This window comes from Leptinotarsa decemlineata, unplaced genomic scaffold (assembly GCF_025532065.1).
Source record: "Leptinotarsa decemlineata unplaced genomic scaffold, Ldec_3_MD MMD2_P_RNA_scaffold_14, whole genome shotgun sequence".
NCBI lineage: Eukaryota > Metazoa > Arthropoda > Insecta > Coleoptera > Chrysomelidae > Leptinotarsa > Leptinotarsa decemlineata.
Genome location: NW_027412528.1, coordinates 6594536 through 6666624, shown reverse-complemented (window position 1 = coordinate 6666624; position 72089 = coordinate 6594536). Strand labels below are relative to the sequence as shown.

Below are 72089 nucleotides of genomic sequence, written 5' to 3'. Positions count from 1 at the left end.
AATTTAGACGACAAATGTTGAACCGATGATTTGAGATCTACAATATCGACCCAATCTTGACTTGCGTACTGCATCCACATCTTTAAATGGTGGAACTGAAATCGAATAAAAAAAACAATAAGCAATCTCCAATTTTTCAGTGATATAATACTCACATTCCCATTTTACTTGTAGTTACAAAGTGAGTGTATTCAATTAAGTTAGTAATGTTTATATTTGCATATAATTATCATCTAATATATGAATATTAACAAAACAATAAGAAATTCATTATAATTACTATTATTATTCAATCATATTGAATTTGACTAGAGTTAGCGTTTTCACACCAAAAAATTTTGTAAGCTATTACCTAAAGAAATTCACTATAAATTATTACTATTATTATTCAATCATATTTAATTTAACTAGAGATCGCGTTTTCATGCCAGCAAAACTTTGTTGGCTCTGTCCTAAATACACCATCGTATATTTACCACCTGATGAGTTGATACAAGATATATCGTCATCACTGAATTGCAACGAAATACGTTTTGGTAGCCATGTTTTAAATAATTTATCATTGCTCACATCTTGCAAAGTTAATAAAATTGATTTACCAAATCGTGTAGAATAAGTTGACATATTTTTAATTATGTACACTTCATCAATTGGCAATGATGATAAGGCCTTTTGCTCTAGTATTTCAACCTCCTGTACAATCAAATTATTAATTTTATTCAAGTCTACTTTTGAAACGGACATGATGATAATATATATGAAAATATAAACAATTTCCAACAGACAAATACACTCACCGTCTTCCTTCTATTACGAACTGAATAACACTCTACCAATTGCTAACTGCTGCAGATATATTCGTCTACTGATTTCATAGTGTGCCAGGCATTTCTTTTATATTAAACAGTGCGAGTCACCCCCACCATGAAACCGTGAAAGATTCACATTGCTAGTTGCTATCCACTAGAGATGCCTGACGTCACAGCCAAGCCCATCTCCCAATTTGATGCGATAACAGTTGCCGGCACGAGCAAGCAGTGGTCGTTGCGCTCTCGGAGAGGGCAGACGTTTGCACAGTCCTCGCCCGCCTGCGTGTCACCATCAATAGCGAGGGTAGGGTGATGCGTTACGTCACATCATTCACTGCTTCGAGAGCGATACGAACAAGCAATTGTCGTTGCGCTCTCGGAGAGGACAGACGTTAGCACAGTCCTCGCCCGCCTGCGTGTCATCATTGATGGCGAGTCTGGGGCGTTACGTCACATCCTTCACTACATCGAGGGAGGTGAGAGCAGACCGATAAATACGCATTACTCTGCCACACGTCGTGGAGTGAACATGTCGCTCTCTAGCCGTTGAACGGTTATTGCTGTGACGTCACTCCACTACTAACTTGGTGCCCTCACACCGATGGAGCATTCATTACTTGGAGGATCTTCGATCCATAAGTCCGAAACTTGACTAGTTAGGTATAGGTATGATATACATAGAAAGAAAGCAAATTTCAGCAGCTTTCCGAATTTTCAATAATATACAGGGTGTTCCATTTAAAATAATCAAATTTCAGCAACTTTTTCAAGCAAACGAAAAAACTGTATTTTTTTACCACCCTGTATTGAAGTAACGGAGATTGAAATTGAAAATTGAAATTGAAATTAATTTTTATTTCGAAAACGGTAACAGATAGGTATAGGGAAATATCAAGAAAAGTTGTCGGGCAATTGTTGGAGATTCCAAAAATAATATTATATACAGAGTGTTCCATTTGAAAAATCAAAGTTGCTACTGCTTTCTAATAGAAGCGGCAACACCGCATGGTCGAAAATATTTTAGTTGGCTAGAGAATGTCCGAATATGCCCTCCATTAAATTTTCAAAGTGATCCGTTGTCTGGTTCACCAGAAACGTCTAATGTGCCATCCACCGTGAATCAGCCTGTATACAGCATTAGAAAAGGGTATACTTCCAGAAGGACATTGTCTTGTCGCTGACGATGCATTTCCTCTAAAGGTATATTTAACTAAACCTTACAACAGCTTACCTCTGACCAAAGAAGAAAAGATTTTTAACTATCGCCTAAGTAGAGCAAGACGTATTGTTGCAAATGCATTCGGTATTTTGGTTAGCAGATTTAGGATTTTTGAGAATAAAATATCATGCAATTTGTCAACTGTAGATAAAATTGTTAAGGCTTGTTGTGCTCTTCAGAACTGGTTAAGGAAAACTGCCTCGAACACCTATTGTCCCCCTAGATCTGTTGATGAAGAAATTATAGATTCAGGTGAGATTATTCCAGGAAACTGGAAGTCTGAAGTTCAACAATAAGATCAATTACAAAACCTACTACAGGTTATAAATCATCTAGACTTGCCAGAGAATTTAGAGACCACATGAAAAGGTACTTTAATAATGAAGGTGCTGTACCATGGCAAGAAAGTAAAATTTATTAATTGTTAAGTTGAAATAAATATTGCAGAGTATTTTTTCTTTAATTCCATTCACTGCACACGTATACCCCTCCTATACTACATATTTATAACATCATTATCATCTTATACTTAAGAATAATTTCCACTTCTACATTACTTTTAAAAATTTCTTCCCTTATTTTTAAACTTACCGCACGCCCCTGCTATTTATATTAAACAAACATGGAGTTAATAAATGAAATTATAATATATCCTTACCATATTACTTTGTGTCGATTGTTTTTCCTTAGTTTTTCTAACAAAAGCATCCATAATTTTAAACCATTTCTTGGACGATGTGTAAAAATCATCTCCACCCATTCCAGATTTTATGGACTTCTCAATTTTCTGTAACTCTTGATTATACGTGTTTCGCAAGTTCTTAATTTTTATCTTAGCTTCAGCTACCGAAAAGCCATCAATATTCATTTCTGCAACGATTTGCTCTAGCGCTGCTAATCGTAATTGGTTATTTCGATATATAGGTTTACAAACATTCCACAGGCACTCATGATCTCTATAAAGTTCAACAAATTTAATTGTTTCTGCTTCTGACCACTTCATTTTAAAATTTTAGTTTACCGTTCCACGTGCTCAGTGTACACACAAGCAAACGTAAACATAACCTAAAACCAACTGTCCTACCACTTCCACTGGCATCCGTGTGTTTACATTCGGCGAGTAGTAGCGCGACCAGTAAATTTTTTAGAGTGGGGGAAGGCTAGCAGACTAGTAAATAGCCTGGGAAGCTATTCACTATCCTCGCCAATCCACTGGTACAAGTACTAGTACCCGTACTAGTCTGCGGAGTTTACATTAGATTAGTAGCTGGTTTGCAAGTTACTGGAACCAGTAACTAATCCATTTACTAATCTAATGTAAACGCCGCTTTACTCCGTATTCAGTTTGCCGACGAGCGTTGAGTTGGTGCTTACCATTGTGAGAGAAATAATATTAACCTGTTTTCGATCTTATTTTTATGGTGAGTAATATAAGGTCTCAATTCATTTTTATTCACTTGTAGATCTTGAAATTGGTTGCAATTCATTACAATGATGTTAGCTGCCTATTCCTTTTTTGAACATCAATAATTTAATACAAGGTGCAACATTAGGTAGAAAATCAGTATTTTCTGCCAAACAAGAAGCTGAAATAGCCACACAAATAAAATATTCAGCTTCTATTTTTTATGGCGTAACAGCAAGAGAACTGAGAAAATTGGCATTTGAGTTTGCTGAAAGAAACAGTATTAACACTTTCAATGCGGAAAGCGCACATGTGCGGCTTAGTTAGGTATAGATATATGCGTACGGCGCGCTTGAGCGTCATGAGTCCTGTAAATTATAATGAATTCGTAGAAAATTCCACACTTACGACTAGGTTATGAAATTTTCCCACATATTTGGACATAGGGTCATTTCGCCAGTTCGCGTCCATCACCCTATTCGCGTCCATTTTTCGGACGTCCCTATAAAAATTCTCGATAATAGGTATATATCAACACACTAAATCACCGAAAAGTCGTTACCAATACCTCATCGTATAAGAGGCACACACAGATAGACAAAAGTTCTGTGTACCCAACCAATCATGTGTAGAAAAAATAATTAATCTCCGTTCTTCAACAAAGAAGCGCGGACACGCGGAATATCGGCAAAAAAAATAGTGTGCAGAGGCGCGTTCAACGGTAAGTATTTTATTGTTTTATGCGTATTTTAGAATACACAGCTGTTTCTAGACATAAATCATGAAAAAAGGAGTAATATTAATTATGTATTTGCTTGTTTTTGTTTAAAGTAAAGTTAAAATAAGGTGGACGCGAATTACTACACCGAATTTATAAAACTTGCACTTTGCGACCACAATGGCCGCGAACTCGTCTCATTATGATTTAGTTAATGTTTATTTTTATGTGACTAAATTATGAAAGGGAATTTGTTTTTATTTTTTATTTATGTACTAAAATCATGCAATCGTAATGAGCAATTTGCGTCCACATTATCATGATTGTAGAAAAAGATACAAATATCGTTCATCACATGTGGACGCAAACTATACCTACAGGGAAATAGTATTGTACCAAATTGCGTCCATTTTTTCATTAAATACAAATAATAGCATAAATATATTTTTTTAACTTATTTGCAAAAATAATTTAATATGCATTATTTTTCATTAAAACTAAGAGTTCAACATTCAATTTTTTACAAACTAAATGCAGTGAAATGCTTAATTTTTTATTTTTTCCTGTTTAAGATGAGTTCTTGGGAAGGTAGTAAGAAAAAAGAAAAGAAAACATACACAGAAGAAGATTTAAAGAAAGCATTAAGTGACATTCGTGAGAAGAAAAAATCGATAAGACAAATATGCAAAGAATATGCTATTCCCAAGACCACATTATTGGACAAAATCAGTGGGCGCAGACCAGATGGAGTTAAGAAACCGGGACCAGAACCAGCGCTAAGAGTGGATGGTGAAAAAAAGATAGTTGAATGGCTTCTTAATATTTCCAAATGTGAATTTCCAGTGAAAAAACAGGAATTGTTGGATACTGTTCAGAAAATAATTCGTGATGGGGGGTTTAAAAATAAATTCAAAGATGATCGCCCAGGTCAAAAGTGGTGTGAAAAATTCTTGGCCAGAAATAAAGAAGTCTCACTTAAAAATGCGAAAGGTATTAATAAAGCTAGAGCCCAAGTCACAGAAGAGTCGATCAGATTGTGGTTTAGAGAACTTGAGGAATATTTGGACAGTATACACCAAAAAGATATTTTGAATGATCCGAAAAGAATTTTTAATGGAGACGAAAGTGGATTTGCTCTTTGTCCAAAGACAGGAAAAGTTTTAGGCCCAAGAGGTTTCAAGAACTTATATCAAATAAAGCCAATTAATGAAAAAGAAAACATAACATAATGCGAATGGAGATATGTGCCCACCTTGTGTCGTATTTCCATACATTAGACCACCAAAGGCTGTAGTGAGTAGTATGCCCAAAGAATGGTGCTTAGGCAGATCGGAGACAGGTTGGATGAGAGGAGAAGTATTCTTTGAATACGTGACCAACGAGTTTCACAACTGGGTGGTGAAAAATAACATCATAAAACCAATTCTTCTGCTGGTAGATGGGCATAAATCGCATATGTCATTAATGCTAAGTGTTTACGGTTCACCTTATCATATTCTTTTTTTAGTTTAGTATTATTTTTGTTTTTTTTTACCTTTCCTAAATGCAAAGGTTGAGTGAGGAAATTTTCACTTTTATTTTTTGGGTATTATTATTTTTTTCCCTGTAACCACACGGGATTCTTTCACCGCGCAAATGCAGTTGGGGAAAACTCAGACATGCGCGGGGAGAAGCAGGAGGAATACGGCCATTTTTCGCTTCGCAAATTGGTACTCCGCTTTAAAAGTATTTTTCCCGCATTTTGTGATTAGCTATATGATTGCTATATGTGTAAAATCGAAACTCTAGAGTGTTGTGCAGCAGAAGAACACACATTCGAAGCCTTGTGGACATCCTATCCGTCGACAGAACAACAGGTGAGTGGACCCAACTGTTCGTCGTCATTTTGTATTGATTGGGAGTGATCTCCCTGGTCCTTTAATTCTTATAATTGAATGAACCAGCGCCATTAAAGATTTCACACTAAGTACGCTATGCGAAGAATTGCAAATTATTTTGTATGCCCTGCCGCCCAACACCACCCATATTTTACAACCAGCTGACGTCAGCGTATTTGCACCAGTAAAAACATATTGGAAATCTACAGTCCGCGCATTCCTATCAAAACCAGAAAATTTTAATTCTGCCGTTACAAAAACAAACTTTTGCACATTATTAAATGAAGCATTACAACATGACCGACAACATCAAAAATGGGTTTAAGCGATGTGGTCTTTATCCATTCGATGCAAATAGTCCTGATTACACTAAATGTGTAAGAAATACTTTGGAAAATGTACAGGCCGTTGATCAACAGTCTCAAGATATTACCCACACGTATATTAAAAGTTTTAAAAAAAAATTAAAACACCTGAAACCGACACTGATGATGACGAAAGTCGAAAGCGCTTTGCAAGAATTTCAAAATATTATACACTTTAATACAAAACCTCTTCGATTCATTAATTGAAAAATACTCTCCCTGCAGAAGTTGGCTTTGCAGAGATTTCTATCAAAACTGAATCTGAGAGGTCTCTTATGGAACTATCAATAGAACAAAATAGTACTACTTTAGAATTGGATGCAACTAAAGAAATCACCATCTCTTCATTACACGTAGAAGACGAAAACATAAATGATGAAGCTAACTCCGATTCGACTGTGCGAAATACATTCTGCACCAAAACCACCCACCAATGCCCAGCCTTGCACATCAAAAATCACCAGCAATAGAAATCTAGCTTCTTCTGAAATTGACTATGATGAAATGACACTATATCCGGATAATTCTGAAACTCTTGATACCAACAAAAACAATTCGTTCCCTGATTTGTCTCTTTCGACGTTACACCTTTCTGGCCTTGATGTTGACTCTATCGTGTCCTTAGATGACGTTCTAATTCTACCATTAGAAGATATTTTATTATCAACTCCCACTCCCACTACGTCAAATGTTGAAAAAGAAACTCCTATTAAGGAACAAACGCCAGAACCGCCTCTGACCTCTTTGATTCATACAATATCAATTGTACCGCCATCCTTGGTTTTACCTACAGAAAACTCTCCTCTAGTACAACCATCTTCAGCAGCTTTTTCAATTCAAGCCAAAAAAAAAACCTGTGATCCATTTAAAAACCACCTGATGCTGCCTGAAATTTCTAAAGAAGCAAGAAAATCTAATAATCGAAAGACTCCAGCAGCCATATCTTCTGCTGCATGGAGAAAGTATTACGAAGATAAAGAGCAGATCAAGAACGAAAAACAGGAAGCAATACGAAAAAGAAAGTTAGAACGAATAGAGAAAAAAGAACAGGAGAGAGCTCGAAAGGTTAAAAAAACTGCTCCGAAACGAAAAAAGAAGATAAAAGCCACACAGGAAACGATAAGAGTCGATAGATGAGGAATCTGAGAAAGAAAATGTACCAGCCGTGGAGCTAATGAAATGTGCTAAATGTGACGATGTATTAATTTCTGATGTAAAAGATGACGATGAGAAAAACATTGGCTGTAACAAGTGTATTAGATGGTTTCATCTGAAATGCACGCAATTTCTAGGATTAAGTTATTCAGAAGCCAAAGATAATTCTTTTGAATGTGACTTGTGTAATTAATTAAAATTCGAAGGCAATAGTAATCATACATTGTCTCATAATCATAATATTATGATTCAACATTTCTTTTAGTAGTAGGATTAGATAAAACTATTGTGTTGTTTTGTTGCTATAATATAGCCAACAATGTATCAATCAATCAAGTCTGATCTTCATGATATTGTAAAATCGTGATTTTTGGGTAAAATTAACAGAACTGATTGTTGTTGACCAGCAACCATTAAAAGGTTGAAAATTATTAATTAGGTACCTGTTTCAGAATAATGTTTCGTTTTTTTAAATAGTTTTGTTTTAAGTTCTATCAATGTTGAGAAGAATAAATAGGTATTCTTATTTTTTTTATAGTGATTTATTAATGATAATAATGTTGATTTTCAAATAATAATATTCTTGAATAAAGAATCTGTTAAAATACAATTTTTCTTTACATTATCTTAAAAATATCACCCCTAAATTCCTTTTCTTAGCTGGTGGACGCAAAATGGTCTATGGGTGGACGCAATTTAGATTTTTTGGACGCAAAGTGGGAAAAACGCGTATTTTTGGAGTTTGTCTATTTGTAAAAAAAAACACAAGTAGTTTCGAACAAAACTGAAAGCGAACCCTATAGTAGACTATATAATGAACACATTACATAACTTTTTCATTGAAACTAGTGCTGGAACATTTTTATCTTCTCCTTCAAACTTGCCAACTGCACTAAATGGACGCGAACTAGCGAAATGACCCTATATGGAGAAGATTCCTACAATATTCGTTTCTCAGATAAATAAACCTCTCGCTCCTAGGTGGCATCAGTTTGCTGGTAGTTTACAGAAGGCATAATGATATCACTGTATCTAATACGTTTTATTTATTTGTGCACTGTGCTTATTTTGTATTGGATGACCTAAATGTACCAGGACCCTCAGGATATGAATTTTGTATGAGGCATGAAATGAAATGTGCATACATGAGGTCTTTAGAAGAAAGACAATAGGTACGATGTTGTAGAAAGTACGACACAGAAAGTTATCTTAAGAAAAGACAAATATGATGTTTCAAGATGTAGAAAGTTACTACGTTATGTTAATTATGAAGAAATGTGAAAGAAAATAAAGAGAATAATAATAATATATGCAAAATCTGAGAGATGCAAATCACATGTGGTTTCTGATATATATATATACAGAGTGACCCATTTGAAAGCGGGCCACCTCTCTAAAACTGTTATTTATTATCCGATTCAGAAGTTTTTTTTTTCAATAGATAGAGCGTCAATAGTTCTATTAGAGTGCTGTGAAGTCGAAATATAAATAAAATTTTCAAGGCCTACTTCGAATTTTTTTCAAGGTCAAAAATCCAAAAAACATACTAGCGATTTTTTATATGAAATTTGACGACGCCACTGGATTTGTGATGCTTTCAAATGGTTGTGACTGAAATTTCAAGATGAAATATGTTTTTTTAACAGAAATATAGCATAAGTAAAATTTTTATCACTTTATCTAAATATTTCGAATTGTCGTCATATTAAATCACAATATTATTAATAATATCGTTTAAAATGCTCTTTCACGTCGTTAGCAGTCGAGCTTGTAAACAGCAGTTATTCAAAATGGTGTCAAATTATGTTTCTTTCAAACAGAACTCCATAAAGTATAGAAGATAGTTATGTCCATCAAAACACTGCAGTTTTTTTGTCATCAGAGAAATGAAATATACATCTTTACATCAAATAGTAATCAATATTCAATAATCAATAATAACCAATACTGATGAAATAAATGAACTACAACAAAAAAATGGATTGAGATGAGAGTGCCCAGACATTAATTTCCGTACTTTGTAACTAATTTCCGATTTAATTCGATACGTTTATTCTACCATTTTCTAATGCTAACTAATCATAAGATTCGATCAAAATTCGATCATTGGTTTGGGGTAACATTTATGCAAGCCTGGTCTTATTCTTTCACGCAGTTCCTCTTTGGTGGTTGTCAGTTATTCCGAATATCTACATATCTTGGTTTCATTCAAACATGTTTGGGATGCCACATTTCGAAAATATTATTTTTATTAGAAGGCTTTGAAAGTTAAGTTGCCGTGGAGATGACAAGTCATTAAAATAAAAGACGAAAAGACACAAATTTGTCAGTATTAATAGTGAAGTTTATAACTCTTCAAGTACCTACACTAATAAAGAAGTATGGCAGATAATTTGACTTTGCAGGAGAAAATTGAAATAGTAAAACTTCGTGGTAACAACGACAGATCCGAAAGGGAAGTATGTAGAATTTTCAATAACATGCATCCGGAGCGTCGAAATATTAGCAGAGCTACAGTTGGAAGAGTAAACAAAATTTTCAATCAGTATGGAGCTGTTAGTAAACATATCCTGAAGAATATTAATACTGTACAAAGGCAGAGACGAAATAATTCTGAACGAATTCGAAATTATTTTAATAATAATCCGAAAACAAGTGTGAGAATTGCAAGTTTGGACATCAACTTACCGCGTGAAACAATAAGGAGAAATCTTAGGAAATATAATAATATGAAGCCCTTTAAACCAAAGTTTCTTCACACCTTAGAAGAAGGCGATAATGAAAAGAGGATGGAGTATAGTTTATGGGCTCAAGGAGAATATCTAAATAACAGGAATTTTCTGAAAAAAATTTTGTTCAGTGACGAGGCAACATTCACAACCAATGGAACAGTTAATTCTCAAAATTCAAGGTACTGGACGGAAGAAAATCCACATTGGATAATAAATTGCAGAAGACAGTACTCCCAAAAAATAAATGTTTGGTGCGGAATATTACATACCAGAATAATTGGCCCCTTTTTTTTTGAAAACAATTTGAATGGTCAAATTTTTTTGAATTTTTTGAAAAACGAGTTTTCCAACGCTATGGATGAACTTCCACTAGCAGAAGAGGCCCATATTCTATTTCAATTAGATGGCTGTTCCATCCACAATAGCAGGATTGTTAGAGATTGGCTGGAAGAAAATTTTCCTAATCGGTGGATAGGGCGAAATAGTTCACTGATTGAGTTTCCCCCCAGATCCCCGGACTTGACTCCACTTGATTTTTTTTTATGGGGCACCGTTAAGGAAAAAGTATACAAAACTCGCCCAACGAGCAAAGAGGAACTGCGTGAAAGAATAAGACAGGCTTGCAGAGATATCACCCCAAATCAATTATTGAATGTTTTGGTTAACATTAGAAAACGATATGATAAATGTATCGAATTGAATGGAGATTTGGTGGAACAGTCCAAAATTTAATGTGTGGGCATTGTCATGTTAATACATTCTTTTGTAGTGGTTCATTTATGGTTTTAATATTGATAATTATATTATGATATAAAGATGTGTATTTCTATTCTTTGACAACAAACTGCAGTGTGCTAATAAAGATAACTATATCGCACATAAAGTTGTTATGTTCTGAAGAAGTATTTCAAACCATATTATTTACAAAATTGTTATTTAATATACAACTATTTGAATTATTTTGACAGTGATTGGTATATTTTACTTATGCCATATTTCTGTTAAAAAACATTATTTTATCTTGAAATTTCAGTCACAACCATTTGAAAGCATCACAAATCCAGTGGCGTCGTCAAATTTCATATAAAAAAATCGCTAGTATGTTTTTCGGATTTTTGACCTTGAAAAAAATTCGAAGTAGGCCTTGAAAATTTTATTTATATTTCGACTTCACAGCACTCTAATAGAACTATTGACGCTCTATCTATTGAAAAAAAAAACTTCTGAATCGGATAATAAATAACAGTTTTAGAGAGGTGGCCCGCTTTCAAATGGGTCACTCTGTATATATATATATATATATATATATATATATATATATATATATATTTATCGATATAATTCAATATTCGTCGTTGGTACTAGCCAGGAAAGTAGTTGTTTTCGATAAATATTTCCAATAGGTGTTTATTTTCATTGAAAAGAAAATAAATTGCTATTGCTATTTTCAATTTCCTATTATTCAGTGAAATGTATATCACATGAGGTGACAATTGAATAGACAGGTGACAAATACTGTAAGGAGTCAGTAAAAAATTGTACAAAAAGAAATTAATGTTAAAATGGGTGTGTCATAAAGAACCAATGGATTTTGAAAGTATACTCAAGCATGAATCAAAAGATATGCTTCAAAGTTGAAAAAGAAAGTTTGTAAGATATCTGCTAGTTATCATCAAATCAACTTTAATGTGTATTATATGTACTCTAACCAATTAGATTAAACTGTCAAATGATTGTTAACTATATAATGCAGTGATTTTTGTTGATTTTTTTTATTATCGAATTTAATAGTAACATAACCTAGCATAAGAATAAAAATATATCATGAAAGAACTTACTGCCGAATTTCTCTCTTGTTTCATGCAATCGAGGCAACACCACACCCCAAGGCACTTCGAGGCAGTCACTACTCCACTACTCCATCACCCCTGTTACGGTTTTCCACTTCAGGACATTCAGCAGATCGTACCACAGACAGCACGATGGATGACCTAGGGCAACATGAAGTTGAATCATCATGGCTCAAATGAATGGACTATAGGAATATCGCAGGCACTAGTGCCATATTCAACCAGAAACAAATACTTACGTTGTTGCGTTACCAGTTGTTCCGAGTAGCTGATAAACAGTTCCTGTGTGGGCAGACATCATCCACAGACATAATATGTGAATAGAATTGTAATACTCAAAACAATTCAGAATCACCATCATACCGTTGAGTACCAGGATAATCCAAATCCCAAGCAGCCTACAGAAAATATTTCGCAAGTAATTTATGAAAACAACGCTAGTTTCATAAATGCTGACACAACAGAACCACAAACGATGATGTTTGAAGTTTCCCAAAAGCTCTCGAAGGGGTAATTTCTATATTCCTGGGCAGCTAATAACTCGATCACACTATTACACGATGAACACACAGATATAAATATATTTCGAAGTGTAAAATCAAAATCACTTCACGCATAAATATTCACATATTCATCAAATTATATGTATGTCATATGTCATGTCAAATCGTAACTCTTCTTCTATTTACACAATTGAGAGAATAGGCATGGAACAGAATGACAAATACTTTTCACAGAAACCATAAAAACATGTTCTGGTAATACGAAAAAAACTCAAAGCACAACGTTATACGTAATTATAGTCCAGTCCAATTCAGTCCACTGTTACGTTGCCAATGTTTCCATCCAGTTGAGTTGTGGTAGCCGAGCAGCCGTCAACCAAAACAGTATCAGAACCAAGACACGGAACAATGTGCGGACAGATTGGTGGAGTGACACAAAGACAGATAAAGTTCAGTGCCGGACTATGACAATATTAGTGTGGAAACTCATAGTTGCAGAATCAATTGGACAATATAGTTTTTTCTAACTTTTATAGGACATATAGTTTGTAATTGATGTTTATGATCATATTTTAAACCCATTGTTTTTTATTATTCAAAATATTTTTATTGAGTTGTGATTTTTTTTTTGTTTTTCATTACCACCCAGAAAGCTGGGGGCCAGCTTTAACGTGGAGGGGAGATGTGTCAAATATAGAAAATAATCATGAAATGATTCAGATTCATTTGAGTAAATATTCCAACCTCACTTCAATATTTTAACACAAGAACACTCAGTATTCAGAATTCCATCTTTTGATATTTCAAGTTCATAGACATCGAAATTGATCCGATCACAGGATATGGAATATAAAACAATCTCCAAATATGCAAACTTGGCACAGATTGCATGCTGTGCATTTTACCTCAGTACAGTGACCGGATCAAAGTCGCAATGTCAGTGTATAATTCTTTATAAATATTGAGGGAGGTCAAGATCATTAACAATTAACAGTTAACAGTCAACAGACAGTATTCATTTACGTATCGATTGGGTCATCAGAAATGCAGCACATCTCCTTCTCTTCGATCCTGCTGGGTGGCAGTATAATGTAAGTTTTTGATTATTTTAATGTATTTTTCTTATTAACATTTGAGTTTGAGTTTATTTAAAGTATTTTTTCCGTTTCTCTTACAATAAACATTTAATTAAGTTTCAAATGAGTTCTTTCATTATTTTGGATGAATGAATGAATGGGTGAAACAGCAAATAAAAATCCTCTCGTAAATAGCCAAGCGAGAACTGAGTTGCGACACGACACATAAACGTAGAAAAATTAGCGTTAAAAATCATAAAAACCTTACCGTTGAGGAAATGATGGAATTTCTTTATAATTCAGATGTAGATCTTTCCGAAACTGAAGAAATGGTAGAAAATCATGAAACGGATGACCGTAAGTAGAAAATTCAGGAGTTTATTTATTTATGCATGATAAGTATATTTATTATATTAGCTGATGTTGAAGAAATTGCTGAGAGACATCCAACCAGAACCTCTGTATTAGATGATGTGACTCCAGAAATACTCCCATTATCAGCGGATGCAGCAGTTATACCACCAGATGATGACGACAATCAGTGGCAGGACCTAATTGGAGAAATGAACGATTTTGAATTTACAGGAGAAAACAGATTGTTTAAAATGTTAATTACGGATTAGTTTTTGGAAGACATAATTTCACAATCCAATTTGATGTTCTGGCAACGGGTAGTGGAAAAAAACGTGCAAGAATCATAGAGTGAAAGGATCTAACACTTCCTGAATTTCGTTTATTTTTGGGGTTAACTTTGCATATGGGTACGATATACATAAGTAGAATAAATGACTATTGGAAACGACACAGACTTTTCTCTAGCGGTTTTTCTAATTACATGAGTCGTGACCGCTATTTACTCATTCTGCGTTGTTTACATTTTTGCCAAAACCCAGAGGCTGATGATCCACCGCCGGAAGATCGACTTTATAAGGTCAGACCTATATTAGATTATTTCAGGAACAGGATGAACAAAATATATTATCCAGGCAAACACCTGTCATTAGATGAATCGATGATCCTCTGGAAAGGCCGCTTAATTTTTAGACAGTATGTTAAAAATAAACGTCATAAATACGGTCTGAAACTATACGTAATAGCAGAACCAAATGGAATCGTATTGAATTTTGCTATATATGCTGGCCAACTTGATGTACTTTTACAACAGTTATAGTTTAGCTGTTGCCTTACTAAACAAACGGACATTTTGTACAGGTACTCTTCGTGCTGATAGAGCAGACTCACCTAAGGAAGTTATGGGGGCCAAATTGAAAACAGGTCAACATAAGGCCCAATTTTTGAACGGTGTAGTGATTGGGAAATGGCGGAATAAACAAGACGTTATATATATATATATATATTTCGAGTGAATATAAATGTGAAATGGTTGAGGTTGAAAATAGAAGAAAACAGTTGAAACAGAAACCTTTGCCGATAGTAAAATATAATAAATTTATGATGGGGGTGGATCGTCAAGATCAATTTACACAATACTATCCAGTGTTGCGAAAAACTTCTGGGTCTTCACGTCATTCACCTCCTACTGGTAAATGCTTACTTACTATTTAGAAAATATGCTAATAGACCAAATTTATCATTCTTTGATTTTCGACTAGCAGTAATTGAAAAATTATTGCCGGAAAAATTAGTTGAACCTACTGTAATAATTGCCATTATAAGGGAAAAGGAAAAGGTTAATTTAATCCCTTGAAAATAAGAATTCATTTTTGAACAGCATCTCTCTGCCGGGTCAGTTCAATATTTAGATAAGCATTTTCGCGATTAAATTTTAACGGTCACGTTGAACCCAGTGGCAGAAAATGCTCTCATGATGACTCAGCGTCTGGAGGAATATAAGTACTAAAACACACGGAGCGGTTTCTGCCGAAGCGGTGCATCCTTTATGGCAGTTCTATTGAATAAAACAGACGATGCGTCAACGCGCGGTTCGTGATGGCGGTGGCAGCGCGTATCCTGCTGGCCATCATACACCGCGCGCAGGTTTACGACTGTAGTCGGCACATCAGTACATGTTTGCTTATGGGACTAAACACACGTAAGCGGTTTTGTGGCGGTTTTTGTTATTAACAAGTGACTCGGCGTTGTCAGACCAGTATGGAAACTTTGGACGTTGAGAAATTAATCAATGAGATTCATATTAGACCAGCGATTTGGGATATGCGTTCAGAGGATTATTCCAACAAAATAAAAAAAAAAAGTTCTTGGGAAGAGGTAACCAACGATTTTGTTGATGAGGGTGCTGCAGTGGAGGAGAAAAGACAAATGGGTAATTACATGAAAACTAAATTTATTTATTAATAAAAAATCATCAGTATTCAATTATACAGGGTGTTTCAGTTTGTTCGTTCATAACTTCAGTAAACGATAGAACATATCAAAATAATAAAAGTATTTTCTATAACATTTTTCTCTAAACGCTTCGTTTTCAAGATACAGGGTGTTAAACTTTTCAAAAAATATCAATATTTATTTATTATCTCCCAAATAAGTACAGATTTTTTATTTAAATTTTGTACACTTTAGTCATAATAAAAGACCAATTTTTTGATGTTCCAAAAATTTTTCTTGGAAAAGCAGTAGCGTAGTTATGGGGATTATATTATGACTAAGTGTACAAAGTTTGAATAAATTTTTTTTATTTGTTTGGGAGATAACGAATAAATAGTAGTACTTTTTTTTAAGTTTAACGCCCTGTATCTTGAAAACGAAGCGTTTTATAGAAAAATGTTATAGAAAAGACTCATATTATTTTAATATGTTCTATCGCTTACAGAAGTTATGAACGAAAAAACTGAAACACCTTGTATTAACTTAATGATAATTTTCATATATGTGCGTTTTGCCATTCCAGCGGATTAATATTAACAAAATAGTTAGTAAATTTTTCTCTGCAGTTAAGAGCTCTTGGATTTCCTCTGCTCAATGAATCAGTGGCTAAATTTGCCAAGCCATTTGCTGATCTAATGTCATCATCACGGTGTCCATCTCTTAATCTGACCAAATTATGGAGTACGCAGCACGCTTTGATTATATCTTGGGCGAAATCAACAGATACGTTAAGCGGTCTGTGGAAAATTCGCCACTTATTAGCCAGAATACCAAATGTACATTCAATGTATCTTCGAGCTCTTGACAATCTGTAGTTAAACATTTTTTTTCAAAAGATAAATTTGATCCACCATAGGGCCTAAGTAAATTTTCTGAGAGTGGAAAGGCTTCATCTCCTATTATTACAAATGGATAATCAATTACATCTCCTTCGATGGAATCTGCTGGAGGAATTTCCAGTGTATCATTTATCATTCTTTCATATAGTATGTAATTTTTAAAAATTCCAGAATCACTAGATTTTCCATAGGAGCCAACGTCTACGTATGTAAATAAATAATTGCTATCACACATTGCAAAAAGTACCATTGAAAAATAATTTTTATAGTTGTAGAACATAGAGCCGCTATTAGCAGGTTTTATCATCCTTATATGTTTTCCATCGATGGCTCCTATGCAATGTGGAAAATCTGCATTTTTCTTAAATCCTTCGGCTATTTCGAGCCATTTTTCAGTAGTTAACGACGGAAAAGTTATATGTCTAGCATGTGTCCATATAGCTTCACAAACTTCTTGGGTGATTAAACTTGCTGTGGATTTTCCAATTCTAAAAGCATAGTGCAAATCGACAAATGAATTGCCAGTAGCTAGGTACCTGAAATAAAAGGGAACTTATTAAATAAAGCTTTTTTTCAGGCATTTTGCTTTAAAAAAATGGAAAAACATAAGGGATAGGTACGTCAGAGAACTTAAAGAAAATAAATAAAAATCAGGACAAGGACGAAAAGTCAAAAGTTCCTATATGTACGCCAACCAATTGGGCTTTTTGTCAGATGTAATCCAACGTCGCCCCACAGATACATCTATGGATGATGGGGCTCCTCTATCACCAAACAGTCAGAGTGAATCTGCGTCAGAAATTCCTGCTACAATACATGATAACTCTCCTACTGTTCATGTCGCCAAAAAAAAAAGAAAAGGAAACACACTGGAAACAAAACTTGAACTTGTGGAGGCCCTTGATAATCATAGTATTCGTCAAAAACAAAAAGCACAAACAGTAAATTCTGAAGAAGACGACGATACATTATTTTTGTTATCATTAGTGCCTTTTATGAAATCCATTCCCCCACACTTTAAATTTGCTGCGAGAATGGACATTATGCAAAGCATAAATAAATATAATTCCATACAGTCACCAGCCCCCTCTGTATACTCACAACAATTACCGTATAACCAAATTCCCACCCAGGCTCCAAGCCATCAATCTGGAATACTACATCAATGGCAATATTTAAATCCACATGCTGGACCTTCCGGACTTCCAGACTTTAACCAAAGTCCTTCACAACAAGAGCCCCAAGCTGGGCCTTCTGGGATTCAGCGGCAGAGTACTGAATCCCCTTTGATGTCGCCTGGAAGCTCGTATTCCCAAGATACGGATATAACCCAATTATTTTAAATGCTATTTTGCTAATAAACATGATAATATAATACTTTTTTAAGAATAAGAATATTTTTTTAGATTTTATTTATTTATCTTACCTTAAAGTTATAAGAAGCTTTTCTTCTACTGGTATGCTTTCCCTCATGGTAGTATTTCTTTTTGAACATGAATCTTTAATTATTGACAACAATTCTTGGAATGTTCCTCTTGACATTCTGGTAAAATTAAAGAATTTATCTGGATCTCCGTTAAGTTCGTCATACAGTGTGTAAAAAAATCCTCTATTTTTCCTCTCATTTATTATGGGATGTATCCAATATTTGCGTTTCTTTTTTTTCTTAATTTTGTTATATAATAAGCCTGCAGTTATTAGAAAAAGCAAATCATCATCACTGTCAGAAGAATTCATACTTTATGCCAACGATGCGAACCACTCAGACACAACTAGACAACTGCGAAAGATGTCTCGATAAAAACGTGTCGGTCGTAAGATGCGGTGACGCTTCGTGTGTTTTGAGCCGCTTCTCTGCTGAGTCGGCGCCGACTCGCCAGAAACCGCTCCGTGTGTTTTGTCTCTAATATATGATTGTAAGACTTTGTTGGTTTTGCCGCCACCATGTACCCAAATAACCGTATACATTACATGTGCCCATAATCACGTTTCTTGGGAACGGTTGGGAAACCGCAGACCTAAGGTTTGCGGTTAATTTTGTTGGTTCGGCCATAACTAAATAGGCCGAACCACAGCTTATGAAAAATAGAGGTTGACCAATAACGTTCGATGAAAAATGATACAAGTTTTAAATGGGAACGGTAATGGGAAATAATCTAGCAAGACCGTAGGGAATGACCAATCACGGGAAGTTAAGAGGAAGGACTTATTTTTGTTGAAGACGGTACTGGGGGTACGGAGGTTTTTGCGGGAGACCGAAAAAAAGGAACTTGGACAGAAGTTAGGGGAACACGGTGGTCAGCGGGAGACGAGTAGCTAGCGGGACGTGCATCGGAAGACGCGGAGGAAAAAGAGTAATTAGCGGGACTCTGGGCGATACAGGGTACTTAGCGAGACTCCGGGCGATTAATTGTAGTCAGGGGGATACGGGAGTAAGCGGAATAACCGGTAGTTAGTGGTACACGCTCCGAAAAAAAAACGGGAATAAATAAAAGAAATAGTTAGAAATAGTGATTTCTAGATAAACTGGGGGCGACGGAGTGAATCTTGCAGCATAGTGGCGTTAGGCCGGTTAGGTAAATAAAACTTGGTGTTTTGTTTGTGGCATTAGCCAGGATTACAGAATCAGGACTAGACAGGACGGACGGACAGACCACGGGCGCAGCTAGGGTAATCGAATACACCAGGATAAACGGAGTATCGTGAGTCAATTTTAAATTGTACTAACACCCATATTGTCTTATTGAGAGAGGTTGTCACTTTGAATTTTATTTTTGTGTGTTATAGGTTATTTTGAGGCATAGACGTTGAAAAGAAATACCACTTCCTTTTTGTTTTAGAGTAAAACTCTCATTAATAAATAATTGATAGATAGTCAATATTAGAACGGCGGCCAGGCAAGCCTATAAAAATTTTTTTTGTTATTTTGGTCAAGATAGAAATTCAAGTATAAGGTTGAAGCCTACTTTAACAGGCAATACTATTTATTGTGTTTCGAGCTGATAACGAGTTATCTAATTTTTGTTTATTATTTATTATAGGAGGGGTTTGTGATACGAATAATTTTGTTTCTTTGGGTTTCTTGTATTGTTTTATATTCAAGGGGTTTATAGGTTTTTTTTTATTTATTTGTGTATATATTTACTCTATATACTATGGTAAAGTGTGGAGGCTCATAATTGCCTAATTTACTGCAATCTATAACTATTATTAATTTTTGGTGACAATTTTTTTTTTTTTTGATAATATATCTATAACCGCACATATCATCTTTTATTGGCTCGTAAAATTGAGTAAGTCCCTGTCCTATTGAATAATTAATCGGTCTTCAGTTGACAAAGTTAAACTTCAACCTCAACAGGAGGAATGTTAAAGGGGAAACCCTCAGTGTAGCTAAGGTTCAAAAGACCAACCTTCGTGCGTTTGGCACGAATCCAGCAGCCCTACGGAATAGCGATATATTGGTGACAGCGAAAGCCTTTTATTGTTTTATTTTTATTGGTGACAGTTGGTGGAATTTAAATAAGTAATTTGGTAAAGTTTCGGCACCGTAATAAGGTGATTCGCTACGTTAAAGGTGGCAACGGTGGAACTTCAAGGATGCTAAAAAATTTGGAGAATTTTTAAGTACTCCTTGTATACATCAATTAGTTATTTTTGATACTAAATGCAGTAATAGTCTGGAATAACACCCCAGGTATTACACTACCCCAGAAGTTTCACAACATTTACCATCTAAAATAGGCATAACGAATGATAAAGGAAAAACTCTTCGAAAAAAGTGTCGTATGTGTCGTCGAAAAAACATTCGAAAAGACACAATTTATCATTGTTTGATGTGTCCACAAAAACCAAGGTTATGTCTTGAGCCATGTTTTCAAGAATTTCATAGTTGAGCGTACCGTGAATTGTTTTTGTGTTTTTTCTTGTGCTTCATTTTGTTAGATATCTCGTATTTCCGTTTTTCGTCCAAAAATAAAACTTTATTTCTGCATTAATGATTTTTTACTTTTGAATTCACGTGCGCTTTACAAAAAAAATTTGAGCAAACACTAAACAAGGTTTGATTACGATCAAGACATCATTATGTAACATATAAGGAGCTTTTTTGATGACAAAATATCAATTTGGTCCAACACAAATATACAATGCCGATGAGACGGGCATTAGTACAGTTCAGGATCCTGGAAAAATTTTAGCTACCAAAGGCCAGAAAAGAGTGGGCTTTGCAACCAGTGGAGTGGAGAGAGGGGTAGAAACATCACAGTTATGTGTGCTATGAATGCCGCTGGGGGATACATTCCACCCATGTTTATTTTTCCACGAAAGCGACTGACACCTCATTTAGAAAAAGATGGACCACCGGAGGCATTATATAAATGTTCAAATAATGGTTGGATTTATGAATGGTTGCAACACTTCCACAAATACTCAAAACCCAGTGAAACCTCACCAGTTCTTCTAATTACAGATAACCATTCCAGCCACATATCAATAAAAGTTTATGAATATTGCAAAGCAAATAATATTTCTATGCTTTCAATTCCGCCTCATTCATCTCACAAGATCCAACCTTTGGATATGGTTTTTTATGGGCCTCTTAACACGTTCAGTGCGCATGACGCACCCGTGCGGTGACCATTGTTTTTCAGCCGCGCGCATGACGCACTGGGGCGTCATGTACGTTATTTTATCAAACCGGCGATATTTTGATAGCGCTTGTAGTGGATGTGTCGAAACAGTGGGAGCACGTTTAATAGGGGTTATAGTAAAATCGGCGTCGTCTGTGATTTCATTAGATTTAAGGGATAAATTTAGAAGTGCAATATGGGTGATTCAGAGATGAGTGAACCAAGTACTTCGAAAGGAAAAAGGCGAAGAATCGAAGTTAAAAACCCCAAAAACCTCACAGAAGAAGAACTTTTACGTATATTAGAGGATTCAGATATTGAGGACTGCGATTTTAATAGTGAGGGCTCCTATGTCCCTAGTGATTATGAGCTGTCCTCTGATGAAGGCGAGTCTTTTCCTTTTTTTGTAAGTACGTTCGGCTATTTTTTACTTGTTTTTATTGTAGATGAAGGTAATCAAACCACCTTAACAGTTGATGAAATCGGTATTTCGGAAGGCAGTACCAATATTGTGGACAATTCGGATGTATGGAATGATTTTTGTATGGGAATGAAACAAATTGATTTCCAAAAGACTCCAGGTTTTTTAGTTGCAATTCCTGAGAATGCTAGTCCTTATGATTATTTTTGATTATTATTTGACGACAATTTGTTGGAACATGTTGTTAATGAAACCAATAGTTATGCTGAAAACATTTTCCTTTCTGTTGGTATTTCGGAACATTCAAGAATAACTCGTTGGAGAAATGTTACCAAGGACGAGTTACCTACTTCAGTTTATAGGACTTATTATCCACACAGGAACAATCAAGTGCAACGTTTTAAAGGACTATTGGAAAACCCATTGGCTTTTTGGGATAAAATGTTTTTCAAAATATATGAGTCGGAATCGCTTTTTCCTAATTCTGAGAAGTTTGCATTTTGCTAGAAATCCAAGTGAAGAAGAAACAACGCCAGAAGATCGTTTGTATAAGATTCGTCCCTTATTGAACTATTTCCAGGAAAAAATGAAAACTATTCACTACCCCAACAAAAACTTATCCTTGGATGAATCAATGTTGCTTTGGCGTGGGAGACTTGTCTTCAGGCAGCATTTGAAAAACAAGAGGCACAAGTACGGTATAAAATTGTATATGCTCACAGAATCGGATGGCCTCGTAATGAATTTGATAGTGTATACTGGTCAAGCAGATGAATATGGTGGATTGGGACATGCGGAAAAAGTGGTTTTAAATTTAATGAACCATTATTTAAATGCTGGCCACGCCTTATACATGGATAACTTCTATACTAGTTTTGGTTTTGCCAAAAAGTTGCTTGAAGTAAATACTTACTGCACGGGGACATTAAGAGCAGGAAGAAAAGAAACTCCAAAAGATGTCACGACAGCAAAACTCAAGAAAGGAGAAACGAAAGGTGCATACAAACAAAATGTTTTGATCGGAAAGTGGCGAGACAAGAGGGATGTTCTTTATATATCTACGGAATTTAAAAATGATATAGTCGCGGCGCAAAATAGAAACGGTATTATCAAAGAAAAACCGTTGCCCATTGCAGAATATAATAAATTTATGAGCAGCATCGACCGTATGGATCAAATGATGTCTTATTACCCAAGTGTTCGATACATATATTCCAACTACTACTTTTTAATTCTTACATTTTGTATAACAAACATTCGAAAAAGCGGTTATCCTATTACGATTTTCGTTTATCCGTTCTAGAAAGAATTTTTCCTGAAGAACAAACCATAGTCGAACAAAAAATCACAAAACAAGGCACAAGACACTTTCCTGAAAAAATTGAAATAAGAAATAAAGAAGGAAGAGTTTCACGAAAAAGATGCAAAGTGTGTTGGACAAAGAAAATAAGAAAATATTTTCCATATCACTGCACTCAGTGTCCTGATAGTCCAGGTCTATGCGTTGGAAAATGCTTCGAAGAATATCATGAAAAAACAATTTAGTTTCAAATATCAGATTTTTAGCTATGACGTTCTTAGTTTTGTTTTGTTCCTAGTTGAATACTTCAGTTTTACTGCGTTTATTTTGTTGTTGTTTGTTTTTCATATTATTTTTATATTTGTTTTTGTGTTTATTTTACCTTTGATGACATTGTGTTCGATTCACTATGTTTATTTTCATTGAGTATCTATGTTATGGATATCATAAAATTATATTGCAATAATAAACTAAATGATTTATGACTCACTGGTGCGTCATGAGCACACTTAACCAAAGTTAGGTTCATTGTGCGCATGACGCACCGGTGCGTCACAAAAAAATTATCAAATTAGCTCCTATTTTATTCCTAAGTAACAACTAATAAAAGCAGCTCAAGGTCTATTCTCCCTATTTAATGAAAAAAAAGTTGTCAGGCCGTACGTAAGGTTCCTAACAAACACACAGCATTGAACGTGTTAAAGCTGAATATCGAAATGAATGTAATTTGTTCATGAAAACACATTTTATGCGAAAGATCACGCCATATGATGTTGCTGGTCTGTTTAATAAAGCATATTCTACAGTAGCGACCATAAGTAAAGGAGAATCTGGCTTTAACCCTTAATAGCTATTTGTATCTCATAGTATACATCGTATTCATATATATATAAGTATCTTCAACTGACCAAATTTATTCGTTTCTTCATTTCTCTGAAGTCACTCACATCGTTCTTACTGAAAACTAGTGTCAGTACTGCCATCTATGATCATCGAAGTGAAATATAAAAGTTTGTTTGCAAGATGGCTGACAGAAGTGAACCCGTTCCCAAGCGTTCTGTAAGTAAATCCAAATAAATAAGTATTTTATGAATTTGTTGCTTGTACAAAAATGTATGCATGTAACTAGAACAATGAACTGACACTCTCAAATAAAAAAGTGCTTGTTTTGAGAAATATTGACTCTCGAAAGAGTTGATTTTGTTTTATGTATCTTATAGTCCACAAAATCAATATTACAGAATACTAGACATTATAAGTTATGTATCTTATAGTCCACATTATTAAAGATGTGTCATATCATGTGTTGTCTGTTATGTATCCTATGATCCACAATATCTTCATTACTAGGTCCGAGTTTCCACGAACAAACCACATTCTATTGAGTAAAGAATATTGTTTCAGAAGAAAAACCATAGCGCACTGTCTTCAAGAACAAAGACAATTATGGCATTGATACCTCCCTCAACATCGGATCTAGATTCCAGTAGTGGGGAAAGCGATGCTGAACATATAAACCGACCAGACCTGAGTGATGAGGAAGATGAAACTTCCGAAGCTCCTAGCCTACCATCTGATGTTGAGAAGATTTTCGAAGAAATGTCAGAAACAGATAGTGGTTCAGAAGTTGAGCCATGCACGTCAGAAGTACCCAATAAAGAAAATATTTCAAATAACATTGCAACCCCAAAATCCATCTTTACTCCAATGAAAACCAGAGCACAACGTAGTTCACAGTATGGGCAAAATACACATATTGAGGAAAATCTACAGCCTGAAAGAACTATTCAAGAGACAAAGGATGGTGAAAATATACAACCTAAAAAAATATTCTCAAACAAAAAGCAAAAAGTGCAGTCTAACACTGAATACTCTTGGGGCAAGGATGATTTCGAATATCCTGTGAACATCCCCGACAATGATTTTACTATTCCTAGTAGAATAAAATCACCTTATGAATATTTCAAAACATTTTTTTCGGATGACTTGTTTTCGCTTATTGTTGAGAATACAAACTTGTATTCCGTCCAAGAAACTGACAAATCAATACAAGTTACAAAGGAAGAAATAAGAGACTTCATAGCCATACATATTATAATGGGAATAGCAAGTCTACCATCCTATTTAGACTACTGGAAGCCCTGTTTCCGATTCAAAGAAATATCTGAAACTATGGCTCTCAAGAGATACCAGCAAATTCGACGCTACATCCATTTTGCCAATAATAATAATATCAATGATGACAAGTATTATCGCATAAGGCCAGTATTGGACATACTCAAGAGGAACTGTAACAAAATTGAGGAAGAGAGACGACAAAGTGTCGATGAAATGATGGTTCCCTACAAGGGTAAAAAGGCAGGGTCTAGAAGGCAATACATAAAATCAAAGCCAAAAAAATGTGGTTTTAAAATTTTTGTTAGAGTTGGAATATCTGGTATAGTTTACACCTTCAGACAACATAGTTTCAATGCCAAGGAATCTTCTCTAGGGCTAGGGTCAAAAGTTGTTTTAGGATTAGCTCAAACTATGAAAAAGCCAACCCTTTCTACAATTTATTGCGATAATTTCTTCAGTAATTTGGATTTATTCTACATTCTCCGTCATTATTATGGCATATTAGCGTTAGGGACGATTCGGTCAAACCGTCTAAAGAATTGTATATTAGAAGAGGATAAACAACTCAAAAAGAGAGGTCGTGGGTCATTTACAACTATGAATGATAATACTAATAAAATAAGTATTGTCAAATGGATCGACAATAAAGCCGTCATTTTAGCAAGCACCTACACTTCTTCCAAACCTTTATTGACAATCAAACGATATGACAAAAACCGTAGGGCAAAAGTTGATGTTACATGTCCCAGTATTGTAAAGCAGTGCAATGCACACATGGGTGGTGTAGATCTTATGGACATGCTCATAAGTCTATATCGAATTCCATTGAAGACTAGACGGTGGTATTTATCAATTTTTGCCCAGGTTTTAGACATAGCTTTGAATAATGCCTGGCTATTATACAGGAGAGATAAACAGCTCTTGAAAGAGGACTCGAAACTGATGAGTCTGAAAGAATTCAGAATAGATGTTGTTCGATCTCTGAAACAATAAGAAACGAGCACATGTTGGAGATATAGAAAATAATAAAAAAATCAAAACAGAGATGGTACCCAGACCCACAAACGATGTAAGATATGACAGACTTGATCATTTTCCAGTATACGGTACGAAAGGGCGATGCCGTTATTGCAATAAAGGAGAAACACACTGGACATGCACAAAATGCTCGACAAGATTATGTATAGTGAAAGATCGAAATTGTTTTCATAACTTTCACCAATTGAAGATGTACTATTTTGTTTGAAATTGTGTTTTCTACTTATATATTCTTGTTTGAAGAGTTATTTTTTGGTTTGTTTGTTGATTTTGATTATAAATAAAGCTTCTAGAGAAATTATATGAAAGCACTTCCTTACACCAAGAATACAGAAATGTATCCTTCGGTACACATAACAAATCACCTCCTATAGTATACATATTTAACAATGTGTCCTATAGGATACAACCCATATTTTGCCCGTTTACAAAAAACAAGAAAAAATAATGGTATAGATTCACTCCTACACACCCAATCTGATTATTCATACAATTTTTCGGTAAAAAAACAATCTCAAAGAGGTTTGCCAAATTAAGGGTTAAATGCGCTGGCATTTTTCCACTCAACCCAAAAGTATTTACAGATCAGGATTTCTTAGCTGCTACAACACTACAAAATCAATCGCTTGTTAAAGTCCAAGATAACAATGAAGCCATACCAGCCGAAATTTACAATACGAACCCATCTCAAACTTTGCCACAAATAAATAAAAATCAGGTTGAAACAGCAGTGGATTCTATTCCGGGACCTTCTACTATTTTCACATCATTTAAACAACTTACGTCTATTACAAAATCCTCTGTAAGAAAAAGTATAACCAAAAAAAAACAGCATGCCAAAATCCTGACATCTACGCTTTTTAAACAAGAGTTAGAAGAAAAGGAACAGAAAAAACAGGAAAAGATAAAGAAAATTCAAAAAAAAAACTAAATTAAATACCCAAAAATCTCAGAAAGGACAAAATACAAATAAGGCTGGAAAACATGTACAAAATAAGAAACCTCATTACAAGAGAAAGGTGTTTGATTCTAGTTCTTCGGAATCGGATATCGATATACAATGTGATGACAGTAATGATGCAGACGAAGATAGGTGCCTGGTTTGCAAAGAGTTTGGCAAAAACAATGAAATGTGGTTTAGATGTACACTTTGCTCAAGATGGGCCAATTCAGAGTGCAGTGGATGGGATTCTGCAGAGGGTTATGTCTGCGATGACTGTCAACCATTTTTTTTACATTAAAATATTATTTTTTACCTTTTTTGCCGATTGTTTATTTCACATTAAAACACATATTTTTTTATTTTGTTATGTAATAAAAATATTTTTTTCACCTTTCTTACTGATTTACATGAATTATTACCCATTAAGGCATATTCGTTAATCGATGTATAACAAAAAATTGTTAAATAGATAATGATTTTCATTTTAATAATAACACAAGCCAATTGACTGGCATTACCCACACTTATGACCAGTATTGTCCATATATGGTGACAATACCGGTCAAAGATACTTTTTTATTTTTTGCTTCTGCCAAAGACTAAAATTCTTGATTTTTTAAATTGAATCTGTTTTGCAATAAGTTAAAACCCCAAATGACCGTTTGACCCCTTAAATTTGATTCATAGAGTTTTACTTTTTTTATATTAAATTTTCTTCTTAGGTGACCGCCATTTGCACACTTTACCCTATATCTTGCGATTTGAAGACACATTCAACAAATTGTATTTCAGTACAACCTACATACTTCATTTCATGAGATCAAGTGTTATATTTCATAACAAATATAAAATATTAGTAATACGGCACTTCACATCGGTTTTTCTGAAAGAAAATCATAAATCTTGCGATTTGAAGAAAAATTGAACAAACTGTGTTTCAGTATGACCCACATATTCCATTTATAAGATCGATGGTTATATTTCATAACAATTGGCAATACAACACTTCACATATGTTTTTCTTGTAAGAAAAACATGTATCTACCGATTTGAAGACAAATTCAACAAATTGTATTTCAGTACGACCTACATATTTCATTTCATGAGATCGAGTGGTATATTTCATAACAAATATAAAATATTAGTAATACGACACTCCTCATCAGTTTTCCTGAAAGAAAATTATAAATCTTAAGATTTGAAGACACATTCATGAGATCAAGTGTTTTATTACACAACAACTATAAAATATTAGCAATACAACAATTCACATCGTTTTTCCTGAAAGAGAATTATATATCTTGCGATTTAAAGACACGTTCAACAAATTGTATTTCAGTATGACCCACATATTCCATTTATAAGATGAAGGGTTATATTTCATAACAATTAGCCATACAACACTTCACATATGTTTTTCTGAAATAAAAACATGTATCTTGCAATTTGAAGACACATTCAACAAATTTAGTTTCAGTACAACCTACATATTTCATTTTATAATATCAAGTTTTATATTTTGTAACAAATATAACATACTACCAATACGACACTTCACATCTGTATTTCTGAAATTAAATCGTGTATATTGCAATTTGAATATATATTCAACAAATTGTATTTTAATATAATATATGACCTACATTTTATAAGATCGAGTTTTATATTTCATAACAAATATAAGATATTAGCAATATGATACTTAACATATGTTTTTCTGAAAGAGAATCATGTATCTAGCGTTTTGAAAACACATTTTACAAATCGTATTTCAGTATGACCCACAATTCTATTGAAACTATTAGAGACATAAAATATGAGCAGTATAACAATTCACATCTACTTTGCTGAAAGAAATTCATTGAATCTTGCGATTTGAAGGTATATTCTATAAATCATATTTCAGTATGACCCACATATTCATTTCATAAGACCCAATGTAATATTTCCTAAAGATGTAAAATATAAGCAGTACAACACTTCACATCTGCTTTCCTGAGAAAGTTCATAAAATCTTGCGATTTGAAGACACATTCTACAAATTGTATTTCACTATGACCCACCTAATCAATTTTATTAAAACCACATATTGCATTTCATGAGACTAATTGTTATATTTCATAACAGACACAGTGATAAACTCACAATTCAGTGGTATTTCACAGCAAAGAGCTTTTTTGGCTTTCCCTCTAAAAACTGGAGAACAGCAAAAGTCCCTGTAAATTTTCTTTATCTGTTACGGTTTAGAATAGAGCAATAATAAAAGAAATGGCACAACAAAATCAATCATTTTCATCAGATAAATAATTGATCGGCATCTCCGTTTGCTACATAACAGCTCCCAAAAAACAGATCACTTTGTATTCTATATCATATTAAGAAATAAACTTATGAAGAACAAAATCAAAATTTATAATACTCGGTCAACTTAGTGACATCAACACACTAACAAAAAAATTGAAAATATGGAACAAGGTACTACATTAACTGAAGACTGAAAACTGGAAATGAAGACCAGAAACATGTAACCAGATAGAACAAAGAACACTCGTTATGAAGTAACCAGAATCCAGGAAAACGAGTGAGAAACCAAATCAAGTATCACACTGAAAATAAACTGTCATATACTCGTATATCCACAGCCATTTTAAAAATGATGGGAATGAAACTTCTGGTTTTGGAAACACATAAGAGTAATGGATAAATTTTGAATTGACTATACAAACATGTATGCTTCATTTTTAGTCATATCAGTTGAACCAATGACAATTTATCTGTTGTCAATAATTTCCTTCTCACTACAGAATTGACATGCACACATCATAAAAATCAAGTCAGAATAACTATCTCACAAATTAGGATATTAGACATGTATTGGCAGTAACAATATTGTACCTCAGAGAAACATTATCAATTGATTCCTGATCCAATATTTGACCAATATCCTTCTTTGTAGGATTTACTGACTTCCAAACAAATTCATGTACTTTTATTTCAATCATTTACATGAGAAAATGTTTCACACAAAGATCGAGATAAAATATTCACATTAATGAAAAATTAAATTACACTCCAAGTGACTCATCTGCATCCTCGATATACTACCACCTACATCATCCAGAAGTGTATCTCCATATTGATGTTTCTTTCCGTATTATAGGCCCACAATCGCATCAGTTCTTGTGAAGGAATTCTGGAAGAAACAACATTATTTAAAATTATTTCAGTTAAAAAGGAGTTCTACGACTGAGCGAGAATACTGTTTCTCTACATCCCTACTTTAATGATAAACTTATATGCCCGTAATCCATTTCATAATAAGATCCATCATGATACAGATTTTTTATAACTATACAAATTTTCAATCAATAGAAACCCATAATTTTCAGGCATGCTGCGCATTTGACATTTGTCCTATATTCCTATCTGATTGTTTCATTCGTCAAGATCAGTAGGTATCAAATTTTATTAGAACATAGCTGAACTTCGATAATTATATTATCAAAATATCTGATATCGGCGATATAGCAGAATTTACACCATTGACTCCTCGACACATATAGGAGAAAGCAGAAAATGCAATACAAAATATTTTACCCCAAAAATCTAAGAAATTATATGAAAAACTATTTCATTGGTTCATGAACAGGAGAAATACAGATATTTCGACATTCTCAGATACTATTTTGATGGCTTATTTTCAAGAATTGATGGAATCTATGGAATCATCTAGTGGACATATTATTCAATAATAAAATCTTTTAAACTTCAACTTACGATTTGATCTCCACAAACTTTATCACGACATGTTTCGCTAACACAGAAGCTTTTTTGTAGTGAATAAATGAAATTTGTGGAGATCAAGTCGTAAGTTGTAGTTTATGAAATTACTATGAAAAGTTTTTATTTATAAAATTATCTTCCTAACATTGCATTTTTGAAAATTTTGTCATGAATACATTTTCCATTCAATGTATACATGAGATATTTCATATAGCCAGAACCGTCTAAATATTTTTATATTAATTATGAGAATTTTACATTTGACTGTTTGCCGATATTGATTATTCTACTCGTATTTTTTTTTTCAGACTACATTTGAATAATCAGAAAACACGTTTGATAAGATTTCATGCTAGACAAAAAGAAATAGCCAGATTCTACTTGCAAATTGAAGATGATGAAATTTCTCCGTGCTCTAGGGTGAAGTTTTTAGGTGTACACTTGGATGAATTTCTCAGCTGGAAAACTCATTGTGGAATAGTTATATCGAAATTGAACTCCACGAATTATCTTCTGAGAAACCTTCGTAATATTTAGACCAGAAACAGCTGATTATGCTGCATCATACCCAAGTTGAATCGCGTCTTCGGTATGGTATTACTTTATGGGGAGCTTCATCTTCATGCAAAGATGTTTTTATCGCCCAGAAAAAGATTATAAGATGTATAGCAGGAGTCTCAAGAAATACAAGCTGTAAAAGCATTTTTTTAAATTTTTAAATACCAACATTGCCATGCCTGTATATATTCGAATTATGTGTTTTTATATATAACCGTAACTGTTTCATAAGAAATGAAAATGTACATTCTATTGATACCAGGTGCAAGACCGACTTTCATATGCCATATTGTAAAATTGCACTGACTTACAATTCCCCCAATGTAATAGGGCTCAGATTATTTAATCTGCTACCACTTGACCTGAAAAACTCTAGTACTATTCACAGCTTCAAAATTACACTCAAGTCTTTCCTACTAGAGATTGAATAATAAAATGAAAATTTCAATGAATGTATTACTCTTAGTAAATTGTCTTATTTTTAGTTTTACTTTTGAGCTCTTTTCTGACTAATCTTACCAATGTAAAATGAAAATTTCATTGAATGTATTACTCTTAGTAAATTGTCTTATTTTTATTTTTACTTTTAAGCTCGTTTCTGACTAATCCTACACAATGTAACTTTTTAATTGTCTTACTGGGTAATAAAAATTATTATTACTATTATTCACGTATAGTCAGTGGGCCTATTATTATTATTATCATTAGTTCGGACTTCCATTGTCTAATATGATATAAATTGATTCAAAATACCTGAAAGAATCTGTAAAAAATTAAGAAAGATTATAACAATTATATTAGTCAAAAAAAACTCAAATTACAATGAAATAGGTAAAATACAAACAACACCAAAAAAATCAAAAAAATTAAACTATTAACACGGTTTTAGTGGAAGCTGACCGATGAAGCTGAGGGAGGTGAAAGCACTCGAATGACCTATAAATAATCAGATCTCGGAGGAATAAGTCCAGTCATCACCCGAAGACGATTGTGGATACTAACAAACGAAACGTCGTGAAGTAACTTGGTTTGGAATATTTTAATTTTAAATTTTCATTTCTTGTTAATAATTTTTTTTATTTTTCATCTTGTGTTAATAGTTTAATTTTTTTATTTTTTGGTTGTAGCTTGTATTTTATTTCATTGTAATTTGTTTTTTTGTTTATTATAATAATTGTTATTTTTCAGCTGTTTTTTAATTTTTCACAGATTCTTTCAGGTATTTCAAACCAATTTATATCATATTAGGCAATGGAAATCTGAACTAATGAAATGCACCACGAAACATTGTCAACTACCTTCAAACAATCGTATTTTTTCATTCAATTATTTACAAGTTATAGATTTAGCTTTGAAACTACCATTTAAACTAACAACAGGTCCTGATAAGATACCCTTGCACCTGAATAAAAATTGTATTTATACTCTAGCAAAACCACTACACTGGCTATTCAATCTTTCTATTGAAAAAGGAATATTCCCAGAATTTTGGAAACAAAGCTATATCAAACCAGTTCATAAAGGTGGACTTCATAACAATATTAAAAACTATAGAGGCATATGCAATCAGTCAGAGTTGCCCAAAATGCTGGACTGTCTAATCACTAGAAAACTTTTATTCGATTTCAGAAACATCATAATCAATCAACATGGTTTTACCAAAGGGAAATCAACTTCTACAAACTTAGTACTTTATGAAAACTACATCATAAATAATCTTGAAAATAGGCTACAAGTGGACTCTATATACACAGATTTTTCTAAAGCCTTCGACAGAGTCAACCATAACCTACTGATTGCTAAGTTGAATGCCTTGGGTTTAGAGGGAGATGTTTTAAATTGAATTGAAAGCTACCTTTACAATAGAGTTCAATACGTTAAATATGGCAACTCTATATCTGAACCGATAAATGTGCCATCAGGTGTTCCTCAGGAATCCCACCACATAGGCCCATTACTGTTCAATTTATTCATCAATGATGTCTCCACTGTTTTTACCTCCAGCTCATTTCTAATGTTTGCAGATGATTTAAAGGTGTTCAAATCAATACAAAATATATCAGATGCTCAGGCACTTCAATGTGATTTGGTACAGTTTTCTAGCTGGTGTGACGTCAACCTTTTGCATTTGAATCCAGACAAGTGTCAAAAAATTACTTTCTCAAGGATCAATAATGTATATGATTACTCGTATAAAATCAATGGGAATGATTTAGCAGTAAAGGATAAAATAAAAGATTTAGGTGTCGTTTTTGACTCAAAAATGTCATTTAAGTACCAAATAACGGAAGCCTCATCTCGAGCCCGTAAGATGTTAGGCTTTACACTTCGTTCTGCTAGAGACCTAAGTGTCGAATCTATAAAACTGATTTATTGTGCACAAGTGAGATCCATTCTTGAGTATAACTCCATTGTATGGTCACCCTATTATAATGTTGATGTTGAGTTGTTAGAGGGGTGTGTTTCTTGAGATATGTTGCTTTTCAGTTAGGATTAAATAGAGGAGAGTATAACTACTCACAGATATTGAACATATTGAACATGAACACCTTAACTCATAGGAGACTTGAAACAGATCTTGTGTTTGTCCACAAAGTATTAAACGGCTATACTGATTCTCCAGAAATAGTTGAGCTTTGTACTACTCTCTCTGTGAATGATAGAAGAACCAGAAATAGTGATATTTTTTTAAAATTCCTTTTTATAGAACCAATTATGGTCAGAATGAAACAATATGTAGGATATTGAAATCAACAAATCATTACCAACCTAACCTGGAATTGTTTAATTCATCATTATTAACCTTCAAAAAATCGATTAAAAACATCTGATGTATCTTTAGTTTGTAAGCACATGTACAATTTATAAAAAGATATTTGTAAAAATTGGCTTGTCCGTTGAAATAAATAAATAAATTTTTTTATATTTTAGTTTTCAACACCTATTGTCAAATTTAATGTTAACTGCCGCTAGGGTGTGTTTTGCCAAATGATAATTTTGAAATACTAGCAGTAGGGGGATACAATGCACTAAATGGTAAGTAAATGCAATGTAGTATTTAAAATTAAATGGGTCTATCACAAATTTGTATACATTGCCACAAAAGGATTTTCAATTATTGACTTAATTCTTTGCAATATACAGAGGGAAGGCGAATAAGTATAAATAACCCTTTCACTGCTTAAGACGAGTACACTCGATCATAGGTATAGTGCTCGAGACGAGATAACTCGCATTTCAAAATAAAATACGACCTGACTGCTCATATTGCCGCACAAACCAATTGGAGAGAGAAATTAGCTGCGATGGCAACGCTGCTGTACAGCTGATTAAGTGTACAATAGTTCTAGCGATAGCAGTGCGTTTTTTAGACCTGTTTATATAAACAAAAGGCAGTGTATGTCGAGTGTTTTTATTGTTTTTAAGGTATATTTATGTAAAATTATTTAGTCATCACAAATATGCCTAAAATAACTACTAAACTGTCAAGTGTTCACTTATCGGGCGTGCGAAAAGATTCTTACCGTGCGATACAAAGACAAACGCGAAGTGAATATCTTATCCTTTAGTCATACGCCAGATGTAAAGTGTAATGGAAAAAATCGAGACAGTGGTCGTCAGATATTCAAGCCCACATGCATTGGCATTGTAGATTACAACACCTAAATGGGAGCTGTCGACAAAACAGACATGCTTCTATCAGTCGAGTGCGTCCGCAAAAGCAAAAAATGGTACAAAAAAAGTGTATTTTCATCTATTGGATATGGCGGTTCTAAACAGTTTTGAAATGTACAATCAATATATCTATTTAAAAATTCCATTTAGATTTAGTAAAAGAAATCATTGAAAAATCCCACGTTCCTCTTACACGTACTGGTGGCAGAAGACCAAGAATGGAAAATGATGATTTGCGTCTAACCGAGAGGCATTTTCCGTGATTTGTTCCACCTACATACAAAAAAACAAAAACCAACAAAAAGATGTGTTGTTTGTGCGAGACATAGCAAAAGAGCAGAATCGCGCTACATGTGTTCTGTGTGTGGGATTGCAATATGCGTGATGCCATGCTTTGAAACTTATCACACCAAAAAAATATTTTAGTTTACTCGGAATCACACGTTAACAGGTAAGACCTCGTTAATCCTTAGCTCGCACAAGTTTCGACTTCTGAGGGTTGTCGTTCGTAGGGGTGCGACAGCTGGTTAACGGAAAAAACAGATTTCAAAAACTTTTTTTTAAACAGACTATAAATTATGTAAATTGATGGATGTAGCCGTTACTACGTGGTAGGAAATCATAATGAAGAAAAGAGAAATGAAACTTTCTTTGTTTTTTACCACCTTTATTTGTAACTACCGTTACTGCAGTTTCGTCCTATTTGTAAGGGAAGTTTATTGTAGGTATACAATAAGTTTATTGTATAAGTTTGAAAATGTCCGTATAGGACGAAACTGCAGTAATGTTAGTTACAAATAAATGTGGTAAAAAACATAGAAAGTGTCATTTCTCTTTTCTTCATTATAAATTATGGTTTGTTTTCATTTCTTTTTAATTTATATAGTTATTACATAGAGTATATATTACTTTAAAAAAAAATTATTTTTAAAAAATAAGGTACTTATTGTAGCAAATAAAAGCTTCATTCCATAAAATATTGTTTTATTGAACTTTAGTTTTTTTTTATTTGAAATAAATGCTTACTATCGTTAAATATTATGATTATAAGCTTTTTTTTCGATTACAGTTCATTTAATTTAAACCTAAGGTATTTTTATAAAGTAAAACGTATACGTGTAACATTTGAACGGTTTGATTTTAAAAAGGGTCAACATTTCCTTGATAATCCTCGTCAAAAAAATGTTGGTGTAGTGAACAGCTCCATCAGTAGTGTACAATCGGTTTTCTCCAATCCTTAAATGAATACCCAACTACAAACACTTGTGTAAACAACTCGACTTCACATATTGAATGTCAGTCAACAAAAGTTGTATCTGATGGTCTGGGGTTATGTGACCCAGCTATATTTTCAATCATACATGCAAACGTGCAAGGTATTTCAAATAAAATGTTTGTATTGAAGCATATCTTGCTGTTATACCTCAAAAAAAAATGATATGTTAAGGAGGTTGCATTAATGGCCATGGTACGATTGCGCTCGGCTGGTGTGAACCTTGAAGTAGGAATGGGTCAATTGAGGCTGGGCCTATAAAGGAAAGCGCTTACTGCGCAACCTCTGCTGCAGGCAACCAGTGATGCAATTGAACCCAGACTTGTGTTTAATAAACCCTACAAAGTACAAATTTAACAGAACACAGAGTCAGATGCTACGAATGCAATACGCATACCGGGTGTCAACGAATCTATTAGACAAGTCATAACTTCTAGACTATTAGGTGTATCAAAACGAGATTTGGTACAGATAAATGGTATGTGGAGAGGAGAGTTTTCACATATTTTTCACTTTCCGGTCACTTCCGGTTTCAGCGGAAATGGCTCCGGTTCTGAATTTTTAAATGGAACACCCTGTATATTGTAACATTTTTGGATTTCTGAGACAATTCTGGATCAGAAACTGACATTTCCGGAAGTTTTTCAGCCTACTTGATTTTTTCAGAGTCACTTTTAAAATTGCATCTAGGTGGCCATGATCGGACGTAAACTAATCTATGGACCTCAGGTGATATCAGAAAATTGCAATAGCGGAGTTTTAGTGACTAGTGTGTTGAATATGAATGAGACAAGTTTACAAAATAACATTTTCGTGTCTAACTATTATTTTTCAAATGGCGACCATTTTTTGACAAGCACTTTCCGAAAAAAGGATTTTTTGACAAATCTAACGATACTAATTTATTTGCGATTGGATTACAAATAAGAACATAAATTAAATATTACTGAGGAAAATACTCGATACAAATTCATTTACTTTTGTCAAGGGTGCCATGGATAGGAATGATGCATAATATTTTGCGGTTATTTCCATCAAGTCCACTTTGGAGAACAAAACGCTCACCTAGGTTATGACAGTGACATAAGCTTTATGAGCAGAAAGTAGAAGTTTCTCTTGATTTTCGTTAATTTTAGTTTAATTTTTCGTCGAAATAATGTATACTCAAAGTGAAAAAGTGGATATGTTGTTATTGTTTGGAGAATGCCACAGAAATTCAAGGAAAGCTGCTGAGTTGTATGCTCAGAGATATCCCAATCGGCAACACCCATCTCATCAGTATTTTCCCTATGTTGAGAGTCGTTTTAGGCAAGAGGGAAATCGAGACGCAGAACAGAGGTTTGTCATAAATGAGGAGACTGAGATTAACGTTCTTGCTATGATAGAAGTTGACAAAACGGTTTCTTTAAGAGAAATTAGTAGAGAAATGCAGATAAGTCACGAATCAGCAAGAAAAATACTGAAAAAGCACGGATATCGAGCATTTAAATATCAGTTACATCAACATTTGTATGCTGACGACGGCAATAGAAGAGTAGTATTTTGTGATTGGTTGCTTCAAAATCATAGAGTTAACCCAAATTTTATCAACTTCATTCTATTTTCCGACGAATCACGGTTTACAAATAATGGCATGTTTAATAATCAGAATTGTCGGTACTGGGCCCAACAAAATCAACATGCAATGAGAGAGGGCAATTTTCAAGGAAGGTTTGGCGTCAATGTCTGGGCTGGTATCGTTGGAAACAGAATAATTGGTCCAATATTGTTTCAAGGTCAGTTAACAGGGTTAGATACTTGGGTTTTCTTCAAAATGAAATCGAGGATCATCTTAATGATATGCCTTTAGAAGTTTTACGGCAAATTTACTTCCAGCAAGATGGAGCACCACCCCATAATAGCAGAGACGTATTTGATTTTTTAATAGAGCATTTTAATAATAGAGTTATTGCAACCAACGGTCCAGTACGGTGGCCTGCCCGCTCACCGGATCTGACTGTGTTAGATTTCTTCATTTGGGGATATGTAAAAGAAAGGGTCTACTATGCAACAGCCCCAGCCACTCTGGAAATCTTAGAAGAAAGGATTCAACAGGCATTCAGAAGTATATCGCCTCAAATGTTACAAAACGTGTTGAGAGAAACAATTGAACGAGCTGAAATGTGTCTTGAACAAGGAGGGATGCACTTTGAAAATTTACTATAGTGGAATTTTCAAGAACTTAGGATATTGCAAAAAATCTAAGTGCATCGCTGAAATTATTAGTTAAATTTGTTAAATTTGTTGATCCAATCGCAAATAAATTAGTAACGTTAGCTTCGTCAAAAAATCCTTTTTTCGGAAATTGCTTGTCAAAAAATGGTCGCCATTTGAAAAATAATAGTTAGACACGAAAATGTTATTTTGTAAACTTGTCTCATTCATATTCAACACACTAGTCACTAAAACTCCGCTATTGCAATTTTCTGATATCACCTGAGGTCCATAGATTAGTTTACGTCCGATCATGGCCACCTAGATGCAATTTTAAAAGTGACTCTGAAAAAATCAAGTAGGCTGAAAAACTTTCGGAAATGTCAGTTTCTGATCCAGAATTGTCTCAGAAATCCAAAAATGTTACAATATACAGGGTGTTCCATTTAAAAATTCAGAACCGGAGCCATTTCCGCTGAAACCGGAAGTGACCGAAAAGTGAAAAATATGTGAAAACATTCCTCTCCACATACCATTCAACTATACCAAATCTCATTTCAATTCTCCTAATAGTCTAGAAATTATGACTTGTCTAATAGATTCGTTGACACCCGGTATATAGACGACTCAAAAACCAAAGAACGCTCAGGACGTGGAGTGTACTCCAGATCACTAAGCCTAAGGATTAAGTGGGGAATGGGAAGAAATACCAGCGTGGTCCAAACAGAATTGGTTGATATCTCAATCGCCACAAAAAATAATAACCAGGAAAGAAATTTCTGGCAAAAACATAACAATCTGCACTGACAGCAGACAAGCCCTATTAGCCCTGAACAGACAACGTATAACCTCAGGGCTAGTACTAGAGTTTCACCAAGATTTAGCCAAAGCCTCGGTAAATAATAACATTATCCTGAGGTGGGTTAAAGGGCACGACAGGAGTAAAGGTAATCGCATTGCCGACTCTTTAGCCAAGGAAGGGGCTGGACTAAGAATTTTAGGACCCAGTGGCACTTACGGCCTGATGACTTCGACAATTGAAGAACTAGCCATCAATAGATGCAATCTTGCCAGGATCACTTTGGACGACCCTGGGAAGCTGGCGCCGAAGAAATATCTGGCAATGACCAGGAAAAATCTACGCTTAACAGTAAGATTTCCGACTGGCCGCTGTCAACTAAGGAAACACCTCCATAATATGGGGCTACTAGACACACCTCTATGCAGGATGTGTAAACAGGAAGATGAGACTGTCAGGCATGTCCTATGCGAGTGCCCGGAGTTATCGTCGTATATAATAAAATGTTAACGTACTCACGTAAAACTTTTAATGAAAGTAAAATTAAAAATTCTGAAAATGTCAGTAAAACTATTTCGAACATCATAAAAACTGAAACAGGGAAAAAAAGTACACAAAGGGTGTATCCAAAAAACATAAGTGTAAATAATTTGAACTTGTCATTTATCGTTCATGCTGAAAATCTAGTAAACAGTTTACCAAACAGTTCAAAGGATATAGAAGAATATTTAGGCAAAACGAATAACACTGGATATTCGATATTTTTTAGAGCAATTGATGGATATGATATTCTAGCAGTAATACAGACGTTGAAAAACAAGAAGACTGAGGATATATGGAATAAGTGTCTATATTGTAAAAAAGTGTGGTCATTTATTGTTGGACGTTTCCCCTCAATGCTCAAGTTGGCAAGAATCTCCCCAATCTATAAAAAAGGATCCCCAGAACTAACTCAAAACTTCAGGCAAATATCAATCTTGCCTTGCTTTTCAAAAATATTTGATACTATTCTTTATAATCAACTAGTTAATTACTTCGATAAGAACAAAATCCTGAGTTCTCAGCAGTATGGTTTTAGGAAAAATATATCCACTTTGAATGCTATCAAGTCATTAACTCGTGCTATAAAAACCAGTTTTGAAAGAAACGAAAAATTTTTGGGAATCTTCACAGACCCAAGTGCAGCTTTTGATTGTGTTAATCATGACAAACTACTGAGGAAAATGGAGTACTAAGTAATAAGAGGAGTGGCACTGAAACTAATCAAATCGTACTTGTCCAATCGGTTTCATGTAGTTTGTATTGAAAATCATAGAAGCACCCCTCAGACAATAAGTAGAGGAGTTCCTCAGGGATCAATATTGGGCCCCCTTCTCTTTATTACTTATATTAAGGATTTGCCAAATATGTTCACCTCAAATATCGAGACAATTATGTATGCTGACGACACCACATTTGGCATCAGTATCAATAAAGGGGAGTGTCCGGCTACAATCCTTGGGGAAGTTATGGAACAAGCAAAAACCTGATTCTTAACAAAAAAAAAACAAAAGTCTCATTTTCGAATCCAGACTATCCTACAATGTAGAAAACGACCTAGACATGCTGCACACTACATTTCTGGGTGTAGATGTAGATGTCAGGCTACTATGGAACATACATATATATATATATATATATATATATATATATATATATATATATATATATATGTGTGTGTGTGTGTGTGTGCACTTATGTTTATGTTTACATAGGTGCACACATTTTTTGGTTGGATGAAAGAGCAAGGTCTGCTCATGTTGCAATTTCTCCGTAGCATGGTCAGAAATTGAATCCTGCCATTTGATAGTAGGTTATATTTTTGTTTATATATATATATATATATATATATATATATATATATATATATATATATATATATATATATATATATATATATATATATATATATATATATATATATATATATATATATAGTTGAAGGACAGTCTTTGCTGACTAGTTAAGAACAAAACTTGGGAATTTCTTTGGGTGAACAGCAGAACGGAAGTGTACTCTTATAACACAAGTTATTCCAATATTTCGATAAAATTTATTATCATCTTCAGGGAAAAGCTACAAATGTTTTATGGTGATAATACAATATGAAAAAGTTTTTTTTTATTTTAATAATGATATAAAAAAAAATTTTTTTAACAACTTACTGTTAGTGAGGTTGGCCGTGTCGAAAAGAATGTTATATGTAAACAATTGAAACATGTCAATACAATAAAATAGTCATCAAGTTAAAAGAGGTATCCAGTGAGGTGTCTACCTCTTTTAACTTGATGACTATTTTATTGTATTGACATGTTTCAATTGTTTAGATATAACATTCTTTTCGACACGGCCAACCTCACTAACAGTAAATTGTTAAAAAAAAATTTTTTTTTATATCATTATTAAAATAAAAAAAAACTTTTTCATATTGTATTATCACCATAAAACATTTGTAGCTTTTCCCTGAAGTTGATAATAAATTTTATCGAAATATTGGAATAACTTGTGTTATAAGAGTACACTTCCGTTCTGCTGTTCACCCAAAGAAATTCCTAAGTTTTGTATATATATATATATATATATATATATATATATATATATATATATATATATATATATATATATATATATATTTTCTTTGTATTTTGTTCCTATCAATATAATCAATTATTATTATTATTATACAATTTGCAATTGACTAAATAGTGCAGTATTTGCTTATAAGAAAAGTTAAACAACTTATTAACCAATCCGCTGCAATAACTACTTATTATACACTGTTCGAATCCATTAGTAGATATGGCTTTTCTGTGTGGAGCTCAGCAGCTCAGTTTCATTTGAATTTTATATTCATAATTCAGAAGAGGGCTGTAAGATCTATTATAGGAGCTAATTTTGAAGACTCCTGCAAACCAATCTTCAAAGCGTTGAGAATAATGACATTTTACTCTCTGATAATTTTTGTAAAGTTACTATATGTCAAACAAAATATTAGTAGTTACTCTGTTGTGTCCGATATACATGGTCACAATACTAGAAAAATGAAGATAATTTTATTATACCTCAAACCCGGTTACAAAGAATGGACGATACTATTGATATTAAAATGTACAATGCCCTACCTCTCACAGTACATTCTCTGAACTTTACTAAATTCCAAAAACATTCAAAGACATTACTTACGGAAAATGCCCTATATGGTATCATTGACCTTTTCCATTCATTCCCTGGACCATAGAGCAAAGATGCCTTGCACGATTGTATGTATGTACTGTATTATTATTTTTATTGCACAGTATCTTCTGAAAATTTTGTATTTTACTTTTTGAGCATATGTTCATTTTATGGTATTTTGTGACATGTTCTAAAATAAAAATTTGAATTTTGAATTTTTTCCACGTTGCACTATACTGCTCAAGACGACGATTATCGCAAACGCCAAAAAAAACCCAGCAGTGGATTAGCCGCGACAAAAAGCCAATGCGTAATCTAAGCTGAGTGAAAATATATTATACACTAACAGCATGGCACTGAGAAAATTTGAAAAACAAGAACTGATATAAATTGATGGATGTAGCGTTACTGTGTGGTAGCAAAACATCATGAAAAATGAGAATTGAAACTTTCTGTTTTTACCACTTTTATTTGTAACCAATGTTACTGCAGTTTCGTCCTATAAGGATATTTTCAAACTCATATATTAATCTAATGTATAAATGTAAAATGTCTGCAGTAACGTTAGTTACAAATAAAAGTAGTAAAAAAAAAGCATAGAAAGTTTCAAGAACTGATATCTTCAAACAGGTTGTCAATCATCAAGATCTCCCAAACAAAACCTACCTCATTCAATTGAAGATGGTGCAACAAACAGGTCTCTCCCTCCTTTGGTTATGGAACCATTTATCAATCATTTGATGGAGGATCTTACATGACTGGGCACAGATCATTAACACATGCAGTTGGGAAGATTCAGCCATTTCCTTTGATTTGTGATTTTCTGCCTCCACGACCTCCAGATCTTTTGGTTGCAAGCCATGTTGCTAGTTTGCTGAACTTACTCTATTCCAGCACAAGTTTAATAGATCTCATATGGAAGTACAAAAAATTCCAGCACAGCCATATTGATAAATAAACCAGGTCAGTGTGAAGGTTAATCATTGGCTTGTGGAGCTCATAGGTCTCTTTGAATTAATGTATGAATTCATCTCTCTTTAATTTTGTATGTCCTCTCTGTAGAAAGATGTTGAGCCGAACTCTCCTGGAAATCAAAAATATAGAAAATAAATACATTTAATACAATCCTATCTAAATTCATTAATTTTTTCATTCAAGCTCCTATTGATTTGGTAAGCCAAATCCCTCTCAACACAAATATTCATTTTAAACGTGACTTCAATCCCTCAACTTTATTTTTTAATCATTTCACAGACAGTGGATTAATTCATAGAAAATCGTCAGGTCCAGATGACATTCTGATGTTTATACTAAAACAGAGTTCTTCCTTCATCAATACAACCATCAACACATTTGATCAATATGTCGTTCTCATCAGGAGTTTTTTCTCATCAATTAAAAAAACGAAAAGTAATTCCTATGTTTGAAATACGGGACACAACTTGGATGGAAAATTATCGTCCTATGTCAGTCCCATATGGCTTTTTTGAATTATTTGAGTATGCCTTTCTAGATATATTTTGACCGAAAAGAAACACAGATTTTGTCAACAAGTGCACTAATACAGCAATGTTTTCATTAATAAATCAAATAATCACACATATTGATGCAGGTGATTGTTCTGAAGTACTCCTGTGTGACTTAAGCTGTGCATCTGACTTTGTCAATCTTGAGAAACTGGCTTCAAAATTGGAATATTATGGTATGAGAGGAGTTTCACTCAGTTGGATACATTAATTTCTTCAGAACCGTGATCATTTTGTCATTGCAAATGACGAGAAATAATAGTAATTTCAAATTTAACTCTCAGCATATAAACATAACAATGGGTGTACCACAGGGCTCCATATCAGGTCCTATTATGTTCATTCTCTATGTGAACAGAATTGGCACTATAATTGAAGACAGTAGTTACACAGCCTATGCCGACAATTTTTCATTAATTGTCTCTGCACCTAAGATAAAACACCCAATAGTTGACATCACACCAATAGTTGACACTTTCAGAAAGAATATCACAGAATAAGACGTCAGTTGACAGTTTCAATGTTGTTTATGCATAGTTAAGTAACATAACGCCCTCTGTTGACATCTATAATAAATATATAGTATATCTTCCATTTTTTTCCAAAATGGTGGCAACTATTTTATATCGTGTTTAGGTTGACACTAGTGTCAACTATTGGAATTTCAGTGGAACTGTTGTTTTCTGTCTCTTTCCGTTGTGTACAAAAACGTAAACAGACAGAGACAAGTTTCAGCTTAATATGATACCAATTTCCAATATTTGACATCATATGTCAACTATTGGTGTTACACATGTCAACTATTGGTGGTTTCAGATTTACGAGATGCCTGGAACAAAGCATACTTTTCTGAAATATTCAGAGCAGCAAATGACCGCTGCTATGAATGAAGTCCAAAGAGGGATGCCTATTGCTACGGCAGCAAAAAAGCATAAAGTTCCACGAGTAACTTTGTTGTACAAAGTACGAGGGAAAACACCAGTACAGAGAAAAATGGGAAGCGATTCCTACTTACTACAAGGAGAAGAAAAATTACTCGTCTCTTGGATATCAAAGATGGCAAGAGCAGGGTTTCCTATACAAAAACAGCAACTCATAGAAAGCGTTCAACGGCTAATGATAGAACTGAAAAGGGATAATCCATTTAAAGACAACAAGCCTGGTAACAGCTGGTATGCCAGTTTTTTAAAACGGAACCCCGAAATCAGCATCAGAACACCTCAAAATCTAACGATTACCAGGTCTGCTGTAGGAGAATCCCAAATCAAAGCCTGGGCAAAGGAAGTTCATGAATATCTTACTGCTGAGAAATTAGACGATGTCTTACAGGAACCTAGTAGGGTGTTTAATGCCGACGAGGCAGCGTTTTTCCTTAATCCGAAGGGAAATAAAGTGCTCGCTAAAAAGGGAGAGAAAAATGTTTATCAGATAGTGAATAGTGATGAAAAAGAATGCCTTACAGTCCTAATCACAGCTAATGCTGCTGGTGACCTGGCACCTCCATTAGTCGTGTTTAAATATGCAAGAATTCCTCGGGAGGTTGCTTATAGTGTTCCTGAAAATTGGGGGATAGGGAAATCTGACACAGGATGGATGACTGGAGAAACATTTTTTGAGTTTCTTGGTAACGTCTTTCACCCATGGTTACTAGAGAAAAAAATTGTTTTACCAATAATTCTTTTCATAGATGGCCACACTTCGCATTTGACTTTACAGTCAAGCCGTTTCTGCGAAGAAAATGGCATTATCCTGGTCGCGCTGTTCCCCAACGCTACGCATAAGATACAACCAATGGACGTAGCTGTATTTAGAACCCTAAAAGTTGGGTGGAAAGAACAAGTCTATAGATGGCGATTAGATAATAAAGACGATCCAACTCTAAGAAAAATCCACTTTTGTTCTTTACTCAAAAATGCTATCACAGAAAGAGTTACTTCGGATGTTTTAAAAAATGACTTCAGAACCTGTGGATTGGTGCCATGGAATCCAGAAGCTGTGAAATTTTCAACTGAAGAACAAATCAACTCGACTATCTGTGGTAATAAAACTCAAATGGAACAAGACCTAAAGAGACTTAAAATTGGCAAATGTTCTATAGAAAAATACCTCGAAAGAGAAAAAGTGCAACAATTCATAAATTCCGAAGTATGGGATGGCAATATTGAGGATTTGTCGTTATTTCAATTGTTCAAACAAATTAGTAGAGACATTGATGAACTTCAAGACAAAGTTGCCAGTAATGATAAAGGGGTGAATGCAGTACAAGAAACTTCTAATAGTGTAGATGCACATTGTGAAAAGGTTCCTTTATTAACGGGCAAGATCGTTAATGAGATTGAACCAATAACATTACCGGCTTGTTCTGATGGCATCGGCATAAATCAACTTCAAGACGAACTTTCCAGTTATGATCAAAGAGTGAATGTCATACAAGAAACTGCCAGTAGTGTAGATGCCCCGATTGAAAAGGTTTCCTCATTGACAACCAAATCCGTTAATGAGAGTGAATCAAAAACATTACAGGCTTGCTCAGACGTCTGCGTTACAGATCAAACAAAAATAACAAAAGTGTCTCTGCTACAAGATACTGCAATTTACGAATCTCCTTCGAAGCCTGGAACTTCCGTGGAATCAAGTTTTTTGACATTTCCTGAGTTGCAATCACCAGTGCTAAACGATAAAACTATATTAAAAGATAGCAATTCGACAAATTTGCCAACACCGTTCAAGCGGGCATTATTTTTCGAAGATCCCAAACCAAAGAAAATTAAAAAGAGACTCAATAAAGAAAAAGTGCCAGCTGTAGTCTCTTCTAAAAAGTATCAGAAATACCTAGAAGACAAACAAAATGCAAAAAAGATACAAGAGAATCAAAGGAAAGAGAGAGCGGAAGAAAGAAGAATAAAGAAAATTGAGCGTGAAAAGTTGAAAGCAGAAAAAAAGGCAGCAAGAGAGAGGAAAAAGAAACAAAAGCAGGTGTCACATTCGGACTCTGAAACCTGTGAAGATGAGGAATGGGTAGAATCAGGTGACAGTGTAGACGATATTAGTTTTCAAGAAACAATGGATGTAACTGACTCAGACGATGAAAACAAGTTACAATTCAAAGAAAGCGACTATGTTCTTGTTTCTTTTCCTGGCAAAAAGAAAGTACACCGGTATGTTTGCGTTACTCAAACAATTTTCCCTAACGATGAAGCCGAAGTTGTTGGAATGAAGCAGTTTAAAAATGATAAAAAAGTTTTCAGACTAAATGATAATGACGTCAGTATCATAAGTCTTGACCAAATATTGGAAAAATTGAATTTCCCAAAAATAAGTGCTGCGGGTGATCGTTTGAAATACGAATTTGATAAAGACATTGAAGTTGACGGTTAAATGTTATTTTTCTTGTATTATGTTACTTGTATATTTTGTGTATACAGTGTGAATCTTTATTTCATTAACATGTCAATTTTTGGTGTTAACAGTGTCAACTATTCATTTCTTCAACATAAGAAAATACATTTTTTTAATTTTTTTCAAATGATTATGAATTATATTTCACATTCCAGAACAATAATGAAAAATAGTTCAAGTTTCTAAAAATAATATTCAGCAGACAAAAACTTTCCTAAAAACAAACAATACATGACCAAAGTCAACTACTGGTCAAATCATGTGTCAACTATTGGAAATTTGGATTTCAAGGATGTCAATTATTAGCATATTTGATAACATTTAGTAATCAATCAAAATATGGTTTCTTTCTCCAATTTAATGATTTTTTATTACAATGTTGCAATTGCAAAACATTATACTTGACTTTTTCCAAACAGATTTACTTATAACTCATCGAGTTAATCAAACATAATAGTTTTTATAAAATATATTTTTTAATATGTCAACTATTGGGTGTTTTACCTTAATACTACAATTTAAAAAAATACATTTTCAAGGGCAATATATCAAGTATCCAGTTTTTTTTAATGGGCACGATTTATTTTTCAACATAGATAAAACACAGGTTATTTGTATTCACAATCGTCCGAAAAAAAAATGAAAATCATCAATTTAAACTCAATTCCCTGAAGTTTTTTTTTATTAATTCATGATCGGTTTTAACTAAAGCTCGGTAATTTAGTATCTGCTATGCTCATGTAGACTCTAGAATCTAGAGTTAGGTACGGGGTTGTATTCTGAGGAGAGTCAACTCCACCACAAAATTTATTCGTTGCACAAAAACGCATTGTAGGATGCATGGCAAACATTTCCCAAAGAGATTCTCGTAGACAGTATTATGAAAAATATAATGTTTTAATTCTTGTATCGGTCTATATATTTGAAATGTGTGGGTATATGATTAAATTTAAGTCAACCTTTACATTGAATAAGAGTATTCACCACTATGATACGAGAATCAAAAACCAGATCCATGTGCCAATTGCAAAATTAAAAGTGACTTATTTTGGACCAGAAAACATTGATCCAAAAATTTACAATAATCTTTCTGAATATATGAAGACTTCAAAGCAACTGTATAATTGAAAAAAACACTGAAAGCATATCTGTTCGAAAATTGTTATTAGACACTAGCAGAATTTTTTTCATAATTCTCATTTCTTTCTGTACTTATTTTACCATCGCCTCATTAAATTTCTAAAATGAACTCTTGGTATCTTTATTTTATTGTATTGACAGTTTCCTATACATTATATTATTGTCTTTATGGAAATAAAGTATTATTTATTATCATCATCATTATCATTGATATGAAATGAAGTAAAACGGGATAAATTCAATCTTTTCAGATTGTTTCTATACAAAACTTACCTTTGTTTAATTGAAGATGCTGCAACAAACGTTGGTGTACTACAAGTATTTCTCTTAAAAAATTATGAAACCATCCATCAATTTTTAGATGGCAAATTCGCATGTATCGTGAGTTATTGGACAGTATGATGAGCAAAAAACCTGGAAACAAAAATAATAGAAAATAAATAAAAATCATTCGGAAATACATGTTTTTGATAAAAAATAAATAAAATATTAAAACATATACAGTCTGACAAGTGAAGTCCACACCATGATGATCTCGACATCAATTTCTGTTTTGAAACTGTTGATATCAAATAGAGTACAGTACTTTGTTTGACCATTTTACATACTATAGTACATTTATGGCAACACTGGCTACAGCTTACACTTCATTGTAAGATTTTCACTGAACACTTTACAAAACCACAAATGTATTCATACTGTATGAAGACACTTGAGGAAGCTATTGTGTAGTAAGACACGTATTGCAGTTTTGCAAACTGTTCAATGTAAATCACAGAATGAAGCGTTACTTGAATTTGTTATGGATTTTCATAAATTATCAGCCAATTCCATCACATACCATCGATATTAATATACTTTTTCATATTTTAAATAATGAAATCAGTACAGTTTGAAATAGTTTGTGAATGGTATTGATTTCTGATGTCACCCTGAGTAATGTCCTGTGGTCGTTTTTATTCATTTGCTATGTTAATAATAACTTTGTTGAGGACCGCGAGTTTTTATATATGTGATGGAATTGGCCGATACTTGATAAAAATCTGTAACATATTTAAGTAACACTCAATTGTTTTTCACTTCACTTTACTTTTTAGTGAAAAATCTCACAATGAAGTGTTTCTTTGAAGACTGAGTTTATTAATCTTTTTGCTGATGACACACTGCTCTGGATCGTTCTAGTTGCTATTTCTAATGTGAGAGGCTGTAAATGAAAATGTGGACCTAAACTGAATTTTCAGAAAACATCCTGCACACCCTGCACCTGCATCCATAAGAAAGGATCCAAGTTTGAATTAATTGTGTTAAATCATATCTCAGTCAGAAGAATAGGAATATTGTCCTGACAACTATCAAACCTGTGAATGGTTTATATTCCGAAAGCAATCAGAACTCCTCACTAGAAACTTTACATTCAGATAATGCTTTTTTAGACACACAGCAGTCTCCTCAAATACGAGGGTGATACCCGCCATACATAATAATAAAAAAATAGCCATTCTGTATTTGAATATACAATTCTTACGACATAAAAGTAATCTTTTGTTATTCTTGGACAACCAGGTACTACCTGAATTCATTTTGTTGAGACAGCACTGGCTCAAAGTTAATGAACCTTGTTATCTTCCGGGCTATGCAATAGCTTCTAAATACTGTAAAAAATTGTTAAATAATGGCGGAATTTTAATTTTTATCAGAAATAATTTCTCTGATACCTTCAATGTTGAAAATATAAATAAATTTGAACCTTATCCTCCTTATCGAACGCATCTTCGAGTTTTCATTAGTGCATAAGTCATGATAATCTATATATTCTTTGTATTTACAGAGCTCCTTACTCAGATATCGACATTTTCTTCGAAAACTTCGAAGTCATTCTTACAGAATTATATCTTAAATCAAAAATAATTGTGGCTGGAGATTTTAATATAAATTACTTTGATGATGTGTCTCTCGCAACCCAAACTCTAAAGAATTCATTAACTACCCTTAATATGGCAATGCATGTATCAGATCCCACTCGGGTATCTTAACATTCTTCCACCAAAATTGATTATATCTGCTCAAACTTTAATAACGAATACCTTGAATGTACACTGATTCCTGCAGGCCTTTCCGATCACGAGGCAATTTTCACTACCTTTCTCATAAATGGAGATAAAGTTAAAAAGAGGAATAGATTTGGCAGAATCTTTAGTAAAAAAAATTTTGCAAAATTCAGAGAACTTGCCTCATCAATAAATTGGAGAGAATGTTTGTATTCCTGTGAACCCATTAATACACTTCAAGAAACTCTATCTCTACTCTTCCAAAAAAGCTTTCCCGTCATGACATTAAGGGAAAAAAGAAAAAAGCCATGGATGTCTCTAGGAATGAAAACATTTTATTGGAATGAAAACATTTTATTAACAAATATAAAGGTATCTACACACTTGTGATTAAGGCTGCAAAAGAAAAATACTATAAAAATTGGATAGACAATGCAAAAAATAAAATGAAGGAAAATTGGCTAATAATTAATAATCTGAGAGGGAAGAATTCAAAGCTCCCCACCCATATGAATATACAGTGTCACCGATAAAGTCCGCATCAAATGGGAAACTTTTTTATTTATCGTTTTATGTGAAATTTGATTTTGGCAGTAGATTTTGCTTAAGAAATGATGTCAAATGGCGTCTACAATGTAGCGTTTATAAAAACCTACTGTACTTTTCATTTAATTTTCATTTCACCGGAGGTAATCCTAATTGATTTTAAAGAAAGTTTCTGAGGAGTAGGCAATCCAATTTACACCTTTTGCTTCGCTAGGATTTTCGCTTCTCATTTCACATATGGTATTTAGTTTCTGGTACAGATTGTTAAGTTTTTTTCCAATAGGACCGATTCATTCGGATCCCTTCGAGGTAGATTTTCTATTTCCGTTAAACCGAAAGTCAGGAATGAGATGTTGCCAAAATTATTTGGGTGAATTCCTCAGAATAGACTTGCGCTGTAGGTGATTCTTGATTATGAGAACGGCAAGGAGTGGTGTTATTTTTGGGGAAAGGAGTGATGAAGGAGGATCTCGAGAGGGGATTTGTTGAGTGGTGAGCCGTGTGGTCCATTTTCAAGAACTAGAACGATATCGTTTCGGATATAGTTTCCTGTATAAATTTTGAGAGTTCCATAAAAGGTTGCACTTCCTGAGGATTCTACTGGGTCACAACCACTTTTCCAGAACGAGCGACGCCATTTCCTTGAAGACGTTATTCGTGATTTTATTGGTTAACGGAACCCTTCATTTAAGAAGGTATGAAAATTCATTTCGAACCTTTCAATTGCGTATGAGATTCACCTTTTAGTGAATCGAACTTTTGAATGAATTTCCATTATGGAAATTGTTTTTTTAGGGTTTTAGTATTGGAGACTTTTTACAATAGTTTTTCTGCTGAAGAGCCTCTACAGAATTTGCTTGGAATCATTAAAGAGGGAAAAACAAGGACTTCTTTCTCTGGTTGCCTTATGGAATAGATTTTCAGTTAATATACCGAATGGTGGGTTTTTCATTCGTCCAGTCCGATAAATGTTATTGTCTACGTCCACAAGATAGTCTAAGTCCATATTAATTATTAGAAGAGTACGTGCTCCAAGTCTGTCCCGTTCCTGATCGAAGAAAACTGCAGCTACAGCTCGACGAGAAACTGACAGGCAAATATTACTTACATTTGACTCATTTTTTTCGAAAATCACAACTTTTTGCTTCAGAAATACTGTTTTATTAACATGATACAATTATTGAATTTTGAGTTAATCCATTCATAATGTAAACCTGAACTGAGTATACTCTGGTGAGGTAATTTTAATACCATTCCTAATAGTTATTTTATGACTGGAATCTTATAAGTAATAATTTTCCTGATATTTTTACCTGGACTATCCTTAGGTAAATGAAAGCGTACTACGATCATTATAGGATTATTACAATTTGTTTTACACAAGATTAAATGGCAAATTTGGAGTACATTCAGATTTTGATTTCTACCCGTATTCAATTTACCAGCCAATATTTTGTGAATGTCAAGTACCTTCAGAATATCTGATTTTTATAGTTTCATTTCATTGCCGTGGTTTAAAGAATTAAATTTGATTAGATTTGGTTTCACAGTCGACCAGATCATGTATCCATTCATTTTATTGACTGTGTGGCGCTCAACTTAAATCTTTATAAAACAAAATATTCAATTGCTGAAATTTCATGATACAGAAAAGTTTCTTTGAACGAAATCCATAGTGCATACCGACGAAGAGCTGCCGTACGCATTGTGCCTATCTTTCGAGTAAATCTATTATAAGTTTTGTATTACATGAAAGATAGGGTCACAACAAAATAGGTCACGTGATTTCCTTAACCTGTCAAAATTGACATTCAAAAAAAGAAACATCGAAAAATGACATTATTCTTCAAAATATCCAAAAATATCAAAGGATAAAAACATTTTCTTTTGTAATTTTATACCCACACACCAAGTTTCAAACCCATAATAAGTATTTTATATTTTCACTATTTTTCCGCACTCCTGCTTTTTCTACTTATCAAAATTTAAGCACACCTGTACTAAATCATTTATTTTAACTAAACTCGTCACCGAATTTCTTTTTTTGTAATATAATAATATTTTAAGAGCCTCTTTGATGTTAAAAACAAATTTTGAAAAATAAAAGTTGTCAAACTTGATGCAAAGTTCATCTAGTTTCAACGGGGCTTTCAAAACTATACAGTACTTGAGTTTTTTAATGAGCAAATGGCCTCACAATATGAATTAGAACAAAACGGAACATTAGGAAACATCATTTCGTGATTCTTGAAGCCCATTCAATAAAAGAAAAAAACTCATAGTATTTACATTTACCTACTCCGCTAACAACACTAATTTAAAAAAACTGGGTAGGCTGTGAAAAAATATGAAACTACATAATGTGTTTTAGAAAACGTCACTGTCACTGAATAAATTAATGCCCATTAATGTATGAAAATTAAAATAGTTATCTCTACAAGAAAAAATTGAAATTGTGCTAATTTGTGGTGAAAACACATTGCATCGACAAGTGGCTGATATTTTTAACGCAAGACATCCTGGTAGACATGTACAGCAATCCACTGTAAGTAGGATTTTAAAAAAATTTAAACTGTCTGGTTCAGTTGAAAATACTTTTAAAAAACGTCATAATCCATCACGCAATAATGATGAGGTTCAGTTGGCTGTCTGCCTAGATGTTATCGAACAGGGAAAATCAAGTATTACCAATATTGTAGATAGAACTGGCGTTAAAAGAGAAAGCGTAAGAGCAATTTTACATAAAAATAAATTCAAACCCTACAAACCCAAATTTATAAATACCTTAAAGGAAGGAAATTTCGATGTTCGACTAGATTTCTCTTTCTGGTACCAAGGAGAAGTAGAATTAAACAGAAAATTTCCTTACAAAATCCTATGGACCGACGAAGCTACCTTCACATCGAACGGCATAGTCAGTTCCCAGAATTGTAGGTGGTGGGCTCAGGAAAATCCTCATTTTGTGATAGAATGTCGGGACCAATATTCATTTAAAACAAATGTGTGGTGCGGTGTTTTAAATAATCAGGTAATGGGACCATTCTTTTTTAGACACAATTTAACTTCTCAGGATTATTTGCAATTTCTAAATACTGAGATCAGTGATATAGTGGACAATATGCCGGTTGAAATACGACACAGTGTGTGGTATCAATGTGACGGGGCTCCTATTCATAGTTCAAGACAAGTCAAAGAGAAACTATTAGAAATGTTTAGGGGCAAAGTTATTGGGCGAAATATGGAGCAAATATGGCCGCCTAGGTCGCCAGATTTAACCCCACTAGATTTTTTCTTGTGGGGTTACTTAAAACAAATCGTTTATAAACAAAGACCTTTTCGTGACGTGAATCACCTAGAAACTGTTATTAGAAACTCTATTTTAAACATAAACCCTGTTACTATCAGCAACTCAATAAAAGATGTATCAAGAAGGACAATTATCTGCATAGAACGCGATGGAAGACATACAGAAATGTAGTGTATTTAATATCGTGAGTCTTTTTTTCGTGTTTTTTTGCTATTAGGTATAGGTACATGTTTATTTTCAGTTCCTTTTAATTAAGATTAAATTCCACTGTATTTTTTGTTAAAAAAAACAATAAACACTCTAAGATATTGTTTCCTAATGTTCCGTTTTGTTCTAATTCATATTGTGAGGCCATTTGCTCATTAAAAAACTCAAGTACTGTATAGTTTGGAAAGCCCCGTTGAAACTAGATGAACTTTGCATCAAGTTTGACAACTTTTATTTTTCAAAATTTGTTTTTAACATCAAAGAGGCTCTTTAAATATTATTATATTACAAAAAAAGAAAATCGGTGACGAGTTTAGTTAAAATAAATGATTTAGTACAGGTGTGCTTAAATAATAATTTTAGGTTAGGTAATGCTAACATTGAACAACTCCTAACAAATCTATCGGATATTAAAAACAAAAAGACTTCTGGTATGGATGAAATATCTGTCAAAATATTACTAAATTTACCATTTGAGGCCCTACAGGTATTAGTAGACGCGATCAATATATCCTTCATAACAGGAGTATTTCCATCATGTCTTAAAACAACAATTATCATCCCATTTCACAAAGGTGGACAATTTAACGAACCAGCAAATTTTAGACCTATTACATTACCGTCAACTATCTCGAAAATTATAGAGAAATTAGTTAAGAAGATGATATTACTATTTTTAGTTGAACACAATATATTGTTGAATACTCAGTTTGGCTTCCAATCTAAGAAGAGCACCAATGATGCAATTTTCAATTTGCTCAGTGAAGTATATATAGGACTAAATGACGGTGAAGCTGTTGGAGCCGTGTTCTGTGATTTCTCCAGAGCCTTTGATTGTGTGGATCACAGTATACTGCTCCGAAAGTTGAAATGTTATGGGTTCAGAGGGGTTGCAAATAAATGGATTGAATCATACCTCTCCAACAGAACTCAAATTATTAACTTCCATAATAAATTATCTGATCCTTCAAATATTAAATGTGGTGTTCCTCAGGGTTCAGTTCTTGGGAAAACTCGACATTCGAGGATCCTTTACAATGTTTGCGGATGATACCACATTACTGTGGCATGATAATAATGTTGAACTTCTGAAATCTAACATTTCCAAGGACTTAGAAAAGATTAAACAATGGTGCGACATTTAAGTTCATGTATAATAACCTTTATCTAGGCAGGACTATTGTTATCAACAAATCACATACCAAATTCTTAGGAATCTACTTAGATGATAAATTAAAATTTGAGGAACACATAAGGAATCTAAATAAAAAACTAGCCTCAGGTTGTTATGCTATTAGAGTGATAACTAATGAACTGGGCTTTAATGCTGGTATAATGGCCTACTTCTCCCTTATTGAATCTCACCTGCGATATGGTATTGCCTTTTGGGGATTAGGAAAGAACCAGTGAATAAATTAACACAGAAATCCCTCCTAACAAATTATTTCATCAATACTGACTTGGATTTATTCAAAATCAGTTTTTTATTAAAAAAAGGTTGGTTGGATAACAGGATCAATTTTTTCTTTAAAAAAATGTTTTTTTTTGCGAACATTTCGAATTCAATTAAATTCTTCTTCAGGGCTCTGTAATAATGAATTTTCATAAACATACCTTCCACAAAACTTATACGATTATTATCGTTTCAATTTCAAAAGAAATAAGGAGTTCTTAATTAAATTCCTTACCGAAAAGTAGTTTTTTCTTGTTGATAATATTACTATTTTAAAACCCATCAGACATATTGGATATATATTTAAAAAAAATAAAAAACATTGGAAACAAACAAATTTCCGAGACAACACCAACACAAAACGACATGAAACAAACGAATGGCTTTTCTGTGATTCTGGTAAGGTGGTGTCTGTTTTTTAATTAATGGCAGAAATAAAAATAAGAAAAAATTATAAATCATTCCGATATTTCACTTATCAAATTGAAATATGCGGTTTTAAGGCCATCGACATATCTTCTAGTGTTAACACTATCACATTTGAAGATATGCATCATTTTGCTCAAAAGTCTTCTGGATAAATATGGTTGAACATCTATAATAGTTGGATGATCAAAATAAAAAATGTGTCCATATTCTTTTTCATGTTCAACGAGAGCTGTGGGGTTTTTTATATTCAGTCTCTCATGTGCTCTGAAACTCGTGTTTTAAGATACCGTCCGGTTTGACCAACATAGCATACGTGACAGCTACCACAGTTCAATTTGTATACTATACTGAATTGTATTTCTTGTTGCGTTTTTGTTTTTTGTTTAAAGGAAAAATGCTTTCCAACTGTATTTTCATTTGAAAAGACCACTTTAATTTGTTTGGTACTGAGTAGCATTCCAAGTTCATCATATAAATTTTCTACAAATGAATTTTGATATTTGGGTTTCCCCCTGTATTTTGAGAGGAAAAACTTCGTTCGTTATTTTTCTAAGGGCTCTAGGAAAATTATAATTTACTAGATAATTCTCAATTAATTGGAGATTTTTGTTATGGAATTCAGAATTGGAAATGGCAATTGCTCTTGATTTGAAATTCCTTATATTATGTTGTTTTACTCTGAAAATTATGTTTCCAAAAATAATTTAAAAATCTCTTGTCTCATGTCGTTTTGTGTAGGTGTTGTCTCGGAAATTTGTATGTTACCAATGTTTTTAATTTTTTTAAATATGTATCTAATATGTCTGATGGTTTTTAAAAAAGTAATATTATCAACAAGAAAAAACTACTTTTAGATGAGTAATTTGATTAAAAACTCATTATTTCTTGCGAAATTGAAATGATAATAATCGTATACGTTTTGTAGAAGTTAATTTTATAAAAATTCATTGTTACAGAACCCTGAAGAAGAATTTATTTAAATTCGAAACGTCGACAAAACAATTGTTTTTTTTTTAAGAAAAAATTGATCCTGTTACCCAATCAACCTTTATTCAGAAAAATTATTGGATCACTAAACCAGTTAACTCAGTTTTTTTATGTTGGCACACTAAATTCGTCAATAACTAAATCTATTTTCATCGATAACTCAGTCTCGTTTCTCCCAAAAACAGTGATTGTAGTATCGTCAGTTTACATAGCTATGTGACAATTTCAGTAAAGCCAACATCAAAAAAGCACACCAAGTTCGATCCAACGTCAAGATTTTGTTAATGGTTTTCTTTCCCGATGGCGTAAGTAAAATACATAGTTTAATGTATAAGTTTGAAAATGTCCTGTAGTAACTTTACTTACAAATAAAAGTTGTGAAAAACATAGAATAGAAAGTTTCAATTCTCTTTTCTTCAGTATATTTTTCCCATACATTTGAAAATTTTACCACGTTTTCAAAATTTTCGTTGCTGTCTTGTATAATATAAATAAGCAGTTGCGGAGTCAATGTACTAAACATATGTTGATATATGTTTGCTTTCTTTATTGCTTTTTGTAGGACTTCATTCAGATAATAAATAATATCCCTATGAAGTACGCACTGACACCTAATTATAAAAATGTCAATGTGGTAAATCAAACCTAATTTATGCAAAACAATAAAAATCATATCAATACAAATAAAATTAACAATAACAAAATCACTATTAACATGTTTATTTTTTCAGGAATCATGATTTTGATAAAGCAAATAAAATCCCAATGACTGACTTCCGATAGTGAAACAAGAACAGAATCTGAATAAGTTTTTGCCACTGAAACTAAATTGATTCGAAATGCAAGACAAGAACAAATTGTTTTAAATGAAATTGGAGCTATTATGGTGAGTTTGCATACAGCTGAATATAACAGTGACATAAAAACTTATCTAACCTTCTGAAAATTCTACAGATGTGATGCGAATACAAACCTCAGACTTGTTGCCTTCAAGTCTGGCCTCATAGTTGGAAAATATTATTCGGATATACCTGATACTGCAAAACTTCACATCCCTTCCTTTTTGACAAACAAACAAGATATCATTACCTTATTCAAAATTATATCTGATAACATAAATTGTAATGATCTATTATGTGAGATCTCATTTCAACAATTGTGTGTTACTCAGGTTTGACTTTCAAGTTAAATCTAGAAATGCATTCGTTTTTTCGCCTAGCACCACTGATGACACCTTGGCCGGTCGAAACAAAGTCTGGTGTTGGATTAAGAATGCTTTGTTTTTGGTCTGGTTTCAAGCCAAAAACTGATGCTTGTGCAAATAAAATCGCAAGCAACAATTAGTATGCAATATAATTTTAATAAGTTACGACTCAAGTGAGGTATTTTTTAATTTAGTAGAGCACAAGAATCATCGATTCTTCCAAGTTTTTCATTCATTATTCCTTAGACTTTTGTTACCTATCTATCTTATGTACAAATATAAACTATGATAGTCTTAGAGCAATGTATTCATATTAGATGATCTTAAACTTAAAAACTGCTGAAGTACATTGAATGTTTATAATAATCGTAGGGCTAAATTATAAAACATGAGATGTGTGGTATAACCAGTATCCATTTTTTTTATTTTGAAAAGCTCATCTTTTCAATACTCTGCATTTTCAGAGAGAATCTATTCTTAAAAATGGGATTTCAGGTAACTAGCTGTCATCCCCATAGGAAAATCAATCCTGAAATATAGTTACTAGTATGATTGAACATAAACAATTTTTGGATGATTCATTTGATAATATATGAGGTGAGTCTTTACATTAAACATTCGCTTCTTGGTATAGGAACATGGTTTTGATAATACCTAAATCTTTTGAAACTTGGCATTATGTTTTTGAAAAAAAAACATGGCTATAACCAAAAATGATGCCGACTTCTGTATTCAAGTCAAATACAATCTCAAGTTAATAGAAAATATGATATCCTCTTACCTCAGGATAAAATTCCATTGCTGAAGCTCAAATATTCTATCTCCGCCACAGAATATCGGAACTACACATAAACGAAAGAAACCCATATGGCTCGAAGGCAGCCGCCATTTAATATTCTCTCTCTCTCTCTCCGTTTGGTTGGCCCTTGCTTCCGTTGAGGCGCATTTAGCCAGTTCTCCTTCTGTTACACGTCACTTATGTAACAGTCGCTTCGTCCGGGGTTGCAGTTGTCCTGCTTTTATGCAGACTGCTTCCTTATTGTGTCACTTTCTTCTTCTTTTGCTCTCTTTATTACTTTTTGCTGTCTTTTGTCTGTTGTAGTCGGTGTAGGTTTGTTAGTATTTTCACATATCACAGATAGAAATTTAGACGAAAGACACATACAAGGGTGAATGATACAAGGGTTTGTCTTTAAACGATACAATTACCTTTTCTTTCTTTTATACTTTAATTTGATTGTGTAGCATAAATTGTGTTATGTCCTTAATAATTTTTAAATTTAAATTCCTAAGTACTGTAAACATATCGAACGGTGCTTTGATTCCGTTGTTAATAAATTTTTGATATAAATCTTGTCCGGGGATACTGTTAATTGGGCATTCTAAAAAGATATGATTTATTGTCTCTATTTGTCCGCATTCACAGTTTGGACTATCACTGACCCCTATGCGATATAAATGTTGTTTACAACTGCAGTGTCCTGTTCTCATTCTAATGATACTTGTTATGTGTCTTCTGTCCATATTTGGTATTTTTGTGTACCATGGTTTTGTTGGATAGTCAGGTTGGACCCTAAAATACATTTTACCTTTGTTTTGAATTTCGTGTTTCCATTGGGTGTAAAATGATGTACTTATTATTTGTTTTATGTGGGGTATAAAGTTTTTTTTATCTATTTTAATATCCAGCGGAATATTGAGGTGGTTACCAATTTTTGCCAACTTATCAACTTTTTCATTACCTTCTATTTGTTGATGACCTGGTATCCAGGCTATTTTAAATGTTTTATTATTATTTGTATTTGTTCTTATTTTATCTTTTATGTTTAATGTAATAAAATCATTGTTTGCTGTTGAATCCATATTTTTTATTCTTTCTATTGCACTTTTAGAATCTGTTAATATTATATTTTTGTGTAAGTTTTTTTGAATACAAATTCGCATACCCTCATTTATTGCAATGATTTCTGCGTCACATATGTTTGTATAATCGTTTAATCTTGCTGAAAAAGAGTAGTCAATTATTGGTATGTATATTCCCATTCCCACCCTGTTATTTTGTTTGGAAGCATCTGTATAAATGAAATTATATTCATCTTCATATTCTTCTGCAAATTTTAGAAAATCATTTTTTGTATTTATATCATTTTTTTAAAGTTTTGTATCTATTGTCTCTACTTCTTGTATATAGGTATCATACTCAAAACTAAAATTTGGTATTATTTCATTTGTATATATGCTATTTTTAAATATTTTACATTGTTTATATGCCTCTATCAGATATGGTGTTTGGTGGGGTTTCCAATAGTTGTTTTGTTTCCCTTCCATGATAGTTAGTATTTCCAAAATATATATAATAGGTGGCTTAAAATCCATACGTTTTATTACATACTTATGTGCTAACCATTTCCTTCTATGTTCTAGATTTATTACTCCCGCTTCCGCAAGTATAACGTTTCTAGGTGTAGATTTCATACATCCTAGTATAATCCGAAGACCTTGTATATACGTTTGTTCTAGTTTATTTAGGTTTTTTTTGTGCATGGGTTGAAAAGTATAGCCCCATATTCTAAATGTGTTCTCACTAGGCCATTGTACGCCATTTTCATTGTTACTGGGTCCGCCCCCCACCATGTTCTACAAAAACTTTTGATTACGTTTATTCCCTTTTTTGCCTTATTTATTATGTTTTCTATGTGTTTATCCCATTTTAGATTATGTGTTATTATTGTTCCTAAATATTTAACATCACTTGATATTTTAATTTTAGACTGCCCTATTTTTATATCTAACTGTTCTATGCATGCTCTCCCTCGTTTAAACAATATTGTTTCACATTTTTCCTCTGATAATTGGAAGTCATGCTCTTTCATCCATGTGTTTATTTCATTTAGAATAATGTTCATTTTGTCTCTGATATCTATTATATTTTTCCCTTTACATATTACCACTAGGTCGTCTGCATACGCTATAAGTTTGGCATGTTTAGGTATTATATCGAAAAGTGATTTTATATATATGTTAAATAGTATGGGGCTGATTGGGGATCCTTGTGGTATTCCTTTTGTATTTATTTGTGGACCGTGTTTATTTCCTTGTTTATCTATAATATAGTTTTGTCTATTATTTAGAATTCTGAATATTACTTTAGCTATGTTATTATCTATTCCGTATTTTATCATGTAATTGTATAGTTTATGAATGTTGACGTTGTCATATGCTCCCTTTATATCTAAGAAAACTGCTATTACATTATCATTGAGGTTAAATGCCATTTGTACGTATGAAATTAGATAACTAATGCAGTCCATTGTCCCTAATCCTTTACGGAATCCCATTTGATATCTAGTTAATATTTGATTGTGTTCGATTTCCCATTCCACCCGGTTTCTGATTATTTTTTCTAATATCTTAAGCCCGCAATTAGCCAATACTATCGGTCTATAACTATTTACGTTTTCTATATCAATATTTATTTTTTTAATTCCTATCAATAAATAATCTTTCCATGTTTCTGGTAACTGGTTTCCTTGTAATATTTTATTATATATTGTTAGTAGCATCAATTTCAAATTTCTTGGCAGATACATAAACATGCTGTATGGTATACCGTCAACTCCAGGTGCTGTAATTTTTTTGCATTTCAAAGCTTTTTCTAATTCTACAAATGTGAATGGTTTGAGTGTGTGTTGATTATTTATTACATTAAATTCAGGCTCCATATCGCATATCGAATATCTGTCAAACATTTGAATTGCTATTGTTTTATCTGGTAGGTTGTTTTTGTCCGCTCTTTTTAGCTTTTTATCTGAAAACCCTCTTATCATATTCCACACGTATGAAATGTTTGACTCTCTATTTAGTGTTGAACAGAAAATTTGGAAGCTATTTTTTTTCTTTTTCCTAAAAAATCTTTTTGCTTTTGCTATCATTCGTTTTGCTTCTATGAAATTTTCTATAGTTGGATTTGATTTGAATTTATTTATTGTTTGTTTTTTTTTAATATTAATTTGTTGGCATTCGTCATCCCACCAGGGTGATTTTGAACCTTTAATGTTTTTCTGATACTGTTTAGGAATCGACATATCCGCTGCTTCATTCATATGTTGTATTAATTCATCATAACTCATGTTTGTTATGTTTTTTGTTTGTTCTAGTATTAGTTCGTATTTTCCCCAGTTGGCTTTGGAGAAGACTCGTTTTTCCCCCCTATCAATAACGTAATCATTATTTATATTATTCTTATAGTTACAAATAGTTGGAAAATGGTCGCTATTTCCGCAGTCTTCACTCGTCTCCCAGTTGCATTTAATTGCTATTGTATGCGAAACTAAACATAAGTCTAAGGGGTTATTATTTTCGTTTGGTTTTGCTAATCTTGTACTCTTCCCATTATTTAGGACGATCATGTTAAAGTCGTCTATTATTGTATTCAGGGTATTTCCGTTATGATTTGTATTCCTACTTCCCCATAGTGGGTGATGTGCGTTAAAATCGCCCATCCAGATAATGTTTTCTTTTAACTGATTTAATATCCTTTCATATGTATTTACTTGTAATTGGTTATTTGGTGGATTATATGTGTTTATTATGTTAATATTCCCTATATTTATGATTATATTTTGGCACTCTTCCGGATTATTGCCGAAGTTTGCCTGTATGAGGTTATATATTATGTCTTTACGGACGATTGTGGCTATACCACCATAGCCGTCATCTCTGTCTTGTCTAATAATGTTATAATTTTTAATTTTTATTGTTTGAGATTGTTTGAGCCATGTTTCATTTAACAATATTACTTGTGGATTATATTCTTGAATAATGTTGATTAAGTAGTGATAGTTAGAATTGATACTTCTTATATTCCACTGTATAATTTTCAAGTTTTTAGGATCCCCCTGACTATCGAATGTTTAGAAAAAATCTGGTGTGTCAAAGTCTTGATGTTTTTTGTTTCTATCATATGTTTGAACTAAATCTATTATTTTTGTAATGGTATTGCTCGGTAACTTAATAAAATTTTCATAAAAAGTTTTAATAATAATTTTTTCTTCTGTGTCTACTTCTGCAAAATTTAATCTGTCATTTTTTTCGATATTTTCTCCTACCTTGCTGTCTCTATGCCTTAATGGGTTTTTTGGAATTGCTCCTGTATTTGTTTGTCTTTGATTTTCCATGTAATTAAAAACCGTTCCGTTATCTGGTTGATGAACTCTTCCATTTGGATTTATAAGTATATTATTTATCTCTTGCCTATTATACCCTGTCCCTCTATTTTTATCATTTCTTTCCACATTTCTCCCTTTACCTGTACTTTGTGCATATGTTCTTTTTTGACTACCATTGTTTGTATTGTATACCTCCCTACGTTGTTCTACTGTGATTTGGTTGTTGATTGTATATTGTTTTTGTAGTGTTGGAAAGTCACGTGAGTTTTGGGTGTATGTTGGTTTGTCTTTTGGAAAGTGTTTCACTGCTTCATAGAAGGAAATGTTTTCGAAAGTCATTTTTTCTCTGATATTTTTTTGTCTTTCATATTCTGCACATGCTCTATTATTTGATTTGTGTTCGTAACTTTTACAAAATAAACATTTACTTATTGTACAATTTTTATATTCCTCATCGTCTTTGTGTTGTTCTGTGCAAGAAAAACACTTCCTTTTACCTTTGCAGTTTTTTTTTATGTGTCCATAGAGAAGGCAATTATAGCATTGAGTGACTGGTGGTATGTAAGGAGTTGTAACGTATGTCATATAACAAATATCTACATATCTAGGAATTATTGTTCCTTTAAAGGTAACTAATACCGTAGAAGCTGGTACATATGTTGGTTTTTCATTTATTATAACTCTCCTATTCATTCTTTTAACCTGTATTACTTTATAAGGACTTTTTATCATTTCTTTAATTTCATTTTCTGTAAATAAAATTGAAATTTCCTTTATTATGGCTTTACATGTTACATGGCTATACGGGATGTAAGCTTTGTATCCCTTGTTCTTAAGTTGTTCATTATTTATCATGCTATTAGCACTTTCCCTATCTTTATAGTCTATACCTATTTTATTATTACCTTTTATTTTTATTTTTATTATATTTCCCAATTTTAAATCACATACATCCTTGGCGATTTCTAAATGAGAAAAACGTCTAAGATTTCTGTGTTCCAAAGTTGACTCTACAATAATTGTATATGGCCCCTTATCCATTTCATTATATAATATTATTTCATTAGTTGATTGTTCTTCTTCCTCCATTTCATTATTTGTTTGTGAATTTACTGATAAATTTTCCGTATATCCCCTATCAAAAAAACGTGAACTGCTTTGGCTTTCAGAGTTTCCCGGTTTCGATTCCAAGATACTCTGTACCTCCGCATCAACACTATCATTGCTTTCGATGTCATCAGTATGTATATGTGGTTTTTTTTTGGGGGAGGATATATCCTCCCCCTCCTCTTCTAACATGTTTACAGTACTTATTTGCCCAAGATTTTATTTTTGTAAATTTTCTCTCAAAAGAAAAAAATTATCAACACTTTTTATGCTTCGCAAATCTACCCAATATTAATTTCAACTTGTCAATATTTGAAAGAAAAGGTTAGCAAGAAAAAGTTCCCCAAAAAATTAGTAGCACACCTGTTCGTCAGTCCGATGTTCACACGTCGAGAGCTGCACCACGAATCCTGCCATTTAATATTAATGATACTTGTCACTTGTCACTGTCACTGTAATCGACCCTATTTATAAAAGTGTATGTCTTTACCTAAAGCCGGGTCCATATTAGTAAATATTTGCGTTGTGTGTTGAATTGAGGATTCGCCATAAATATTTGCGTCGCAAATTGGTTAACTTCCCTGCACAAATTTTTACGTTGTGCGCCGTGCGTCCCTGCTCAACACGTGTGCGAAGTTGTGTGGTGGTTTGTTTTTGTTGAATTTAGTTTTTTCGCGGTACCTACCGAGTTAGTACATCGAGAAAATAAACAAAAATGAATTTAAACAAAGAGGACAGTCTCCAGTTAATTCAAGAATATCAAAAACACAGGATGTTATGGGACCCAACAGATAAGTGGTATTTCCATAAAATTAAAAAAAATGATGCTTGGGACGAAGTCGCTACAGCTTTAAATATAGATGTAGAAGACGCAAAAAAGAAAATATCGAGCCTGCTGGGCTCATTTCGCAGAGAAAAAGCGAAAGCACGAAAGACGATGGGAACCGGCAAAGGTAAGTTTGTTTTTAATTAATTTAAGTAATAAAATTAATATACAAATTGTTTTAGGTGCAAAAGATATATATAGATCGGATTGGTTTGCCTTCAACAGTTTCGCATTCCTTATGGAAAAGGACGATCCACGACAAACCATTAGCTCGGAAAAAATAAATGATGTAAGTAGAACTAATAGACCTATACATGCATGTATTAAGCAGTTTATTATTGACGCATTCACAAATTAACATTATTTATGAATATTCATTTTGCCATGGAACAACACCTACAGTTGTAAAATACTCTCCAAACTCCTTTCTAATATCTTTAGCAGTGATAGTCGCTCGGCGTGGCAAATTTCGCATATTTCCAAAGCAATCACCACCATGTCTCCAGCTCCCTTGCATTAGGGGGCCTTGCTCTTCCGAGTCAACCATTCCAGGAGGAATATAAATGTTCTTTGACGTCTTACTTTGTTTTAAATAATTGTGCAAGCATACTACTGCCATAACAACTACTTGTGCTTTATTAGGCTCCAGAAGAAGGGGTTTTCGCAACACCCTAAACACTGACGACATAATTCCAAACACATTTTCAACAACTCTTCGAGCTCTGCTTAGCCTGTAATTAAATACTCTTTCAATTGATCCTCTTGGGTGTGCTCCTGAATGTGGTTTCATGATATGTTCAGTAAGTGGAAATGCGTTATCTGCTATGAATACATGAGGTATATCGTTTTGCCTTCCGGGAAGAGGTTTTGCTGGCGGCAAGTTTAGTGTGTCACCTGCAATTTTATGATGAAGATCAGAGTTTTGAAAAACCCCACCATCTGAAATTCTTCCTTGGCATCCAATGTCAACATACATAAAGTTGTAATTTGCATCGACCAATGCGAATAACACGATGCTAAAAAATCCCTTATAGTTATGGTATTCACTTCCACTGTTTATCGGTGCTTGAAGGTGTATGTGTTTTCCATCCATAGAACCTACACAATTTGGAAAGTTCCACATTGTCTCAAACGCTTCTGCAACAGTTAACCATTCTTCTGGCGTTGTCGGCATCTGCAATTAGGATAAATAATAATTAAGTAAATAATTAATAACGCGTTACGTGTTTTTTTCAGAGTGAAACAACTGATGATAGTGAAATTAGCGAAGTCGAGAGCGAAGTACATTTGCAACAGGAAACCCCGGCATTTCCAGAACTTGGAGAAAATATTGAACAAAACCGCCTCATATTTTTTGTTTTTGTCTCTTTTTCCTTTTTGATGATAAGATGGTGCATAACAAGGAAAGCAGCCCATTTCCTTTTCATTATTAAATTATCAGACATAGGCACTCTCTGATTTCAATATCAACAGAACACCAAAGCAAAACAATGACAATAACACTTGATGAAATTACTGCGTTCTGGAAACATACGTCCACAATTGCACGATTTTGTGACGCAAATTCCTTTGATCTCCAAAAAAAACCGACAAGCCACGGATGGCGTGCGTTGAATGCGGCGAAAAATTTTGCGTACCTTTGTGTGCGGCGAACACGTGCGAAAACGTCCACACTCGCATAAATTTGTATGTTGCATAAAAATTTGTGCCGAATGCCCCGCACAACGTAAATTTTCACTAATGTGGACCCGGCTTAAGCAACAGGTAATGAAATTTATGTGTCTTGATTATTTTACATATTTTCTAACAATCATTCTCAAATGGCATGTATATGTTTATCGTAGATGTTCTTACGAACCGTGCGTTCCACTAAACGCTCAGAACGATCAAAATTCTCGTATAACCGTTCCACATTATGACCGCGGTCGTTCTGGTCGCCTCGAAAACGTCACTCATGACGTCATTACTTTCGCTCACGGCAAGCTCACAACGACCCATCTGAAGAGATGGGTCGAAGTGGACGTTGAGAATATTTCGGTGCACTTTTTGAAATATGATATAAATGTTATCTGTTATTCGTAATTCATTTCTAATTCCTTAACTTATTCCATTATTCAATCTCATAAGTAATCAGTGGAATAATTAGTTACTCATTATGCAATAAATTTAAGAGTAGCACAAATTTACAGTATAATGTAATTGTGTAATTAGACGACATTTTCAAAATTTGCAGTGCAATATGTGATTGAAAATCATGTATAGTTCAAGTAAACGATATAGTGTAACCTCAGAGCACAGATTAAATATCTGTGCTCCGAGTAATAATAAGACATAGAGTTGCCATGCCTGTACGGTGCCTATATCAATACAATACATGTGTTTTGAAATGGGTATCGTACTATTCTTTTTTGTAGGTTTCGTGATCTGGCTTTCATTGGGTGAACTGGTCGAAAAAGTGTCAGCGTCACAAATTGGAAGAGAGATTGACTCCGCAAGCAGCGAAGATCAAACAAGTGTGCTAGTACCTTTTCTTTTATTCATCTCATATTCACACATTCTTATATATCAATCCAAACGTAATTTGATTTAACTTTTTCTATAACATGAGTACGGAGTCGGGCGGAAAGAAAACTCCTCCCCCTGTCAAAAAAAAATGAATGAGGCAAACATATCCAATTTGAATGATGACGGAGATAGCGAAGACTTTGAGGTAGAAAGTATTTTCAACTGTCAGTCCCTTGCTGATAACGTTAACATTTTTAATATTCAAGAAAATAGAAATTTGCATTCTTTGACTCAAAAAACTTTAAATACAAATTTAACAAAAACTCAAGAACATGAAAAAGATATTCTTTTTTATAAAGAAGGTTCCTTGGGACCTTTCTCAGTTATAATTGAAGCAACGGAAGAGTCAGGAAATTATATTGGAAGACTTAATCAGTTAAAGATAGCAAAAGAGGTTTTTGATTTAAATTTATCTCATATTAGCAAAATTACTAATAGAGGCAGAAATAGAATTGGAGTGGAATTCAATAGAAGAATTGAGGTAAATAATTTTATCAACAATAATGATCTTACAAAGAAATGAAATAAAGTATGTATACCATTTAATAAAATAACTTGTAAAAGTATTTTAAGGGAAATACACAACCATTTTACGGAAGATGAAATCAAACACTTGATTAAAAGTCAATTCAAAGTACTACAGGTTAAAAAAATGAATAGGAGAGTAGTGGAGGATGGAGAAGTGTATTACAAACCAACTGCTACTATTCTAGTTACGTTTGAGGGGGTAACCCTACCTGCTAAAATTGATTTATGCTATATGGCATTTTCAGTTACCCCATATATAGCTCCGGTTACTCAATGCTATTCCTGCCTCGTTATTCGGACATACTAAAAACAGTGTAGAGGTAAACTTAAATGTTTTAATTGTTCAGAAACTCATGAAAGTGACGAAATTTACGAACAATGCACTCAAATTAAGTGTTTTAACTGTAAAGGTAACCACTAGTCTAACAGTAGAGAATGTAAAGAATACGACGGACAAAAACGAATAAGAGAAGAGATGACTTTTGATAACATATCATTTTTTGAAGCAGCTCAACTTATACCAAAAGATAATAATTCAGATAGAATAATACAAACCATTCAAAATTTTCCTCCCTTAAGGACAACACCATCTATCTCTCATGAGAATATTCTTATAAGACAAAGACAACAGGTTTATCATGATAATACGAAGACACACAAACGAAAATACACACAAATAGTAACAAATAGTAAGGAAAAAAGACACAATAATCAAACCAGTGGTTATGACAGAGAAGCCTTAAATGAAAATTTAATAAATCCTAACGGAATGATACATCAACCCACAAACAACAAACAACCTATCAACAATAACTTTTAAATAAATACCAACAAAAGTAGTGATAAGGAAAATGAGGATAGACTTTGCAGGCCAACGGGTGCCAGCTCATCAAATGTTAGAATATGCCCTTCCTCAGACAACGACATTATAAAACAATTCATGACGCTATTTACAGAAATTTCTCCTAACATTCATTACACAGTATAGTTAAACTAATAAATCAATTAAAAACATATAGGGATCGAGATGTCCCAAATCATGAGCGGTAAATCATCAATCTGGCTCCAATAGTTACTCTGGAAAATCTGAAGATCATTCAGTGGAATGTTAGAAGTGTGAATGCTAATAAACATAACTCAATCGAAATTATTAATGATTACAACCCTGACATTATATTATTAAATGAAACCTGGCTGAAACGTGGGTACTCATTCACTATTAAATACTTCAATATAATTAGAGCAGATAGAGATGATGGATATGGGTGGGTTGCAATTCTTATCAGGTCGGGTTATAAATATAAAGTGATCAATTCTGACGAGGGAACTAATAATGATAACTACCAGTTTTTAGTAATACAAATAGGAAACATTCATATACTAAATGTGTACTGTACTCCGAACAATATTCCTACAGAAAATATTTTGAACAGAATGATAGGTAATGTAGACAGGAAAATAGTATGGATGGAAGACATGAATGCTCATCATTTCATGTGGGGAAGCAATAATAGTAACTATAACGGTAATGTATTGATGTCAGTTTTAGAGGAAAACGATTTAGTTATATTGAATGGTGGGTCCTCCACCAGAGCCACTAATCCCTCCCAATCTCCTAGCCCACTAGACTCAACCATAGTATCGGCCGATATTGCTAATAAGTGTGACTGGACAGTACTACTAGACTGTGGTAACAGTGATCACTACCCCACTATGTGTACATACAGAGAATATGAAAACGCAAATGTAATCACGAACAATAAAAACAATAGAATTTATCGCAAAGCCAACTGGGAAAAATATTATAATTATGTGTCGGACAGAATTGATAATAATCATAATTATACATATGAAGATATTATTGACATTATGAAAAATGCTGCAGATTCAAGTATTCCTAAAAAAACAAATAAGAGCACAAATTCTGTGTACCCATGGTGGGATAGTAATTGTGACAGACAAGTAGAGGATAGGAAAAAAATTATACGAATATTCAAAAACACTCAATCATTAGAAAATTACATCTCAGTAAAGCAGATCATAGCTAGAACCAAAAGATTTTTAAAACGAAAAAGAAAGTTGGGATTTCAAAAATTTTGTGCTTCATTAAATAGAGAGATGAACATTTCCTATGTATGGGGGATTCATTAAAAATTTTTCGAATAAAAAAATAATTACATCTTTCTCAAATAAACTACCTGATAGTAATGATGCAAAATCCATTCTAGAAAAAATCATGGTGTGCGACCTTAATCCAGATTTCGAACTCTCTAACGAGACCAACTATTCTAAACCATTTCAGATTAACGAATTACATATCAGCCTCAGGTTAAGAAAGAAATCGGCTCCTGGTAGAGATAATATTCCGTACCTATATCGTGTTTCTTAAACTCCTAGAAATAATGAAATTCAAACTTTTAGAAATATACAACCAAATCTTAAAAGGACACAGTTTACCTCATGACTGGAAGGAATACATTATATTAGGAATTTTGAAAGAAAATAGGAAAGCGGATAACTTTAACAATTTCAGACCTATAGCCCTCCAAGCTTGCGGACTAAAACTTTTAGAAAAGATGATTAAAAATAGAATAGAATGTCATATTGAACATAATCAGATTCTGTCCCCCCTCCGGACAGGATTCAGAAGAGGACAAGGAATAATGGACGCAGTAGCATACTTGGTAACGTACGTACAGACTGCTTTTGGGCAAAATCAGATGGCGGTAGCAGTTTTGCTAGATATAAAAGGTGCATATGATAATATTAACTTTTCTAAATTGCATAGTTATCTGATACATTACGGAATA

General features: G+C 33.4%; 2 protein-coding genes and 1 long non-coding RNA gene across 3 annotated transcripts; 2 read left to right on the top strand and 1 right to left on the bottom strand.

Moving 5' to 3' along the window:
• The first annotated feature begins 22271 nt into the window (after positions 1–22271).
• On the top strand, positions 22272–23249 carry LOC111509454 (piggyBac transposable element-derived protein 4). The gene has a single exon (XM_074175495.1). It carries the CDS (start codon positions 22272–22274, stop codon positions 23247–23249), a length of 978 nt encoding a protein of 325 aa, XP_074031596.1.
• Positions 23250–27333: 4084 nt separating this feature from the next.
• LOC111509455 (uncharacterized) lies at positions 27334–59982 on the bottom strand. The gene is made up of 4 exons (XR_012465929.1): positions 59867–59982; positions 49178–49318; positions 43506–43923; positions 27334–30538 (listed from the first exon to the last, which is right to left on the bottom strand). It is a non-coding gene; the product is annotated as an uncharacterized lncRNA (long non-coding RNA).
• A 5874-nt stretch (positions 59983–65856) lies between these two features.
• LOC141482373 (uncharacterized) lies at positions 65857–67644 on the top strand. The gene is made up of 3 exons (XM_074175486.1): positions 65857–66313; positions 66369–66475; positions 67423–67644. The coding sequence occupies exons 1-3, from the start codon at positions 66076–66078 to the stop codon at positions 67642–67644; spliced, it is 567 nt and encodes a 188-aa protein (XP_074031587.1). The 5' UTR covers positions 65857–66075.
• Positions 67645–72089: the final 4445 nt, after the last annotated feature.

Coding starts and splice junctions, on each gene's coding strand:
- LOC141482373 (XM_074175486.1), top strand. CDS start 66,076: ATGAATTTAAACAAAGAGGACAGTCTCCAGTTAATTCAAGAATATCAA. Junction 66,314..66,368: donor GACGATGGGAACCGGCAAAG/GTAAGTTTGTTT, acceptor AAATTGTTTTAG/GTGCAAAAGATATATATAGA. Junction 66,476..67,422: donor GCTCGGAAAAAATAAATGAT/GTAAGTAGAACT, acceptor TGTTTTTTTCAG/AGTGAAACAACTGATGATAG.
- LOC111509454 (XM_074175495.1), top strand. CDS start 22,272: ATGTTACCAAGGACGAGTTACCTACTTCAGTTTATAGGACTTATTATC.